Raw genomic sequence first — 72,089 nt, 5'->3', positions numbered from 1 at the left:
AGATAGAGGAGGGAAAGTGTAGCTGCTGCTCATTTGATAGGGAAATGGATAGGGAACTTCTGCCAGTCCACTTTGCCACTCATATCTGGTGTCACAATAGCTTGCATTTAAAAAGAAAAAACTTTTTCACTGTAAGCTAATAGCAGTCAGTGTCCTTCAAGCGGGTGTCAGGCCTTCAGCGTGTACTCTGCCAACCTCTGCCAGTGTACTTTGCCACTCATATCTGGTGTCACAATAGCGTGCATTTAAAACCCAAAAACTTTTTTCACTGTTATAGATTGAATAGCAGTTACTTGTCTTCAAGCGGGTGTCAGGCCTACAGCGTGTACTCTGCCAACCTCTGCCAGTGCACATTGCCACTCATATCTGGTCTCACAGTAGCTTGCACGCATAGTACCACTAATTAAAAAAAAAATGACAGGCAGAGGCAGGCCACCCCGCAGGGGCCGTCGTGGTCGTGGTGCTGTGATTCCCTTTTGCCCTAGAATAATGCCCAATTTTCTGAGGACATAGTTGACTGGCTAACACAGGACACCCAATCTTCTACAGCTTCCGCTTGGAACCTTGACGCACCATCCTCCTCCAGCTTAGCTTCAGGCACCTCTCAAGATACCACCCACCAGCCTGCCGCCACCACCAACACTAGCACCACAGCCGCTTCACTTTATCTGTCAGAGGAGTTATTTACACATTCGTTTGAAGAAATTAGTGATGCGCAACCATTATTGCCAGAGGATGTAGATAACAGGGATATGTCTCAGTCAGGCAGCATTACACACATGGACGTACGGTGTGATGATGATGATGTTGTACCCGCTGCTGCTTCCTTTGCTGAGTTGTCAGATAGGGGGAGGTCGTCGCAAGGAGCTAGTGGCACAGTCAGACAGCATGCATCGGCACCTGGGGTTAGCCCGACAGCACGCCAATCAACGCATGCTGTGTCCACCAACAGAATGCCATCATTGCAGAGCTCAGCAGTGTGGCATTTTTTTGTGTGTGTCTGCCTCTGACAACAGCGATGCCATTTGCAACCTGTGCCAAAAGAAACTGAGTCGTGGGCAGTCCAACACCCACCTAGGTACAACTGCTTTGCGTAGGCACATAATCGCACATCACAAACGCCTATATGATCAACACATGAGTACAAGCAGCACACAAACTCAAAGCCGCCATCCTCCTCCTGGTCCAGCATCTTCCGCCACGTCAACCACTGCTGTCCTCCTTGCCCCCTCTCAACCATCCGCCACTCCGTCTCTCGCCTTGAGCAGTTCCCGCTCATCTGCCCACAGTCAGGTGTCTGTCAAGGACATGTTTGAGCGTAAGAAGCCAATGTCAGAAAGTCACCCCCTTGCCCAGCGTCTGACAGCTGGCTTGTCTGAACTATTAGCCCGCCAGCTTTTACCATACAAGCTGGTGGAGTCTGAGGCGTTCCAAAAATTTGTGGCTATTGGGATACCGCAGTGGAAGGTACCCGGACGAAATTTCTTTGCACAAAAGGCAATCCCCAACCTGTACTCGATTGTGCAAAAGTAAGTAACGGCATGTCTGGCACACAGTGTTGGGGCAATGGTCCATCTGACCACTGATACCTGGTCTGCAAAGCATGGTCAGGGCAGGTATATCACCTACACTGCACATTGGGTAAACCTGCTGACGGCTGCCAAGCATGGAATGCGTGGCTCTGCAGAGGAGTTGGTGACACCGCCACGACTTGCAGGCAGGCAAGTCCTCTTCTGCTGCTGCATCTTGCTCCACATCAACGGCACCCCCCCAGCTCCCCAGGTACTATTCCACATCCCGGATACGGCAGTGTCACGCCCTCTTGGGTTTGACTTGCTTGAAAGCAGAGAGTCACACTGGACAAGCACTCCTGTCCGCCCTGAACGCACAGGTGGAAAAGTGGCTGACTCCGCAGCAACTGGATATCGACAAAGTGGTTTGTAACAACGGAACAAATTTGTTGGCGGCATTGAAGTTGGGCAAGTTGACACATGTGCCGTGCATGGCACATGTGTGTAATCTGATTGTACAACGCTTTGTGCATAGGTACACAGGCTTACAGGACGTCCTGAAGCAGGCCAGGAAGGTGTGTGGCCATTTCAGGCGTTCCTACACGGCCATGGCGCACTTTGCAGATATCCAGCGGTGAAACAACATGCCAGTGAGGCGCTTGATTTGCGACAGCCCGACATGTTGGAATTCAACACTCCTAATGTTCGACCACCTGCTCCAACAAGAAAAAGCCGTTAATGAATATTTGTATGACCGGGGTGCTAGGACAGCCTCTGGGGAGCTGGGAATTTTTTTGCCACGTTACTGGACGCTCATGCGCAATGCCTGTAGGCTCCTGCGTCCTTTGAGGAGGTGACAAACCTAGTCAGTCACACCGAAGGCACCACCAGCGACATCATACCGTTTTCTTCCTGGAGCGTGCCCTGCGAAGAGTGCTGGATCAGGCCGTAGATGAGCGTGAAGAGGAAGAGTTGTGGTCACCATCACCACCAGAAACAGCCTTATCAGCATCGCTTGCTGGACCTGCGGCAACGCTGGAAGAGGATTGTGAGGAAGAGGAGTCAGAGGAGGAATGTGGCTTTGAGGAGGAGGAGGAAGACCAACCACAACAGGCATCCCAGGGTGCTCGTTGTCACCTATCTGGTACCCGTGGTGTTGTACGTGGCTGGGGGGAAGAACATACCTTCATTGAGATCACTGAGGAGGAGGAACGGGAAATGAGTAGCTCGGCATCCAACCTTGTGCAAATGGGGTCTTTCATGCTGTCGTGCCTGTTGAGGGACCCTCGTATAAAAAGGCTGAAGGAGAACGACCTGTACTGGGTGTCCACGCTACTAGACCCCCGGTATAAGCAGAAAGTGGCGGAAATGTTACCAAGTCGGAAAGGATGCAGCATTTGCAAAATAAATTAAAAAGTATGCTTTACACAGCGTATAAGGGTGATGTCACAGCACAACGGGAATCTAACAGGGGAAGAGGTGAAAGTCATCCTCCTCCTCCCACGACCACGCCGGCAAGGACAGGACGCTTTGAAGACGTGTTGTTGATGGAGGACATGCGGAGCTTTTTAAGTCCTACGCATCGCCACAGCCCTTCGGGATCCACCCTCAGAGAACGACTCGACCGACAGGTAGCAGACTACCTCGCCTTAACTGCAGATATCGACACTCTGAGGAGTGATGAACCACTTGACTATTGGGTGTGCAGGCTTTACCTGTGGCCTGAGCTATCCCAATTTGCGATAGAACTTCTGGCCTGCCCCGCTTCAAGTGTCCTGTCAGAAAGGACCTTCAGTGCAGCAGGAGGTATTGTCACTGAGAAGAGAAGTCGCCTAGGTCAAAAAAGTCTAGATTACCTCACCTTTATTAAGATGAATGAGGGATGGATCCCGAAGGGACTGACAGTGGGCGATACATTCGACTAAAAAGGCCTGATGAGATGTGCTGCCTTGGGCTAAAAATGGTCCACACGCTGCTGTATTTTAGCTCTGAATGCCGGTTGACTTGCGTGACTTATCCACCACCAACTAGGGTTCAAGCCGCAATGTTTTAGGGCCTGGGAAACAAACATCAATTTTTCTGCCCGCTGCTAGAGCAGCGGCTGCAACAATACCTAATTTTTCAGGCATGTGTACATGCCTAATTTTTCGGGCCTCTGGTGCTGCACTGTGGCTTCAAAAACCAAACAAAAAAAAAGGCACATAACAGGAATTAAACTGATAGGAATAGTACTACTTAACACACCACTCCTATCTGGTGGCACATTAGATTGCACGCGCAGTGCCCCAAATTTGTAGGAGGACCGACCAAGCATCTTTTTCCATCTCCCGGTTCCTAAAATCGTTGCCATATACACGTCCCCTGGTAGGGCGCCAGCTCCTTATTCTCTTGGGTGCCAGCTCGTTATTCTCTTTTTCACTTCACTAGGGACACTTTACTGCACTATGGGCACTTAGACCCACTCTTTGTCTTGCACAGTGTTATTCCTAGCCAGCATCTTTGATGGGAAATCAGGCAGTCATCTAAACGTTTAGATTGAGCTTTAGCTTAGAACACCCTTGAAGGTGTTTAAGGAGATTAGGGCTAGTTTAGAGGATTCTTCTTAGACCTCTCTGAGTCTTTATAGCCCTTCTACCTATCCAGCATTTCTGGAAACTAGCTAAGAGAAAGGGTGGCTGTGTGTCTGTGATACATTTAACTTTATATCACCTTATTGACACTTTATCACTCTGGTCTCCATACTCTCTGCCTATACCCATATATTTAGAGGGAATTGCCTTGCCCCTGCCAATATTATATAATAGGTAATAGTATTACCATTATTACACAATTAGCCAATATAGTGGAATGAGTATAGTATCCCTTTGTTATTTATAAATGATACAATAAAGACTTTTGTCCATTACTCAATTTACTTTAACAAAGAGTACTAACCACGGTATTAGGAAGCATTACTCTGCTTTCCCTTTCTCCCTCTATTATACACCTATGCTCACTAGGATTTGTAGGTATCACTTTATTATAGTTGTCTAACCTTTTCCTATGCCAGTTTTAGATCTCCTTCTTGGGAGATTTTTTCTTTTTTCAGTTTAGTAGCATACTTTCAGGGACCCTTGGTGTTGTACGTGGCTGGGTGGAGGAAGAGACCTTCAATGACATCAGTGAGGACAAGGAACGGACATGGCTAGCTTGGTATCCAACCTTGTGCAAATGGGGAGTTTGCGGTTGTGCAAATGGACTGTTTGCGGTTGTTTGCGGTGCCTTAAACGGGGAGTTTGGTCTGTCACTGTGAAGCGGGCGTAACCCTTACACTAGCTGATCGATACAACATCATACAGTAGGTCCCCCCTCATTCTTTTTATGGCCCCCACCCACCGCTCACGGGTGGGGGCGGGCGGGAGGACAGTATGTCCCCCCATTGTGATTTATGGCCCCCACCCACCGCGCAGGGGTGGGGGCCGGGGGGGAAGACAGTAGTAATTATCCTTATTTACTGAATATTCCCCTGTATAACAATGTTTGGCATTTAGTGAATATTCCCTATTCTGCTCTGTGTCAGTGTGATAGGGTCTCTGAGGACAGGTGTCAATCCATATCTGCCAAGTGACCGTATGTAGGGGGAACAGTCCCTATTCTGCTCTGTGTCAGTGTGTATCAGGGTCCCTGAGTACAGGTGTCAATCCATATCTGCCAAGTGACCCTATGTAGGGGGAACAGTCCCTATTCTGCTCTGTGTCAGTGTGTATCAGGGATCCTTAGGATAGCTGTCAATCCATATCTGCCAAGTGACCCTATGTAGGGGGGGACAGTCCCTATTCTGCTCTGTGTCAGTGTGTATCAGGGATCCTTAGGATAGATGTCAATCCATATCTGCCAAGTGACCCTATGTAGGGTGAACAGACCCTATTCTGCTCTGTGTCAGTGTGTATCAGGGTCTCTGAGGACAGGTGTCAATCCATATGTCAAGGTGTCAATATGTCAAATGTCAGGTGTCAATCCATTTCCATTGTGATTTAGGAATGTTAGGTGATTTATGCCCTTTATGGATTAAAACCAGACTCTGCATCATCTGTGTAATTTTCCATGGGAGTTTTGCCATGGATCCCCCTCCGGCATGCCACACTCCAGGTGTTAGTCCCCTTGAAACAACTTTTCCATCACTATTGTGGCCAGAAAGAGTCCCTGTGGGTTTTAAAATTCGCCTGCCCATTGAAGTCTATGGCGGTTCGCCCGGTTCGCCGGTTCGCGAACGTTTGCGAAAGTTCGCGTCCGCCGTTCGCGAACCGAAAATTTTGTGTTCGCGACATCACTAATGAAAGGGGAATATTGGAGAGACAACTGGCAAACCCCTTACTAATCATTAAGTTAGACACCTTTCAAAGGTTATTCAGAGAGTGGGTAGCCATGACTACCAGTCTACTGTTTAATACATAGTAAAAAAGAAAGATAACAAAAATTGACATTGATTAAATGTTAATGGAACACTCTAAGTACCATAACCAATATATCTACCCAATGTTATGAGACAAATTGTTTTAGAACTCTTTGCCACTCCTTGCTAGCAGGATGCTCTGTGTCATTGGCTGAGAACAATCAGCTGATGCTCGGCAGAGCTTGGCGCCTTGCAGACGCCAGGTAAGAAGTCAAGCTATTCTAAAACAGTGCATTGTTGTAGTTATGGTGTTTCGAGTGTTCTCTTAGCTAATGTATATACATATTTAAGCACATCATGTAGTCTCACTATCTTTTATGATTTTTTTTTTCTATTCCCTTCTACTAAATCTATATAAATTGTTACTTAAGGACCATATAAAGATAACTGACAGTTGAAAAATGTAAAGTTTACCTATATGGAGGTGGCTGTTTTGAAAGTAAGTCACATTTATACATATTTATATTATATTTATACATATATATTTATATTTATAGTTTGTTTTACATTTATTAAATAGTTTGTCTTTACATTCCTCGAACATAGACCAGCTCTCTATTGTGGGGAATCCCTTGAATCCCCACGCTAAGTGAGGACCACCTATATATGCAAATATTCTATGAAAAGGCAGGAATATTGGCTTTTCACAGCTCAGTTTTCTGGGATACTGATTATTGACTTTGTTTGTGTGATTTCTGGTATTCCAGTATGCTATGCAGCTGTGATATAGAAACACATCTAATTAAAAAAAAAAAAAAGAATAATAATTATAATATAAAAGTAGTGAGCTTCTCCCTTTAAGGTGTCTAGGGATGTCTACAATCCTCACAAACAGAGCAAATCTGCTACCACATGCAGTAAGACGGTCTTAACCCCAAAGGCTCCCTTAATTGAGTTAACCCACTCTTCCCATCTCTGTTTCATTTACCATTCTTTCCAAAGGCTTTTTTTTTATGTAGCAATCTCCCATCCTCATTGCTCCAATAAATGTTCAACCCCACTTCCACAAGCATTTTAGCTAAGCTCTCTTCGCATCGGATCACCTTCATTTATTTGTCTTTTATTTACAGTTTTGTATCCCCATATTAAAGCATTGTTATCTGTGTTGACACTTTATAATTAATATTGAGCCATTTAGCTGTCGTAGGTAGCCTAGTAATATATGCTGGGGGATCATGCACCACTTTAAAAATACCATATCTCTAAGGAAAGCCGTGTTCCCGCTGAAGAAAATAAATAAGTGAGTGAGTATATCTGGGGTAATCTATTTTTCTGACTCGAGAACCCACCCTCTCGCTTTAACGTTTTTGTAACACAGTGAAGATAATGCTTTGTCGTACTATCCGCCTGTGCAAATAATGCTTTTCTACAGTAAATTGATATACCTGCCTTCAAGAATAAGTATCAAACCCTATTGAAATCCTGCTTCCTCTCTCTCTGGGAGCAGCAGACTCTTTAAACCAGCTCTTGTGTTGAGAAATGACAAGCACAGGATGTCAAGATAATAAAGTAAAGTAATAATTGTTGGATGGATGGTATAAAAAAGATTGCTTAGCCTTTTACATCTACAAAAGAAAGAAAAATGTATTGAGGAGCCGGAGTTGGAGTATATTATGTGCATAACAAGAGATCATGTCTCCTGCTGCTCAACTTCACACCAAGAAAAATGAAGACTGGCTCAAGGCAATTCTACATCTATTTCCACGCTGTCTCACGGTGCTGGATCAATTTATTCCTGCTGTTTGCCTCACTTTCCTATCATGTATATTTTAAGAAATGCAAAAAAAGAAAAGTAGACTGCTGACACGAGTAGAGTTGGCATTTTTCTGTGTTTTTTTTTTTTTTTTACAACTTTTTTATGAAACTGGATGAACTGCAAAATATGCGATTTTTAACTGAGCTGAAGCCTTTGGCAATAACAAAATCATGATTTAGATCACCGAAAACCCCTAGAAATTAACGCGTTTACTGAACAAAAACAATTATTTTTTTTTATTTCAAAAGAATGCAGTTTATATAAAGTTTACATTTATATTTATTATTGAAAAAAATAATCAAAAAACCTTTCTCAATAAAAACAGAAAAAAATATCTTAAAACAATAATCATGAAATGTTATCTCCATATATTATATAATAGTTATAATAGTTTCATATATTCATGGAGCTATAATCAAATAATCCTATTATACATCATTATAAACAATACGAACACAATGGATGGATCAATTATAATCCTCTTTTCCCAATTCAATAATGCTGTGGAGACAGAGAGGTACACAAAATAGTGCAGATAACTTTAAATATAGATGTAAAAGGTAACATGTGTAAGGGAACACTCACAAAATTAGAGCCAATTAAAAACCTGGCTCTGGTATCAATGGCCTCAGGATCTTTCAGGGGTGATCCAAATCCCTCTGTGGATGGTCTGGATGTCCAAAGGTAAACTTGCTCCCAATCATAGACTGCAAGGATCCAGGTGATTTTAGAATAAAACTTATATTTATTGATACATATAAATAAAATAAAAGTCTATAAGATAAGTAAAACAATATTTGCAAAACGCGTTTGGCCTTTTTGGCTTCCTCAGTTGGCTGTGTTCTTGTTCCTGCGTCCATATCCATCTTTAAAAGCTGTTTTGTCGGCGTTTACTTCCTGCTTTCGGTCTGTAATCTTAAGTGGAACGCAGTATGCGTTCCACTGAAAAGACAGCACCCCTGCAGCATTCACTAACGATATCTATGTGGCATAGACAGCACCCCTGCAGCATTCACTAACGATATCTATGTGGCATAGATATCGTTGGTGAATGCTGCAGGGGTGCTGTCTTTTCAGTGGAACGCATACTGCATTCCACTTACGATTACAGACCGAAAGCACGAAGTAAACGGCGACGTCCCACGTGACCAGAACCAGGAAGTCAACGCCGACGGAGGAATGGAACGCAAGGTGTGTTCCACCGAAAAAAGCCGCGACTAAAAAAAAGCAGCGAAAAACAGCATTTAAAGATGGATATGGACGCAGGAACAAGAACACAGCCAACTGAGGAAGCCAAAGAGGCGAAACGCGTTTTGGCAATATTCTTTCACTTATCTTATAGACTTTTATTTTATTTATATGTATCAATAAATATAAATTTTATTCTAAAATCACCTGTCTATGATTGGGAGCAAGTTCACCTTTGGACATCCAGACCATTCACAGAGGGATTTGGTTCACCCCTGAAAGATCCTGAGGCCATTGATACCTGAGCCAGGTTTTTAATTGGCTCTAATTTTGTGAGTGTTCCCTTACACATGTTACCTTTTACATCTATATTTGAAGTTATCTGCACTATTTTGTGTACCTCTCTGTCCCCACAGCATTATTGAATTGAGAAGAAATGATTATAATTGCTCCATCCATTGTGTTCGTATTGTATGTATATTCTGGTGTTGGTATAGGGGATACCACACGGGTGTTTTGAGCAATTTTTCCTTTTGTCACTATTAAATATACCATTTGATATTTGCTTTGTATACATCATTATAAAGCCTATTGTTGGGTTTACTAACCATATTTTAACCTTTTAAAATGAAATGAAGCAGTTGTAGGCAGTTTTAAGAAATTGCCAGGGCAAACAAGAAGTCAGTGAACACTAATGAGCACGTCAGTCTATGAAGCGAACCCTTCTTGTAAAAAGGACGGGGTAGACTCCCTTTGCATTGCATACCAGCAATTTTCAGTTCTTTAGTAAGCTAGTTTATAAATGATCATCCTTGCAAACTAGTCCTGAAGAAACCTGGTGAGATTCAAAGAACAAACCTGCTTTATACTGCCAAGGGTGGTGCATTGTCAGGACGAACCAGTGGCCCAACACGCAGAATTAAGTAAAACGTGTAACAAATACTAACAGAAACAACGTATTACCGAGCCTTAGAATGGACGGAATTAACGTAATAGAATAAATAGTAACGAGCCAAGGTCATGAATACAGAAAGGAACAAATACGGAAAGAACAAAGCCAAAGGGTCAGGGATACCAGAAATATGGGAAGTCAAGCCAAGATCAAAAACCAAATATCAGAATCAGAAACGCGCTCTCGGATAACCAAGTGTGACCGCAATCTGGTGCGGTCACACTGAGGTGCCGATCAGGCACCGTGACATGCATGTGGTGATTTGGTAATTTTGTAGGCCTCATGTAACATTATACACAAAAATAAGTCCTGCACTCAAACTCCCACTATTCCTGGGCGGCAGCAATGACCATAGTACACATCAGCCCCAACACATACAGTAAAAAAAAGAAAATATTGACTTCATCTAACATTATGCTCTTTGTTTAGGGAGCGAGAGTCAAGTGATAAGGCAACATTAAAGGTGAGTTAGTATCTCAGTGTTAATCTAGTTGCCAATATATGTTTTAAGATCCTTTCTCCTACTGTGGATGTCACACACTACCAATTTTCAGTGCTAGTTAAGCCTACGTCACTTGTGTTTGTTTTATAATTATACCATTTTGTAGGTCTACCATCGCTTTTTCCATTGTCTCCATCAGACCAGGGACTAAATGCGTCTCCTCTTTAATCATTGCTATTTTGGCAAATATCTTGTTGCTATTTCTAAGTAAATTATTTTGTCCTTATTTATGGCAGGGGTGTGTTCCTCCTCACATGAGGAGGTCACAGAGTGGGCTGCTGTATCCTGCTTTATATCTGTGGGTTTGGCTATGCTCTGCTCAGAGGCTCAGCAATAGGTCTTCGGAGATACTGGAGGTTTTGGCTTTGGGTCCTGAAGATACATGTCTTCAATGCTCTATTTTCATCATGTGAGGATACCCATAGAGAGCTATGGCCGATAACATTTCTAAAGTTGCTTAAAGGGACACTGTAGGCATAAACACAGCTTTATCTTAATGAAGCAGGTTGGGTGTATAGATCATGCCTCTGTAGTCTCACTGCTCAATTCTCAGCCATTTAGGCGTTAAATAAATTTTGTTTCTGTATATGCAGCCTTAGCCATACCTACCCTGGCTGTGACTTACTTACTTATTTCCTGACTTACTTACTTATTTCCTGCTCTGTAAATTGAACTTTAATAACACAGGAGGCTCCTTCATGGTCTAGAAGGATTTTAACAGAGCAGGAGATAAGACATTTGAAATGAAACAAAATGTGCAATAAAGGAAGTTTAAACATTAGATCTCTATTTACAGGAAATGTTTAGGAAGGCTGTGCAAGTCACATGCAGGGAGGTGTGATTAAGGCTGTATAAACAAAGTGATTTAACTCTTAAATGGTAGAAAATTGTGCATTGAGACCGCAGGGGCAGAGATCTATACACCAAAACTGCTTCATTCAGCTAAAGTTGTTTTGGTGCCTTTAGTGTCCCTTTAACCCCTTAAGGACCAAACTTCTGTAATAAAAGGGAATCATGACATGTCACACATGTCATGTGTCCTTAAGGGGTTAAGAAGATTAATGCAGGATCTTTTATTAATAGCTGCACAGGTGATCTGTGCTAGGACCACTTGGTGGGATGAACTATATTCACATACAGTTCAACTCAATTAAGAGGCAGCAGCTGTAGGGAAATATGGCTGATTATAGGCCGCAACACCTTGTTGCTGGTAAAAGCAAACAATTTGTTTCATGAAAGCACCGCGACAGTGTAGGCAGTGTAGTGAGTATTTGACTAAAATTCTCTTGAATGGCCATTAAAAAAAAATAAAAATAATCTTCACTAGTTTGTGAGATATCTATCTATGCAGCTCAGTGTAAAGTTGCAACGGTTCTAGTTTAATGAAACTCCACCTGTGATCTGACTTATTCAAATACCGTGTTTCTCCGAAAATAAGACCGGGTCTTATATTAATTTTAGTCACAAAAAAACACACTAGGGATTATTTTCAGGGTAGGGCTTATTTATTTACGGTACATTATTTACGGTATTTACGGTACATTGAACAACATTTGTGTGGGTCCAGGAGCTGGCTGGTGACTACTGGCTATAGTGTATAAATAAAGAGTATAATTATTTGTATATACCAGATGGAGACAGGTTGGTACCGTATATAAGGTGTCTTGTACCTTTAAGTGCTAATATTACGTAATACACCTTTAAGTGCAATAGGAAAGATGAATGAAAAAAAAAGGGAATGATAATAATATGGTAGATAAGTAAAAATAAATAGATAAAAGAATATAGATACAAATCAAGAGAGTAGAGATAACTTGGAAGATGAAATAAATAAAGAAGAAGAGAGAAAGAAATAAAGAAATGAATTAGGAAATTGGAAGACAACACTAAGACTGCATAAAACAAAAAACAAACAGCTTCATTCTTTTTTGATGATTACCGTACTGGTAGAAGAAGAAGTTCGGCTGTGATGACGTCAGCCCGCTTCGTGCACTAAAGAGAGAGGGGGGCGCAGATGTCCGCGGGATGAGAGGAGGAAAAAGAAGAGCCAAGATCCCTGGCTGACGCGCGCACAGGAGGAAGCAGCAGCAGCAGACATCAGCCGGGAGGAGAGAAGAGGACCTCCGGCGGGGCAGCGGTGGGTGCAAACAAGTTTTCACGTACCGGTAGATTGCCTAGGTCTTATTTTCGGGGTAGGGCTTATATTGCAGCCCACCCCGATAATCCAGCTAGGGCTTATTTTCGGGGTAGGGTGTATTTTCGGGGAAACACGGTAGTTAATTTTTAAAAATGCATAAAATTAATTAACTACGATAAAGCTGTTATTTTCAGTTCTGTCTGGTGATCTGTTTTGCCTGCCTGTAACGATAACAGCAAGGTCATTCCCTATAGGCTGTCAACTCCTAATGAGAAGTAAAAAAAATATATAATAATAATAAATATTCCTTAGGGGGAATGTGTTTAGCCTAACCTCAAAATGGCTGCCTCAGAACTGTTTTGTGATTGGTCTCTAAGGTAACAGTGATCAACAATTCCGCTCACACAAACAAAGAGCAACATCTACTGTAGAGTATTCTGGCAGGTAGGATGAGACCAATTTTATAATTTAAATCTTTACATAAGACTCCCATCAAAAAACAAAATTATATATATATATATATATTCTTTGTATATTGTATTTAATGCATAGTGTCCTCATTGCATGGTTGCATGTTGAATGATACTTTTAGGGTGGTCTTGCATGTTACAAACACAGATATTTTTGTCTCTCCTTCTATGTATTTTAGAAATTGATTAGTGACAGATTGGATTGAAACCTGGATGAAGAGGCAGCCTCGTATTGATGGGCGTGGGTGCAATGTGGCACTGTGGGGATTTGCGTTAGAGGAAGAGAACAACGAACAAAGCTGGGAAGATGGTGGGACTGGCTCTCCTCCAGGGAACATGTCAGACAGTAAGTCAGCGATAATGGGAGATGATGAGACAATGCAAACCTTTTATCTATAGATTAAAACATATATTAACTAATATACTGTGTTACCAACTACCCTGTGTCCCAATGGGACAGCTAAGGGAGTGGGCCTTGACAGAGCCAGGAGGTTGGCATAGCAACCAGTTTAAATTAAGTGACAGTTGTTGAGTGGGGGCGGGGTTTTATCAGTATTATAAATAGCGGCCATTTTGTGAAGTGGCCATTTTAACTAAATCTAAACTTACCTGTTTAGTTGTCCCTCCCACCCTCCCATTTGTTGATAGTTGGGTGTTTTTCCGGCAGGGAATGGCCAGGTTTAATCGGGGGGTAGATGGAGGAGGAAGTGGGCATCCTGAGGTTTAGTGTGGATTAGGCAGTGTTACACTTTGTTTGTAGGTTCGAGCTCGTCGGTGGCTCCGAACCTGGGGGTGTAGGGCTGTCTTGGTACAACCCTACAATTTAATCGGGTGGAAATGTGGCCATTTGGTTTTTTTTTGTTCTTATTGTGGGGTCATTGCCGGGGGTATAGTGTTCCTTTTAGTGAGAAATACTTAGAATTCAAACTAAAGTCAGCTAACTTTTCAATTTTCAAACATTAAAATCCCAATTTAATTCACACTTTAGTGGATAAACCTGGGAATCATGATTTAAATCCTTTTTTTTTTTCATTACAGTATCTTTTTTTTTTTTTTTTTGTCAATCTTTCTTTTATTGAGGCAGGAGTTAAATGGGGTACAGAATAGAGAAGAGGGGATGCACAGTATTTGTACAGAGTGGGGTCGCTTTAACACAGTAGTACATCTCCTTCGAATGACAGCCTCATTTTATATTTTATATTAAGCAAGCTTTTCAATAGGTTAATAGCACGCATAAAAGAACAGTTGTAAAGGTAGTTTTAACTAAACGATTGTATCACCAAGAGTTAAATGAATTAAACAAATGAAAAACCATCTGCGCTTGTCGTTGCTAGACTAGTTATGAAAAGTAGTTAATTCTCAATATGTAGGTACATTCCAGCTGGCTCGTTGCTGTAGTCGCTTTAATAGCTGTAATATGTGTACTCAGTAAGCCTATCCTTATAACGAGGTATATATCAGTCGCTTATATCATTTGTCTATATCATCAGTAAAAGAAATGATGAGAAATATCTGATGCTTAACAGTGTTGTCAGCTGCATATTACTGTAAAATAATGCATAATACGGCAAATTTTAAAAAACCCTGGCGACAGTAGTAAACAAAAAGGTAAACGTTACGTATAGAGAAAGAGTGTTTAGGAGAGTCCAGGTATGGTTTGAGCATTACAGCCCCACTGTGTGTAAGGCCAAGTCAGCTGCGTCTCTCCTGCAAGTCGATCATCCGATCCCTATGTGCAGCTGGGTGTAGGAGCAGTTTAAGAGGCTTAGCTGTTCAGCCATGCAGCCCTTCGTAGGCCTGGCACTTCCTCGGCCCTGGATCAGTGTGAGGGCTGGTACCTTCAGGCCACGAGCCTGGGGTCCACTTGGGTCCAGGGTCTTTCCCAACGATCGGGTGCGGCGGGCCTCTCGTGTATCTGGCACGGGCCGTCGTGTGGGTTCAGTAGCCCTCCGTTTGTGTGGCCGGTACCTGCGGGTTGGTCCCCTCGTTGCCCTCTGTCCAGGCAGGCGCTTCACTCGGGTTTCTGTGGGTTGGCGTTTGTTTGCGCCCCTCAGAGGTTTCCCAGTCCTCCCAGGGCTGTTGGTTTGCCTTTTAGTTGGGTCAGGGAGTGGTATAACTGTAGCTGGTCGTATATAGGCCATTAGCTGGGCCCAAAACTTCTCAAAAATGATGTCCAAAGAGTCTCTCACTTTAGAAGTTGGGTAATGTGATGCATGCTGCTGCTGCATGTCACGTGTGCAGTCCTCGCTTTTGACCGCCATTTTCAAGGCCTTCCCCTCTGGTCTGTCCACTTGAGCCTTCGTTTGCCATAGTAGGCCAGTGACCGGGTTGGGTCTGTTTGGCGGGGACCAGGATGTCCCCCACTGGTCCAAAGGGGGGGTGGGGTGTTCTGTGCGTGCTTGTGGAGTGTTGAGCGGGAAGCGGCCGCCTTCCCAACTCCCCTTCTCTCACTTGCCTCGTTCCGCCGTTTCGGGTCCCGGGCACTCCGGGAAATGAGACCGGTATCTCCGGGCGCCTACTGGGTTCCTCCATCTGTTGAGCCCCCGTTGGTGGATTTTCCCGGTATGTGCGCCCTGATTTGCAGCGTTTAATGTCCCGTTCAGCGGGAGCTCGAGCTGAGCACGTCTTGCTCGCTCGCTAGCCAGGCTCCGCCCCCATTACAGTATCTTTTATTAGAGTTTTAGGGGTTAGAATTAAGGTTTGAAGTTTATTCACAGAGGTTTGCAATTACGTTTTGACATTCAAGATATCGTGGACCATATTTTCACTCAGTCACGATTAGAATGTATAGGAGTTATCATCATTCAGAATTCACGGGGATTAGGGTGTATATGACTGTGCCCCCCACTCTTTATCAGTGTGACCGGTGCTAAGATGGTGTTAAAAAGTAGCTGTTCTCTAATGAATGCAAAGCCATTTGAAAGTCACCATTACAATTGTGCTTTAATAATGCGCAACTTGGGTCATTACAGTCGATAATTCAATAGCAAATTCAATAGTAAATCAAAAGAACCTCTCTGAAAGTGGCAGGGGTCCGGAGATGGGTCACACAATAAATAAAAGAAGAAGGATGACTAAACGAAATGGGCGAAAAATAATACATTCACTGAATTGAAATTCAAGGTCATTTTTTTTATTTTTTTTTATATCTCACTGACTTCACAGATGGCTTAAGGTAATTATTTGCAATTATATAAAAGTTATGAGTCATTTTTTTCCCCTTTAATCTACAAGGTATTTATTGTGGTGTAATTCATCTCAAGGTGCGAATCCCCCAATCAGAATTGTACGTGGCTACGGATAATAGGAATTGAACACAATCTGTTACAGCCTCTCCTTTGCGTTTCTTGCTGCTTTTAACTTGATTTTATGGAAGAATGGTGCCACATTCTTTCAATAGCCGGGCTTTCAGTCTCAGATTGTCAGGTTTTTTTTTTGTACTTTACAGGAAAGCACTTTTTCTATGTTGGAACTCCCAAAAGAATCCAGCAGATTACAGAGGAAGAACGCTTCCTACAGAAAGATGAAATTCAGGTTACAAGCAAGTTACAAGGTAAGAAAAAATATTTGCATTCTATAAATCTTGGTGTGCCACATAGGTGAGTAAGAAATGTATAATGCTTTCATCCGTCCGTCCACGTCCCCTGAACTGTTGGATGGGGCTAAATCACTAAAGTAGGTGTTATTATTCAATACCCAACTCCATCACTCAGGAAAAGGTGATATACATTAGCATGTTTCTGTTGGACCTCTTATATGCTAGGCTGGACTGACCTGCACACAATACCCCTCTTGCCACCTAAATATAGTAAAATCTTACCTTTGTTCCAGTCTGCTGGTCAGTGGCGTCTCCAGGATTCAAACTTAGGGGGGGCACATAAGGGGCCAGGGACAAAATAAGGGGGGCACATACATACACACACAGAGGGCTCGACAAATTCCAGGCGCCAGGTCGCCATGACGACTAGACATTTCACCCTGGCACCTGGCATTTGTCAGCCCTTTGCTAAGCCGCGCAGGAAACATTAGAGCCGGCCGCCGCAGGGAGCATGGAGATGGTGCATGAGGGAGCAGTAACCTTCCTGAAGTTCCTCTCTGCTCCCTTGTGCGCTGTTTAGTAACATGACGTCACTCCGCCCCCAGCATCACTTCAGAGAGCGCACAGAGGAGCAGAGAGAAACTGCAGGAAGACTGGGAGTAGACACACTGGGCGCCAGGGAAAGATCCACTCAGCTCTCCCAAAGGCTGGGTGGATTTAAATTGAAACAAAAATATTAAATTGTGATTGTGTGAGAAAATATGTGTGTGTGTGTGCTGGAAGGGCCTGTAAAGTGTGTGCATGTGCATTTAGGGGCTGCATTGTGAGTATATGTGTATTGGGGTTGCACTGTGTGCTTATTAAACAGTTGTAGATTTATATATATATATATATATATATATATATATATATATATATATATTTAAAGGACCACTATGGTGCCAGGAAAACAAACTCGACACACTTACCTTTCTCCAGCGCCGGGCTCCCTCGGCGCTGGGAACTCTCCTCCTTCTGCCCATGTCAGCCTCAAATGCGCATGCGGGGCAAGACCCGCGCGCACATTCAAACCGCCCATAGGAAAGCATTTCTCAATGCTTTCCTATGGACGTCAGCGTCTTCTCACTGTGATTTTCACAGTGAGAAGCACGGAAGCGCCTCTAGCGACTGCCTGTAAGACAGCCACTAGAGGCTGGATTAACCCTGGTGTAAACATAGCAGTTTCTCTGAAACTGCTATGTTTACAGCTGCAGGGTTAACACTAGAGTGACCTGGCACCCAGACCACTTCATTGAGATGAAGTGGTGAAGTTGTCTGGGTGCCTATAATTAATATATATATATATGAGATATGGTGTGTAATGGGGTAAAGCATGTATGTATGTATGTATGCATGTGTTTCTGGGGATAAAGGTATGTGGGTGAAGAGATGATGTGTGAGGTGTGCACTGTGTGTTTATGCAAAGGTGTACTCTGTGTTGGTGGGAGTGTACTGTATGTGGGGGGTTTCACTGTCTGTGAGGGTGTACTGTGTTCAAGGGGTGTAGAGAGTGGGACAGTGAACAGCTTTACAATTTTTACTTTAATAATTTTTTACAAAAAAAAAAAAAAGAATACTGTATTCCCCTTTCCCTCATCTTACCTTGCAGGGAGGGGGTGTCACAATCAGATTGATGGTGGTTGAGAAGGCTGCCTATCCATCGGGTACAGGGGGGGTCACGAGATGAGAGTTCTGTCTCTTAGAGCTCAAGCACTTACAGTGACTGACCCATACAAACCCCCAGACTGACCCATACACATACACAGGCAGACTCATACACATACACAGACATACCCATACACACACACTCTGCCCCCCACACACAGACTGCTCCCTTACACAGACTAACCCATACATACACAGACTGGCCCATACACAGACATACCCATACACAGATAGACCCATACACAGATAGACCCATACACACACACTCTGCCCCCACACACAGACTGCTCCCTTACACAGACTAACCCATACATACACAGACTGACGCCCCACACCCATACACAGACTTACCCATACACTCACAGACTGACCCATACATACACAGACTGACCCCCCCCCCCCCCACACCCATACACTCACTGGCTGACCCATACACTCACAGACTGCCCCCCCCCACCCCCCACACACAGACTGACCCATACATACACAGACTGCCCCCCCTACACACAGACTGATCCATACATACACAGACTGATCCATACATACACAGACTGATCCATACATATACAGACTGACCCCCCCCTACACACAGACTGACCCATACACACAGACTGACCCATACATACACAGACTGACCCATACATACACAGACTGATCCACACACACACAGACTGACCCACACACACACAGACTGATCCATACACACACAGACTGATGCATACATACACAGACTGATCCATACACACACAGACTGATCCATACACACACAGACTAGGGATCGACCGATATTGATTTTTTAGAGCCGATACCGATACCGATATTCTGTGAACTTTCAGGCCGATAGCCGATATAATTTGCCGATATTCTGTACATTTACCATTGGAAAATAAAAAACTATTTCTAAAAGTAAATGCACAAAATATACATGCCACGTGTAGTGGATGCAGTGTGTTTAGACAGGGGAGCTGTGTATGTGTGTGTAGCGGATGCAGTGTGTGTGTAGCGGATGCAGTGTGTGTTTGTGTAGTGTGAGTGGTGTGGATGCAGTGTGTGTTTGTGTAGTGGATGCAGTGTGTATTTGTCTAGTGTGTATATAATGAAAGCAGCGTGTCTGTGTAGTGTGTGGGTAGTGTGCGTAAAGTGAATGCAGTGTGTGTAAAGTGAATGCTGTATATACTAAATGCAAAGTGTGTGTGTTTGTGTAGTGTGTGCATATAAGGAATGCAGAGTGTGTGTATTTGTGTTGTGTGTATAGTGAATGTAGTGTGTTTATATAATGCAGAGTGTGTGTATTTGTGTTGTGTGTATAGTGAATGTAGTGTGTTTATATAATGCAGAGTGTGTGTTTGTATAGTGTGTGTATAAAATGCAGAGTGTGTGTGTGTAGTGTGCATTATATAAACACACTACACAAACACACTGCATTATATAAACACACTACACAAACACACTGTGTATATAATGCAGTGTGTTTGTGTAATGTTTATATAATGCAGTGTGTTTGTATAGTGTGTGTGTGTGTATATAATGCAGTGTGTTTGTATAGTGTGTGTGTTTATGTAGTGTGTGTTTGTATAGTGTGTGTGTATATAATACAGTGTGTTTGTGTAGTGTGCATTATATACACACACTATACAAACACACTGCATTATATATATACACACACTATACAAACACACTGCTTTATACACACAGTGTGTTTGTGTAGTGTATGTGTATAATAATAGTGTATGTGTGAGGGGGCATTTTTTTAAAAAAACATTTTTTTTAATTTTTATATTAATTTTTTTTAAATATATTTAATTATTATTTCTTTTTTGTTGTCCCCCCTCCCTGTTGCCTTGCCAGGGAGGGGGGATATGTTAATCCCTGGTGGTCCAGTGGCATTAGCTTAGCGAGGGGAGGGGGTGTGGGGTGGGCAGCAAGCGTTTACGTTTAAGTTGTAAATCTCGCGAGACCCGCGGCCGTCAGAGCTGGCCGCGGGTCTCGCGAGATTTACACTGGGGAGCTGGAGGAGCTGCTGGGAGGTGAGTAAACGCTTGCTGCCCGCCCCCCCAGGACCGCCGGGCTTGTAATGAGCCCGGCGTTACTGGGAAGTATAATCGGCAATATCGGTATCCCTATTGGCCGATACCGATATTGCCGAAAATACCGAATATCGGCCGATTATATCGGTAAAACCGATAATCGGTCGATCCCTAACACAGACTGATCCATACACACACAGACTGACCCATACATACACAGACTGATCCATACATACACAGACTGATCCATACACACAGAGACTGACCCCCCCACACACACACAGACTGATCCATACACACACAGACTGATCCATACACACACAGACTGATCCATACACACACAGACTGATCCATACACACACAGACTGATCCATACACACACAGACTGATCATCCATACACACACAGACTGATCATCCATACACACACAGACTGATCATCCATACACACACAGACTGATCATCCATACACACACAGACTGATCATCCATACACACACAGACTGATCCATACACACACAGACTGATCCATACATACAGACTGATCCCCCCCTACACACAGACTGATCCATACACACACAGACTGATCCATACACACACAGACTGACCCCTCCCCCCCCTACACACAGACTGATCCATACACACACAGACTGATCCATACACACACAGACTGATCCATACACACAGTCTGAATAACACTTACCAGCAGCTACCTGGATGCCTCTGTGCAGAGCTGATCTTCCTCTCCCTGTCTCTCCCCTGCGCTGCTCTCTGTGATCCTGGAGGAAGTCCTCCCAGCACACAGCACCCCCTCTGGCCCCTTGTGGGAAAAGCCCACCAGTTACAGTGCTGCTGCAGCGTGAGAAGGGAGACGCAGAGCTCCTGACTTTAATTTGAATTGGGGGAGCACAAGGGGGGGCACTGCATAATGTAGGGGGGGCTATGGCCCCCTCTGCCCCCCCCCTAGTGACGCCACTGCTGCTGGTGCTGGCTCTGCCCCTGATCTGCTTCCTTGGCTGACATCAGTAGTGATAATCTCAAGCAATGACAATGCTTTTCAATAGGAAAGCATTGATTGGCTTAGATTGTCAATTCGGACGGTCTTAGCAAAGAGGAGGGCTGGGGACGGAGCCAAACAACGCCCTTGTCATTCATAATTTCCTCATAGAGATGCATTGAATCTTGCAGTGTTTCCATGCATAGGGTGGAGACACTGAATGTCAGTGTGCAGCACTGATCCAGGAAGCACCTTCAGTGGCCATCTGAGAAGTGGCCACTGGAGGTGTCCCTAAGCTTTAATGTAAACACTGCCTTTTCTCTGGAAAAAAAAACCCAGTGTTTACAGCAGGGACTGACTATACTCACCAGAACACCTACATTAAGCTGTAGTTGTTTTGGTGACAATAGTGTTAGTTTAAGTTGCATAAATCCAGCATAGTCAGTCTGCCAGTTTGTATATGGAAACAAAGTGCAAGAGACAACATATGATATGAGTATAATTAATATTATATTTATTTTTATTATTATTAATAATTAATGTTAATTAGATCACAATACGCTAGTTGTAAGTGTTCAAGATCAATTACGTCTTGGCTGTACCAATAACAAGTAACTGAAATACTGTGGGACCTTGGCTTACGACTTTAATGCGTTCTCCGAAACGCGGTTTCCCATAGGAATGCATTGAAAAACAATTAATCCGTTCTGGAGGTCAGAAAAAAGTCAAAATGAGCTGGCATGGAAACCAACCCACAATGCAGAACACACAGTAAAAGGCATGCAAATGACGAAGCTCAGCTCCCTACCTTTCCACAGCTTGAGAAATGCACCAAAAAGTCCCAAAACAACTGCAAACAATTTCCAGAATGGCTCCAAAACGCGATGCAAAAGCCGCTCCAACACCTCCACACTCGACACCACGTGCTAACCACAGGCTCCAGCATTCAGGGGGCGGTGCTATAAACCTCCCAGGCACAATGCATCCTGGGGAAACTTGCTTTGTATTGCGAAATAAATTTGTAAACCGAGGCATTATTTTCAATGGATTTTCATTTGTAAACCGAAAATTCTGTTAACCGAGGCGTTTGTAAACCGAGGTGCCACTGTATGTCACTTTTTAGTATGGCTGTACATATTAAAGTTTACCGCTTAAGGATACAGCTTCAGAAGTAAAAGACAAGTATGACGGAAAATGTCCGTCGTATGTCCTTAACCCCTTAAGGACCAAACTTCTGGAATAAAAGGGAATCATGACATGTCACACATGTCCTTAAGGGGTTAAGGGATTAATTTTCAATTGCTCCGTGGGCACTAATGATCATTTGTGTGCAAAAGATCATGGACCATTTCAAATTTACTTGGGATTCCAGGCTGTACCAATGAAAATTCAATTAAAAAAAAGAAATAATCATATGGCTTTCTTTTATTTAGCTTGAACATCTGTAGTGTCAGTTACTCTTTTAAACATTTGGCTAGCATCATTTTTGATTGAAACCTGTCTTCCTGTGACGCCAGTCTCACTATTACATGGCAGACTCACTTCAATGCTGGCTTTTCAGATCATTTCAAAATAAATAACAATAGTAAATAAGGTGCGCTAAAACTGACGACTCAGTCACCACAAGGTTGGGAACAAGAGCAAACACAGTTAAAGGAACACTGTGATATCAGGAACGCAAACATGTATTCCTAACACTATAGTGGTAAAATAACGGTTTAGGTCCTTTTCCACCCTTGCCTCCCTTTGAAAAAGTGATTTTACTTGTCTTCTCCCACGACGCACTGGTGATGCCGTGGCTGGCCCTGCTCCATCTATGTTGCTCAGATCATCAGACTTGATTATATCAGGTATTCAAATGCTTTCCCATAACAAGACATTGGAAGGCTATTGAGCATGCACGGCAAAACATCACACTTTGCCCATCAGCATCTCCTTATAGAGATGCATTGAATCAATGCATCTCAATTGGGAGCATTCAGCGCCTTCATGCAGACCATGGAGACGCTGAACGCCAGTGCTGCACACTGTGAAGGACTGACGCAGGAAGCATTTCTAGTGGCTGACTGAGTGACTGCCACTAGAGGTGTTACTAGGCACTAATTAAAAAGCCTGCAAGGTCAGGCTATAAACACCAAAACAATTACATTTCGCTGCAGTTGTTCTGTAGTCCCTTTAACAAATTCCTTGCTTGCATAGTAATACTGTGAAGACATAAAATAGAAAAGCCGAGAGCGTTTGTTCAATAACTTGAAGTTTCAGTATCTGTAACACGTGCCTCATTGGCTGCTGTATAGATTTGTCAATACCCACGCCGGGTTGGAAACGTTCGATAGACTTAGCAATAAATCCTACAACCAACAGTTTTGCAGTCGGAAGAGTTCATTAAAAACTCCCCTGTGTACGATACTTTGTTTAATTTATTCATTGCTAGCAACAGTTTTCTCCACGCATAAAATGCACAAAGCACAAACCACGTACGTGATCAGAGTGAAGACTTCAAGCAATGTAGCAATATTGTAGCAAAATAGTCCATCTGAAGAGGCAGACGTGCAGCTATAGTATAATCACTGACTGCTATGTCATAAATATCAATTTATATGGCATCATTAATGATATGGCCTCGACATTGCCTTCTATTATTAAATCAAAAAGCCATCTTAAACTCACCCCTGCCGAAGCAGACGGGGCTCCAGAGCAATGATTTACAATGAAGAGGAGAACAGGTCTCTCGAGTGGAAAACAATGATTTACCTGTTGATTCATGTCATGGGCTGTCATGGTTTTGTATCAGTTGTGATTGTAGAGGAAGAAGCTCAGTAACAATAAGGAGAAATTCTAATTCTAGAACACCGCTAGCTAAATGGTTTTCGGAGAGGTCCAATGGGCATAGCCCAAATATAAAGATAACATATAAAGATAATCAAAATATAAAGATAATCAAATTATAAAGATAATCAACAACATTTGTAAAATTTCAATACTATACACAAAAAAGTACCAACGCAAAACTAAAACCCACATACCCAGAAAAAAATAATAATTATATATATATATATATATATATATATATATACACATACACACACACACACCCACACCCACCATATTTACATGAATATAACGCGCCATCGGATCTAATGCGCACTTAAATTTTTTAAACTTGGAAGCCAAAAAAGTTTTTTGCTAGCAAATGTAATGCAAATTTGTACAAGAAGATGCTACTATACAACATTGTGCAACAAAGATGTGAGGTACAGCTTTACTGTACAGAGAAACCAAGTCTCACATCCCTGTTGCAGCAATGCAAATGCGATTTTCGCCCCAGTGAATTTGCATTGTATGTCTGTCGTATCTGCGAGCAGTCATTGTCCGAGTAGGTTGTAAAGTGAGGAGCAACTGGGTAAGTAAGAGAGAATAGTATGCATGCATGTTTTTTCATTATTGGACTGTGCTATTCGTTTTGTTAGTACTGATATCGTATTCGAATCTAATGCTCCGTTCGTACTCCAATCTAATGCACCATCGAATCTAATGTGCATTCAAATTTTGGAGACTTTATTTTGCCAATAACGTTCTGCATTTGATTTGAGTAATCACGATATTTATATATACACCTTGTTCCAAATTATAATGCAAATTATATTTTTCTCATTTACCTAAATAATTGATGTAAATAACAGTCAACATAATTCTCATGTTATCAACTGTGACAAACTGCCTTTTGTCACTGGATTTTTATGTGCCAAACTGCCTTTTTCCCCTGACTGTTGGAGGAGCCTGATTGCCAGCCTCCTGCCTCATGACTATGGCCCCTGGTAGATTGGGCACTTTAAAAACAGCATTTGGTGCTTATGGACTTCTATTGGACTGTGTATGGCCCTTGTTAAACTTAAACCCCATGGCTATTTTATTCTGTTTGTGGGATCTGAGTGCTGTTCAGATATATTGAGCGCTCAGATCGAGCTATCTGGGGATAGGTTGAATGTGAGGGTTCTGTTCAGTATGATAGGAATTATGTATTTTTTATGTGTTTTTACTGTTGTTGTAAATGGAGATATTTTCTGTATGCTGGAGATAATTGGCTTACCACACCCAAGCCATGCTTGCAGTTGGTCAAAAATGGATTTCCAACTAACGTTTGAACCACTGGACCAATTTGTATGATTTTATGTGAATGTGATGTATACTTTTAAAGTTATGAATATTGTGTAAAATTGTGTATTTTCCTACCTGTGATAATTATGTTAGCCCATTGTGTTCAGTAATTATATCACAGGCAGAGGGGAGGATTTTGTGTGTAATTGCTTGGAGTGCCTGAGTGTATTGTACATATTAATTGTTTTTTCTGCAAAACCCTGTGTGCAGTACTATGTGTGTAAAATGTGCATAAAAGCAGAGTGTTGGATTAAAGCTTCAGTTCTACTTCACCCTCAATTTGGAGTGCCGTCTCTTATTGGGGGAATCTGCTACAAGGGATTGCTATGCTAGTCACTCTCTTGCTATATCACTACTAAGCTCTTGTAAGAGCTTGTTCCTGTCTTGCTCTCTGAAGGAGTCTACGGTGGTTATGGTGTCGGCTGGAGTGCTTGGAGCCCTCAGGAAGCGCTAGGAGCATCTTTCAACGGAGGTACCCAGTCGGGGTGCCAGGTGATTCGTTACATCAACTATTAAGAGTACAATTCAAATTTTATTGAACAAACCACCTAATGATAATAGTATTCCTTTAAAACATAAAAAACGTACAATGCACTGTTCCAAATTATTACGCACAGTAAGTTTAAAAACACTTTATAGGTTGTAAAGAACTGAAACTTGTCATTTGTTGTGTTTGCAGCAAATTTACTGAAATCAAAAGCTATTTCAATCAAACGTATAACAACATTTTAACTTTTTAAACATTTTAACAGGTCACATTACATTTTAACATAGGACCCCTTATTTGATAGCAGCTTCACAAATCTTGCATCCATTGAACTTGTGAGTTTTTTAATTTGTTTGCAAGATGTCAGAATAGCCTCGCAGAGCTGCTGTTTGGATGTAAACTGCCTCCCACCCTCATAGATCTTTTGCTTGAGGATGATCCAAAGGTTCTCAATAGGATTGAGGTCAGAAGAGGATGGAGGTCACACCATGACTTTCTCTCCTTTTATCCCCATTGCAGCCATTGATGCCGAGGTATTCTTTGCAGCATGAGATGGTGCATTGTCATGCACGAAGATGATTTTATTACAGAAAGCATAGTTCTTCCTTCTGTACCAGGGAAGAAAGTGGTCAGTCAGAAACTCCACATACTTTGCAGAGGTCATCTTTACAACTTTGGGGACCCTAAATGGGCCGACCAACTCTCTTCCCATGATTCCGGCCCAAAATATGACTCCTCCACCGCCTTGCTGACATCGCAGCCTTGTTGGAACAGGGTGGCTGTCCACCAACCATCCACTACTCCATCCATCTGGACCATCCAGGGTTGCACGGCACTCATCAGTGAACAGGACTGTTTGAAAATTAGTCTTCATGTATTTTTCTGCCCAATGCAGCCGTTTCTGCTTGTGAGCATTGGTTAGTAGGTTTATGCACAGTTGCAAGATTCTGGAGGACTCTACACCTTGATGTCTGTGGGACTCCAGAGGCACCAGCAGCTTCAAACAGGGCCGCCACCATAAATTTTGGGGCCCCTAACTCAGCTCAGGGTCTGGGCCCCCTGGGGCCCGCCTCCAAATACTGCCCACTGGGTCCACACACAGACACAAATGCACACACTGATACAAAAAGACACAGATACATACTAACAGACACACATACTGAAACAGACATACACGCATACAGGCATACATACTGACACACACATACTGAGACATACACACATGCATACATAGTGACAGACAGACACATACTAACATACATACAGACACACATGCAAGAGGACATAAAGACACATACATACATACGGACACCGACATACATACATACATACATACATACATACACACACACACACACACATTCATACATACAGACACTGACATCCATACACACATACATTCATAATGGCATACAGACATACTCAGACATACATTCATAATGGCATACAGACATACATACAGACATACTGACATACATACATGCATACAGACATCCATACACACATACACACAGACCTACGTTCATAATGATATGCAGACATACATTCATACTGACATACAGACATACATATATACATATATAATGACTTACAGACATACATATATACATACATAGACATACATACAGACAGACATACATGCATACAGACATACATGTATGCATACAGACATACACAAACATACATAGACAGACATACATACGTAGACATACATGCATGCAGTCAGACAGACATAGACATACACCCAGACTTACATACAGACATACACACAGACATGCATCCAGACATATATACATAGACATACATGCATACATACATACATACATACATACATAGATAGACATACATACAGACATACACACAGACATGCATGCATACAGACATGCATGCATACAGACATACATGCATACAGACATACATACATACATAGACATACGGACAGACATACATGCATGCAGACAGACATACATACACATACATGCATCCAGACACAGACATACATGCATACAGACAGACATAAACGCATACAGACAGACAGACATAGACATACAGACAGACATGCATGCATCCAGACAGACATACATACATAGACATACATGCATACAGACATACACATACAGACAGACAGACATACATGCAGACAGACAGACATACATACACATACATGCATACGGACACACATACATACATACATACAGACAGACAGACATAGACATACACACATACATACAGACAGACATGCATGCATCCAGACAGACATACATACATACATACATAGACATACATGCATACAGACACACACATACAGACAGACACATACATACATACATACATACATACATGCACACACACAGCTCATTTTCCAGCCACCCTCCTGTCTCTTACCTTTTCTTTGCAGGAGGGTGGCTGAGGATGATGGGAGTCGGCGCGGCTCCCTCTTCACTGCCTGGCTCTCCCTCTTCACGGCTGGGTGCGCGCTCCTCCCGCGCGGAGTGAGCTGGGAGGAAGTGACCACTTCCTCCCAGCAGCACTTGCGGCTGCTTTTTTTTTTTTTTTTTTTTAAAGGGGCCCGGTCGCGCTATACAACGGCCACAGCGCTGACCAGGCCCCTGAAGGAAGGGGCTCATCGGGTGGCCCTAAGTGTGTGGGTCACCCGATGGGCCCCACACGTGAAATATCTAATGTTTTCCAAGGCATTTAACTATTTCACTCTTTTCGGCAGCAGAGAAATCCTTTTTCTTCCCCATATTGCATGAAAATGGTGCATTGCTTAATAATGTGGAACCCCCTCTTTTAGTAGTTTTCCTTAAATTGGGCTCACCTGGCAATCTAATTATCACAGGTGTCCGAGATTGTTTTCAGTGATCAAAAGAGCCCTGAGACACAATGCCATCCATGAGTTAAACTGAAAAACAAAATATTTAATCTTTGTGACACTTAAATAGAATTTGCATAATAATTTGGAACAGGGTGTATATATATATATAATGAAAACAACCACCACTATGATAGTGGTAGAGATACCAAAATTGTGCAGTACAAAAGGATATTAAATGTAGCAAGTAGCAGATTAGGCTCTTACACAGTAACTACCGTGTTTCTCCGAAAATAAGACCGGGTCTTATATTAATTGTAATCACAAAAAACACACTAGGGCTTATTTTCACGGTAGGGCTTATTTTCAGGGTAGGGCTTAGAGCCAGTCTGTCAGCCGGTGTCTGCGCTGTGTAACCCCCCAGAGACCCTCACCTCCCCCTCCCTGTAATATTCTCCCCTCCTTCCCTCCCTGTAATACTCTCCCCCCTCCCTCCCTGTAATATTCTCCCCCTCCCTCCCTCCCTCCCTGTAATATTCTCCTCCCTCCTTGTAATATTATCCCCCTCCCTCCCTGTAATACTCTCCCCCCTCCCTCCCTCCCTGTAATAATCTCCCCCCTCCCTCCCTCCCTGTAATACTCCCCCCTCCCTCCCTCCCTGTAATACTCCCCCCCTCCCTCCCTGTAATACTCCCCCCTCCCTCCCTGTAAATAAATACTCCCCCCTCCCTCCCTGTACATAAATAATCCCCCCTCCCCCTCCCTCCCTGTAAATAAATCATTGATTTGATTATCCCCCTCTAAGATATTGAACTCTGGGTAATAGAATTTTTTTTAAAGTTAAAACTGCTTTGAAATGTTTGTTGGTTTGTGTTTAGTTAATCAAGTGGTGTCGCTTTGCAGGATTATCTGTAGACACATGCTGCTTTTTAGGAGATTTTCTATAGCATCTTCTACATAATTGATTACAAACTTGGGATCAGTTCCTGCCTATTGTGTGACTTTATCTTTGACTCCACAAGCCCGAGTGAATTATAACCTTGATGGCATTAACCAATCTTCTCCTCACCTCCCCTGTAGCGTGGCCGAACTCCTCTCCGGTCCGCGACCCGGCCGGACTGACAGGAAGTGCACACTCAGTGTGCACTTCCTGTCAGTCCGGGCGGGTCGCGGACCGGAGAGGAGCTCGGCCACGCTACAGGGAAGGGGAGGTGAGGCAGTGCGGCAGCCGTCTATAGAGCTCTATAGAGCGCTCAGGCGGCTGAGGCATTTAAAGGGCTGGCAGGCGCCGGCCCTGCCTAGGTCTTATTTTCGGGGTAGGGCTTATATTGCAGCCCACCCCGAAAATTCAGCTAGGGCTTATTTTCGGGGTAGGGCGTATTTTCGGGGAAACACGGTATGACCCTTTGGTTTTCAGCACTTGCTAAACTATGAATGGGTCTAAATCTTGATACTAAGTACCAATGATATAAGTAATTGATAAACGTATTTATAAGCCAGTTTGGTATGTGCTGTTCATGAGGATTTCGCATAGGTATTGATGCTCCTGGCTGAACGAGAACTGCACAATAAAAGTAAAATTTGTAGAAATTATAGGGACACTCACAGAGTACTATTAACTTTTGCTGTTGCACATATGTTGCTGCTATCAATCCATTGGTTAAAGGAACACTATAGTCACCTAAATTACTTTAGCTAAATAAACCAGTTTTAGTGTATAGATCATTCCCCTGCAATTTCACTGCTCAATTCACTGCCATTTACGAGTTAAATCACTTTGTTTCTGTTTATGCAGCCCTAGCCACACCTCCCCTGGCTATGATGGACAGAGCCTGCATGAAAAAAAAAACAGGTTTTGTGGTGGAAGCTCGGAAGAAATTAAATTTAGTAGGCCGAGATTTCCACGTGGCATATGTGTATGTTGGTGCATCAGTTAGTCAGTTACACGTAGCTAAGATACAATCAACAGTGTACTGAGCAAGTGCAGGAATGCAGGAACTGAAAACACTTCCCCTCCTCCATTGTTCTGGGTGAGCCATGTGGTCTAACAGGTAAGGAAAGTTAGGCTTTGTTCAGCTGATTGGGTAAAGAGTATATGTGGGTAGAGTTAACTATAGGAGGAGCTATATGTCTATATCAGGGGTAGGCAACCTTTTAGCAGCACTGTGCCGATATAGGATTGTGATGTCCCGTAGCGTGCCGGTCCTATTTTTTTAAATTGAGGTATGTATGCTCCCGTATTCTGCTTGTGTTCTTTATATGGTAATTGCTTTGTATCGCTGAATATTTTTTTTTTTTTTTTAATTCTTTATTTTATGTGTGCATCAGATAACAATAATCATGCAGAGCCACGACAGCAACTGCAGGCATTTTCATAGTGGTACAAATACGTGGCAGTTTAAACGGCACATTTTTTTTTTGAATGACATGCAAGAAACAAGCTTGTGTAGTTAGAATGTATAAGCTTTCAGTGCTTGATAGGTACATAGGCTTAAACAGAAAAGCAGCGTCAAAAGTGAGGCTCGTGCTTCCACGCTTAATATGCTTAAGCTTGCTTAAAATATGCTTAAAATACGTTTTGAGGTTTGCCTGGCATATAGTAATACGTTCTAATAGCAGTGTATCGCTTAATGCTAAGGCTAATAAAAGAGAGTACCTTTCTTTTAAGTAGTTATGCTGTAAGTGCCTAGCTGCATTATAACAATCATTAACGTAGAATAACAATGCAAAACTTAAAATAGACATGTATGTCACGGAGCATAGGTTGCAGACAGCAAAGGCACAAATAGGTTTAATCTCGCTTGAATCTAGGCTCTTGACTATCTAGTGGTTGAATTGCAGGCTATGCAAAGTAACAGTTTCTATCCGCTTATTAAAGTAATAGGTTGCCCTCTGGACAGTATTAGGTCATTATGCCTTTGTTTACTAGTGTGAGACTATACAGCCCCGTCAGTTAGTGAGGAGGCCTGTCTAGGTCCTGGCATGAATAAGCAGTAGGCAATTAAAAAACATAGGGGACATAGATTGTATGAGAATGTTCATTCCCTCTGGCAGCAGTAATAAACCTGTTAGGCAAATAGAATGATAAGGGGTAGTGGAAGGCAGAACAAAATATAGCCTTAGGGGGAGCATATCTGAGCGTGTCCCTCCTGCGCTGGTGCGCCATGTCGCTACCCTATACCCTTGCTGACTTGCATGATAGAGGATAGTGTCCTGTTAGTCCAGATTTGGTCGCTCCTCCGGCCCCAGACATTCGCGGGAGCCTCTTTGCATGTCTCTCCGCTCCAGCTGCTCTCAGTGCTGCAGGCTATATCCCGGGTGGTCTTGGTGGTCGGTAGTACCTTCCAAGGACGTGGGTTAGGCAATGGCTTCAGTTGCTGGTAGGGGGTTGCACCCGATAGGCCTTCCGCCACTTTCCGTCCCTGGGCCCGCTTGTATCTGCGTAGTCGGGCGGCCATTTTGGAGCCTCGTGGCGTCTGCCTATAGTAGCTCCGTCGTGCTGCGGGCCGTATCCACGAGGTCACTATTCTTTCGGCTTGACGAGAGGTAGCTCCCCTCTTCTGCAGGGCATACCTGAAGCTTGTGCAGAGGTGATCAAACGTCTCCAAAGGTGACATGGGTGGTTGGGTGTGTGTGCTCCGCTTTCCCTGTTTGCGCTTAGCCGCCATTTTAGATTTGCCCTGTGGGACATTTTCCCCGGTTTGGCTTGTGTCTGGGTCGCCTGCTTGCTTCCAGTGTGGACCGGGATATCCCCCACCGGTCCAGGGGGGGGGGTGAGTTGCAGAGAAGTCGCTTAGTGGCTGTGGTGTCGGAGAGAGCGGCCGCCTCTCCCCGGTTTCAGCCTCAGTAGGCCGCATTCGTGTCTCTGCCTTCCCGGCCTCTACAGGCCCCGGAGTGGTATCGCTGGGTTCAGGGGGGCACCCCCGACGTGGGTGGTGCACCCCTGAGTGGCTTTGGGTGTAGTGGTCGCAGTTTTTGCCCCGGATCGTGCCCGCTCGGCAGGAGCTCATATCAGTTGCGTCTGCACCGCTCGGCAGCCAAGCTCCGCCCCCCTATCGCTGAATATTTGTGCGTATATGAGCTATTATAATGTGTATGTTCACAGGAGTAGTTTGTGGTATCGTGTATGATACATATGAATGTGGGCTGTGTATGGGGGCTGCTTGTGAAATTGTGTGTGTGGATGGATTTGTCACATTGTGTGTTTGGTAGTGTATGTGTGGGGGCTGCTTGAAGTATTGCATGTGAGAGACTGCATGTGGGGTTGTGTGCATGTATGTGGATTGTTAGCAGGTTACGTTTCTGCGGATTGTGTGTATGTTTGTGTGTGGGCTGTTCGTATTATTTGTATGAGGGGAGGGTTATTCTGCATATCTGTTTATATTTAGCAGTGTGTGTGGCTTCCCTGGGTTCCAGTGGGGACCAGGCTGGCCAGGTACAGGTCAAGGACAGGAGCTGCAACAGTGTGGATTCCCATTCACAAGTGCTGGGAGGAAGTGATCTGAGATCTCTTCCTCTATGTGCTGCAATGCATGAATTGAGGATTGTCCTTCACCACCTCTTCGTATTAGCAGATATCTGAAGTTTTACTGGGACTCCTGATAGGACAGAGCCTGTTTGTCTCTAGCAGCCTTGAGTGCCGTGCAAAGACACCTCGAGTGCCGTGCATGGCACTAGTGCCGTAGGTTGCCTACCCCTGGTCTATATCATGCATTTACATAGTCAGTTCTGGGCTCAGACTGTTTGTTGTGGTGACGCTAGTCCATCTGAGCCCCGGTCGGTGAATCGAATACAGAATCTCTTCCCTCCTGAAGAAACCTGTGTCCACTTCTCTGTGCTTGGCTTCCGTCAGTTTCTCCGGTATCAGTTTCACTTTCAAACAGATGTAATTTACCTTAAATAATTGTATCTCAATTTCTAAATTGAACTTTAAACACATACACAAGGCTCTTGCAGGGTCTAGCAAGCTATTAACATAGCAGGGGATAAGAAAATCTTAATTAAACAGAACTTGCAATATAGAAAGCCTAAATAGGGCTCTCTTTACAGGAAGTGTTTATGGAAGGCTGTGCAAGTCACATGCAGGGGGGTGTGACTAGGGTTCATAAACAAAGGGATTTAACTCCTAAATGGCAGGGGCATGTAATATACACCAAAACTGCTTCATTAAGCTAAAGTTGTTCAGGTGACTATAGTGTCCCTTTAAAGTTTTCATCCGTTCTATGACCTTCCTGTAACTTATCCACCTAAATCACCTAGGTCACCCCAGGATAGTCAGATAGTCAAATCTCTATATATACAGCGGATAAATACTTCTTTCTTATACTTGAAATTTAAAGGACTACTCCAAGCACCATAACCACTTCAATGCTTTGGTGCCTGGAGTCTATAAATGCAATGATTCGCTATGAAATGCTGCACGTATTGAGCCTATCCCCATCTTCAGCAGCGTCATTGGGGAGTCATCAGTCAGCCAATATGAATTCTGTGCAAATTTGGCATCAGACAGGCAGTTCGGAATAAAAAGGGAATTAACTGTGAATTTCTAAATTTAGGACACATTAGCTAAACCATACAATAACTGGTTTATTTGTTTATTCATTTTTATGTTTTGTCTATTGTGCCCGATAATTTTTAATTCACTTTAAAATCTCAACATTTATCACCTTAATGATTAAATCTTAAAATTAAATACGGTTCAAACAAAACCATTTTTGCAATGATAGTCAGTTGATTTGTGTATAGCAGAGTGACAAACCAAAGTTACAACAGAATCCATTTAATTGTAGAGTGAATTAGAGACAAGTCATTTCAAACTGGTTGAATTGTGCAACCATTAAATGCTTAGACTAGGTCATGTCATGGAGAGGATTTGCATTTATTAGAATAGAATTAATGCAATGATATTGAAAGCAAAAGTCACACTTTTTCAAACACACTCAGGCTGGAAGATATTCATTGTGGAATGTTGCACATCTTACGACGTAGCAAAATAAGCAAGAAATTAGGATCTGAAGTCAGGTTTTTTGATTAAGCAAATATTTTCACACCTGCAAAATGGAAACCAAAGTTAACATTTTTCTGCCAGACTTTAGTAAATTGTGCTGTGCAACATCATAACTATATACTAGAATTTATTAAAGGACACGGAGGCTCATATTGGGCTTTATCTCTTTCTTTATTCCTCAGCAGCAAAGAAAGGATATTGATATTTTAATATAGCAATAACAAGAAAAACACAGAATACCCTTAAGGGTTAACATATAACATTCCAAACATATTAACCAATGGGATCAATCCTTGTTCTATGTCTCCTCATGTGACCTAATCCACTTCCTCTTCTTTGCTGCTGCCTCAGCTAAGTACCTCATTTTTTTTCATGCTCTGAAAAATTTGTAGTAATTACTGTATTTTCTTCCTGTTAATACCTTATTATTGCCTTACTTTTTGCTTAGTGTTTTTTCTTTACACTCTACTGTGTATATCTACTACTAGTGATTGGTTTGTCTGTGTTTCTTTACCCCTTAGTACAGGGTACTTGTCCCTTCCCCGGGACAAGCCCCTATCCTGCACTGCTCTTCCGGGTTTTTTATAACCCGTTTTTCTTTCTTTCCTCACAGTGTAGGGGACGGCCCCCCGAGGTGCCCCCTCCTCCCCCATACCCGCACTCACCTCCTTGGCTCATAACGAGCAACTTAGCCTCTCACGGATCACGGCCATTAACTTAACCGCCACCTAGACCGCTCGCACATGCGTGGCTCTCTCCCGCGCATGGCTGTGGCCATTTTGGGGTTGGCAAATTTGCCGCGCTCTTACCCGTCGCTCGGCCGCTGGTTTTGGGAGGGGCGCGAGCTGATTGGCTAATAGAGGTGTTGGGCAGCTTACCAGTGTCCCCCAGGAGTCATTCCTAAGGGAACACTTGGTAAGCTGCCATATTATTTGTTCCAATATCTTCTTTGGGCCTCATTAATGTGCCCTTGCCCTAAAGTGCTTTAACACTATTCAAAGTGAGTTGGTTTCACCACTTACAGTTGGCCTCTGGGTCATAACTCACTGTAAGGGTATTTTGTTTGCCCTGTGCCATCTTCCATTAGTCCATTACTGCTAAGTGCCTTCCCCCAGCTCTCCCTTTGTAGTGCATCCTGACCAGTATGCAGTCCCCTACTGACAAACAAGTTATTGCCCCCCCCACCTCTGCAAATCTAGCAGTCATAATACAACAGCCCTACCTATGGGCATTGCGGCCATGGGGAGTAGGGAGGAAGCATCCCAGGACCACGTGAACTCAGAGGAGTTCCTGGTAGAACCCCCAGCTCAGCCCCTGTAACCTCTGATAGTAAGCCGATGGTCCCTAGCGGCCGCAAGGCTACATGCAAATCACACAATCTAACAGGTGCTGCCTCCAAAACCAGTGTGGTTGCACCCTGTTGAAACTGAGAACGTGGTGCTCCCACGTAAAAGAGCCCCCCCGCCGGGCAAAAGCGGTGCGGAATTGGAAGAGGGCAAAAGCCCTACAAGATTCGTCCGACTTCGATTCGGACTCAGAGGAGGTGTCAGATGGGTCCGATGCCATCGACCCGGTTGCTTTAGACAACTTGTCCCCTGAACGCAGAGAGACTGCACTCCCAGCGATAGACTCTGAGCAAGAGGCGGACGAATCCGCAGTTTTAGATCCCCAAGGGGAACCCCTCTTTGATCCGGATACCCTGCACAATCCACGCTCAGCGGACTGGTACCCCATAACGCACGTGGCCATCTACATAGTGAACAGGGTAAGAAAACCCCTTGATAAGGCCACAAGGAGTAAGCTAACGGCGGAATGCCCATGCCCCACGGTCCCGGACATGGCATGTGTAACCCCCGAGGTGGACCCCAATATTGCCCAGTTCCTGGGCAAGTCGGAATGGAAGGTCCCTCAAACATTGGCAAGACATGGTCCTAGACATTCTCGGGTCCATAGCAAACATTTCCGACTTGGTCGAAACTGCTCTGACTGAGGGGACCTCTGTTGACTTACTGCCCATCAGGGGATGGATCCAGAGAGGCATTTGCCTAATTGGAAACGCCAAACCAAAACTAATACATCTAGCAATTTCCGAGCCTGGCATACAGGCAAAAGGTCTCCTTGTCACGTCCTGCTCTGTTCTGTGAAGATGTCTGGCAATGGCTTCTGGTATCCAGTACTCTTGTTACAATTCTTGTTTAGTTTTCCTTGGTTTTTGGTTTTCTATTCTATGTCTGGTTTTCTTTATGCTGGGATTTCTGGGTTCATTCCTGTAATCCATCCCTGGGATTCCCAGTCTCCAGGTTTCATTTAAACGTTTGTTTTATGTTGCCACACCCGTTTGTTTTCCACCATTCACTCTGTTTCAGTGTTCCTGCAGGCAGCTCCTTAAGGCTTCTGTCCTTTCTTGCAGGTAAGTGCTATATATGTCTTTTGGTTGTTTTAGCATACATTAGGCAGTGTAGGACCTGCCAGATATGGGGTACATTGGCGTTGTTGGCAGGCTTATGCAATGTATGATCATATAGTGTGACTAAATCCCCATGATTTTCATATGTAGTACTTAGTTATTTCTCCTCTTGTTTTGCCTATGTTATCCTGTCTTGTTTTAGTTTGTATCCCAGTCCATGTACAGTCCTGTCCAGTCTTGCCCATGTTATGTTTGTTTTCCTCATGTCTTGTGTATATGTTCTGGGTTTAGCTTACTATCCTTCTCTGGTTCTGGGTTCTACTAGTTCTGTCTTGTTTTCTTGTTTGGTGCCTATCTCTAGTCTTGCCTTGTTTCTAGTACTGGATACAATGTTGCTGCAGAGCCTTCCTATTCAGCTCCTGGGAGGTCTGCTAATTTCCTTGCTCCTAGTTCCTGGTATCCGCTTAAGCTGATTCAGGGTCTTGGTATGTGGCTGCACAAACGCTGGTGTTTAACACCAGGGGGCGGGTGGTTACCCTGCACCAGACCATGCTAATCCACCTCCACGCTGAAGACTCCCACTTAACATCAGGCATATTGGGTCCCGGTCCATGCGCTGCCTGGACACTGTGTCTGGGTCCCGGGCACCGGATCGCCACCCTGACGTATGGCCATAGGCACAATGGAGTTCGTGGAGTGGACCCTGCAGCTTTTCTGATCTGTTCTGTCTGTATCCTGTCCTGCCTGGATTATGCAGCATACAAGAGTACCTGTATCTGGACCAGACAAGGCGCAAAATAATATGAAGCAGAGGTTTTTTGGTGGGGCCGGCATACAGTGGGGCTGTCTGTCCGGCTGCTCCCCCCGGACTTCACACCGGGGCTACAGAGGCTCCGCCACAACACTTCCAGCCTCCTGAACCCAGAACACAGCCACCATTTTTCCCGACCAGGGGCAGGTCGTGGCACCCACATGGAATCAGGGGATCCTCCTATGGCCGTTGGCCTTATGGTGAGTCATTTTCTTTTACACACCCGTTCCTTACCACATGTGGGGGGCAGACTGTTTCATTTCCACGATGCCTGGCACAAACTTAGCTCAGATGTCTGGGTCCTAGAGACCATTCTAGGTTACCGCATCGAATTCACACAACAACCGATTCAATTCTCATTACCACATCGGATAGTTTTTTCCCCACGAGACAAAAATCTGGTAGCAGATTCGCGCACTAGAAATGAAAGGTGCGATCTACAAAGTCTCAGCTACCGTCCCCGGTTTCCTAAGCAATATCTTCTTAGTGCCCAAGAAAGGCAGAGGCATGAGACCAGTAATAAACCCGCGACCGCTCAACGCCTTTGTCACATACCATCATTTCAAGATGGAAGGGATACACTACCTTCGGGACCTCCTCAGACTGGGAGACTGGATGGTAAAAGTGGACCTCCAGGATGCATACCTCACGATACCGATCGCAGAGGAATGCCACCACTTACTTCAATTCCAATGGGAAAAGACGATGTGGCGTTTCCGATGCCTCCCTTTCGGCCTGTCTTCAGTCCCGTGGTGTTTCACCAAATTGCTGAAACCGGTAGTCACCCTTCTCCGCAGCAGAGGTGTACGTATGATCATATACCTCGACGACATGCTGATCATGGTTCACGACACCCATCTACTCAACCAACATCTATCCTGGGCGTTGACCCTGCTGCAAAACCTGGGTTTCCTAATCAACTGGGACAAGTCGATCCTGCAACCTTCCCAATCAATAGAGTTTTTGGGCTTCAATATAGATGCAATTCACGGAACGCTTAGTCTACCTACCACAAAGGTAATGCTCATCAAGAAGGAAATCCGACGGACTTTGTCACGAACAGTCCTGACTTTTATGACAACTAGCCAGGATAATTGGCCTGCTCTCTGCTTCCATACAAGCGATCTTCCCAGGACCTCTCCACTACAGAGCCCTGCAACAACTCAAAGCCACCCACCAACGTTTGGGTCAATCTTACTCAGATTCTGTGCCGCTAGACTGCACCGCAAAAGAGGAACTAGCATGATGGCTTCAACACATGGAAGCATGGAATGGCAAGGCGATCTTCGGAACCACCTCGGATCTCATCATAGAATCCGACGCGAGCAGACTCGGATGGGGCGCTCATTGTGGTCCCACCTCTACAGGTGAAAATGGTCCTCAAAAGAAAAGGAACTCCACATCAACAGTCTGGAACTCCTAGCTGGGTCATTTGCCCTCCGGAGCCTCCTCGGACACACAACCAATTGTTCCATACTTCTTTGTATGGACAATATTTCGGCCGTCCGCTACATCAACCACTTGGGTGGCACGAGATCGTCAATACTCACAGACCTAGCAAAATAATTTTGGCACTTCTGTCTGCGCCGCAACATATCAGTAGAGGCAGAATACCTTCCGGGACTCTCCAACACCATAGCAGATTGGAACTCCAGACATTTACAGGACAACCAACAGCACCTGGCGACTAAATAAAATGATATTCCAGAAACTCCAACAACTCTGGGGCCCGATGCACATCGACCTCTTTGCCTTCCGGCTGAATGCTCAACTTCCCTCATTCTTCAGCTGGAGACTGGACCCAGACGCCATGGCAGTGGATGCCTTCCTACAACACTGGCCGAGCAACCGATGAAATGCTTTCCCCCTGTTCTCACTCATAGCACAAACTCTCCTACACCTTCAACGCTCCCGAACACCATTGGTGTTAATAACACCGTTCTGGACGGCACAGCCTTGGTTCCCTTCAGTCATGGAAATGTCTATAGACCTCCCCAGATTGATTCCAGGTTTCACGGAACTATTATCAGACCCCGATGGGAACCCTCACCCGCTTCTGGTGCAAGGCCACCTCAGACTCCTGGCGTGGCTCTTCTCTGGGGACCCGGGACGATGTCAAACGTTTCACAAACAGCTCTGGACTTATTGGCAGGAGCTTGGGCACCAGGAACAAGATGGTCCTATACTCATGCCTGGAACGCATGGTGTAGCTGGTGCCTGGAACAACACATGAATCCCCTACGTGCTCCTATAACCCAGGTACTCAGTTTCCTTACTACCCTGTATGATCAAGGCTTGGCCTATCGCACCATAAATGTGTATAGATCAGCGATTTCAGCTGCCCATGACGGATGGGACGGTTTCCCGGCTGGGAAACACTTATTGGTCTGCCGTCTTCTACGAGGCAGAAAATTTGCATGTCCACCTCAACCCCGCTACACGGCCTTATGGGATGTTAATATGGTCCTTCGTTTACTGGAAGACTGGCCACCAAACGCAGATCTCACACTCAAACAAGTGTCCGCAAAATTAGCTATGCTTCTGTGCTTAATCTCCTGCAAAAGGGTGTCAGACGTTCGAGCTCTGGATATCGATGCGCGGTCCTTCATCCCGCAAGGTGTCCTGTTTAATATTACCAGACGTACGAAAACGAGAATCACATCAGTCTTCTACCCCTCCTTTCCTCACAATGCTAACCTATGCCCGGTGGCATGCCTCCAGGAATACGAACGGCGGACACAGGCATTTCGGAACCCAACAACATACGACCTGTTCTTGGCGATGAGAAAACCTCATCACCCAATATCCACAGTAACTCTGGCACGCTGGGTAAAATGGATAATGTCAGCTGGTATCATCGACACATCAGTTTAAGGGGCTCACTCCACGAGAGGTGCTATGGCCTCTAACGCATTCTCCATTGGCTGTAAATTGGAAGACCTTCTCCGCACAGCTGATTGGTCCCGGGAATCAACGTTCAAAAAATACTACTTCAGGCCAACAGAACATATCTCATCTATGGTTATATCACAGCTTTAAACTAGCCTAATATGAGCCTCCGTGTCCTTTAATAAAATTACCAGATTTTGCTAATTACGTAAAGTCATGATTTTATAAAGGACACGGAGGCGGGTATTAGCCCGCCCAATGACAGGTAAGTCGTACATGTTATTTTTCCCACCCACTTACCGATAAACAGGTAGGAGCGAGTTACATGTTCAAGTTATGTACTATATACTAATAATGATTTGGTTTTAAGTTTTTTTGCTGGGCCCAAATAAAACTATGATCTAAGATATAATGCTTCTTTAAACACTTGTACTGTTTAAATGTATGACAACGATATTGGAATCTGTCTCCTACAGCTTAACCCTGTAAGGGAATATTCGGGATCACCCTCTCCTTCCTATCTATACCGGAACAAACTCACTGGATCCCTCTACCTGAGACAGTTCAAGTTCATCGTTTTACCTGTTGATATGCTCAGCTTCGGCGTCAGCTAGAAAGAGGAAGTGGATTAGGTCACATGAGGAGACATAGAACAAGGATTGATTCCATTGGTTAATATGTTTGGAATGTTATATGTTAATCCTTAAGGGTATTCTGTGTTTTTTCTTGTTATTGCTATATTAAAATAGCAATATCCTTTCTTTGCTGCTGAGGAATAAAGAAAGAGATAAAGCCTAATACTCGCCTCCGTGTCCTTTATAAAATCATGACTTTACGTCATGTAATTAGTAAAATCTGGTAATTCTAATGTATACTATAACTATAATCGAATTAAAATGCATGTACTTCATGTAAGGCTGTAAGCTCCTTCTTTACCACTAGATGGCAGTGTACAGTGTCCATAAGTAGGTACATGGAGACATAAGGGTTTTTCGCACACAGGGAATTGTGCAGTTTAAAAGGTAATCTCAAAATGTTGGACAAAATAATCAAGCTCCTATCATTGAAATAAACTGAGACCCTCACGCCCCTACAATGCACGCTGTCTATTGTTCAACACCAATAGAGATAGCCAACCCAATGTATGAGGGGGCCTCTACACTCGCACAACAACCCCTCTACTGCTGGGTAAACTGAGAATGACAAAGAAAGCAACGACAAACACACAACAAGACGGAGAACCATCTAGGACACAATACGCATCACACACAGGCTGAAAAAGCTAGAAGTGTTCAACCCTAAAACCATTGTATAAGATGCTGCACGTTTATGTATGTTGTAAATGTCATCCAAACGAACGTACCCGCGTGTCTCGTAATACTTTAATTGTGAATCTGGGCCCTACGTGACCCGCCTTTCTTTCTTTTCTTTTCGATCTAATCCTCTACAAGATCATAATCTCGTGTTATACAATGTAAATCACTTTTAAAGCAGGTTAGTTCTACTCAGATATTCTAAAATAGTACTAAAATGTACAATTGTTCACAGTTTTGTATGTAAGCGCAGTGGATTGCAAAAGTAGCTCATTTTTGCATACCACTGATGGGGTGGGCTCCAGTGGAAAAATACAGTATAGCCTAATCTGGGTGTTATTGCACATCTACTGTTTGGTTAAGGGAACAATATAGTGTTAGGAATACAAATATGCATTCCCCTTTTCCCCTCGTTGTTCCCATCTCCATATTTAAGCCTTCTTGGATGACATCATCAATGTTTATGATTTCAGCTAATCTAATGCTTTCTCATAGGAAGACATTGGGAGGCATACACGGCAAAATGCAGCGCTGTGACAATCAGGTGGTCTCCTGAGACCACCTGACCAGAACAACAGAGTCTTACTTTGCTAATTGATGGATGTTCCTCTAGTGGCTGTCATATTTCAACTGCAGAGTTAAAAGCAGAGGAACATGGGACCTAGACCTCTTGAGAAAAAGTGGTCTGGGTGCCTGTAGTGTTTTAATGAATACACTATTCATGTATAGCTGGATAATAAGTGATTGGCTCTCTGCATGTCCATTCAACTACCCATAGTCGGCCACCTCCTGTACACATCCAGGAGATGCTATATTAATCCTGGATTAAGGAAGTTTGCCCTTAGAACGGATACTTATTAAATGCTTCTCAACAAAATACCTTGATTAATTTCAACATCCACAGGGTTATTAAAGAAACTGAGAATTCAAAATTAATTTGAAGTGAATTTCAAATTCAAGGTCAAAATAGCCCAACTAAAAAATTCTCTAAATTACCTGTGCTTTCAATTCGGAAACTCTGGCCTTAAATAAGGGTCAGACATCTTTACTCTAAAAAATTCTTACCCAGCTAAAGTTGAAGTATTCTGATGCTATGTGGAAGTACTCAGCATGTCAAGAGTTTTTTCCTGAGACAGTTTAAGATGCCATTTGGCCCTGTTCGTCAGTCAGAAAAGTAGCATTTCCAACCAAGGGAACTTAAAGGGACACTATAGTCACCTGAACAACTTTAGCTTAATGAAGCAGTTTTGGTGTATAGAACATGCCCCTGCAGCCTCACTGCTCAATCATCTGCCATTTATGAGTTAAATCCCTTTGTTTATGAACCCTAGTCACACCTCCCTGCATGTGACTTGCACAGCCTTCCATAAACACTTCCTGTAAAGAGAGCCCTATTTAGGCTTTCTTTATTGCAAGTTCTGTTTAATTAAGATTTTTTTTATCCCCTGCTATGTTAGTAGCTTACTAGACCCTGCAAGAGCCTCCTGTATGTGATTCAAGTTCAATTTAGAGATTGAGATACAATTATTTAAGGTAAATTACATCTGTTTGAAAGTGAAACCAGTTTTTTTTTCATGCAGGCACTGTCAATCATAGCCAGGGGAGGTGTGGCTAAGGCTGCATAAACAGAAACAAAGTGATTTAACTCCTAAATGACAGTGAATTGAGCAGTGAAATTGCAGGGGGATGATCTATACACTAAAACTGCTTTATTTAGCTAAAGTAATTTAGGTGACTATTGTGTTCCTTTAAAGATGACTTTCCACTTGGAGCAAAAGAAAATCAAGAGATGTACTGGAAAACAAGTTCTTTTATTATGTCTGCATTAAAAAAACAACACAGAAATAGGATTTATGACATGTCATATTTTTTTTTCAATCATGATAACAAATTTTGACAGATTTCCTTTAAAAGATCCACGATACTAACTGAGAATACAGAGATGTACTTTTTGGGTAATAATTAACATGACGCAACTCTGGACTGTATGATAAACTCCCTTTGTTTGTTTTTAATTTGTAGCTCTAGGCAATGCACCGTCAGAAATAATGAAGATATAACACGCTTGTTGTACTGTGATTGCCTTTTCTAGCTATGGAGTTGGACAATATTTGGCAAACTGAGAAAAATGTCCCCTGGAGACCTTTTAATTCAGCAGTTTTGGATAAGAATACTTTCCTGACTCACCCTGAAAGCTATTCGAGGCACTGCAGGACAGGAGGTAAGAAACAGACAAAAAAACTTTTGTATGTCAGAAATACATTGTCGTATTTTATCAGAAATATAGTAAAGATGTACAAAGGAGTGAAAAGTTAGGGATATTTTACTTAGAATTCTTTGATACTTTTCACAGTGTATTAACTGTCTTCTACGAATATTCATAAATAATGTTTACCAGAAGTTAAAGGGAAAATGTCACTCTACGATATTCCATAAAACGCTTAAAGGGATTCTATAGTGCCAGGAAAAGAAAGCTGTTTTCCTGGCACTGTAGAATCCTAAATTTCCTGGCAATGTTAAAACCCCTTCAGTCACTTACCTGAATCCAGCGCCGATGTCCCTCAACGCTGGCTTAGGATCCGCCCCTTCTCCTCCCCTGCCAACGTCAGCCGGTGGTGGAGATCTAATGTGCATGCGCGGCAATGGCCACACTCGCATTTGGATTTCCCCATAGGAAAGCATTATTCAGTGCTTTCCTATGGGGAAAATCTAACGCTGGAGGTCCTCATGCAGAGCGTGAGGTCGTCCGGCATCAGATACTGGACCAAAGGCCCTTTTGAATTCCGGAAGTCCCTCTAATGGCTGTCTGGTAGACAGCCACTAGAGGAGGAGTTAACCCTGTAAGGTAATTATTGCAGTTTCTCAGAAACTGACATAATTACCATTGTAGGGTTAAGGGACATGGGACATTGAACCCAGACCACTTCAATGAGCTGTAGTGGTCTGGGTGCCTACAGTGTCCCTTTAAAACCAGCTATAACTAGCGTTGACTTTTTTTTTTTTTTACGAGATGAGCTGTCTTCTTTTACATTTATATTAAAGGTTTACACAAATACAAAAAGAGAAGTCCTGCGCTTAAGCAGCAAGGACTACAACACACATCAGCCCCAATATATAGTAAAAACCAAAGAAAAGAAAATGTTACTTGCGCTTTCTCCTTAATCCCTATGTATATTTAGACAAATGGAGGTCATTTAGTTGCTCCAATATTAAAGGTTTAGCAAATGGCATCACAATTGAACTTAGACAAAGCAAAACCAAGGCAAACATTGCAAATGAAGAGAACATTGTGTTTGCTTCTCTATGATGAGTGCCAGTCGCTAAGGACAGAGTTTGTCACAATGATTGACAGGAAACTAAGATGGAGGCGCCCAGGTACAAGATAAAAGGTGTGTATTTCAACATTTAATAATTGATGTTTTACAATTCACTAATACATATTTGTTAAATACAGAACTAAGTTAACATTGTATTAAAAATCCTGGAAAATAACAGTTCCCGTTCTGGTGACCTATCTGGAGTGTTCTCAGCCAGTGAGTCTTGCATTAGTAGCAGATTCTTAGTCAACTGAGACATTGAGAAGTTATGGGACAATTCTGGATTAGGGACCTGGAAACCTTTATAATCACTGTAGAAAATGAACGCCTATGGGAAAACATGGGTTGACTGAGATCATTGCAGATGGGGCCGGTCACCTAAGCGACCACTAGAGAACTATAGCGTTAGGCAGCTGCAGAACTACCACAAGTGCAGCCGCTGTGCCCGCATGCTTAGGGTGCCCATCAGGTTAGAGCCACCTGGTGGACATGTGAAAGACAGAGCCCCCAAGGAAAGCCACCCTCCTGCACCCAAAAGGTAGCAAAACTGGAGAGTGGCTAAAAAAGTGTAAATTGTGTGTGTGTGTGTGTGTGTGTGTGGTGTCAGTGAGTGACACAAAACTTGAGTAGGCCAAACAGAAAAACAAAAACAAATGTAGTTTAATGTACTTTTTATTATTAACACTGGTGGGGTGCTGCCCCCATGGACAAGTTTCCACTAGTTATTGGCATAATATTTAGTAGAGATGAAAGTAGAACCTTTTGTCACCAATGATAAATGTCCTGTTTGTGAAGAACTAAATACCTTATGCTAAAGAACCTCATCTCAACCTTGAAGCATGGTGGTCGGAATGTCCACATTAGTGGCTGCTTTACAATATTGGAACCCAAAGAATGGTATCATTGAATGAGCAATACATTCTAGATTGCCCTGCAAATAGTACAGGAGAATAACAAATTGTTCTTACATGAGGTGAGGCATAGCAGAAAGCATGACAGCTACCCTAAATGCACATTGCTGAAGAAATATAGTTTTTTGGGGAATGGAATTAATAAACAGGCACAATAAATGTTTGATTATAATACTTGGTGCTCAGAGAGGATCAACTAAACCCCAAATCCAAAGTGATTATGCACATCCTTTTCCGAACGTATTGGTGTGTTTTGGACAAATGTTCACCAAAGATGTGAAAAATTTAGGGGGCGGGGTCTGACCTGCAAGCGGAGCAGTCGCATGGTGGATGAGCTCCCACCACACAGACTGGATACAGGGAAATACTGGCTGATACCAGGCCTGAATTGATGCCGGGGTGTGTTACCCATGCTGGGGGCACCCTGGTGAATCACCCGATACTGGATCCAAGTGTTTCCCGCAAGCGAGAACCCAAGATGACAGGCAGCGGCCTGCGGTGGACGGAGCAGAGGTGGGACGGCCGCTCTCCTCGCCCCTACGCCGGAGGTACTGCAATACTGATTACCCGCTCCCCCCCCTTAGGACCGGCGGAGGTGATCCCGGTCCAATCTGTCCTGATAGCGGGGCTACAACGCGAGCTGATGGCAGAGCCTACACGGCAACCCCAAGCTACACGGGCTCTTAAAATGGCGGACGCCACGTGCGCTCAACACTGCCGCACAGACAGCCACAGCATAGAACTCATGGCACGACTCGACGCCATACTCGACGCCTTTTGGGCAAAGATGTCAACCAGGGAGCGTTATACTAAATCACCAGTGCACAAACCCAACGAGGAACCCGTACATACTAGACACGACTGCACTGGCCCTCGACTAATGGGACCTAAAAGATGGCGCCGACGGCGGAGATCCCATCTGCTGAAACGCAAGCAGGCCAGATCTCACCACGCTACGATCACTGCCCTAACGGGCCCACAAGTTCAACCCAGATCCTGCCGGAAACGGAGACCCGAACAGCAAGCAGCAACAAACCAGCCACGATCCCACATGACGCCAGGGAAGACCCCAAAGCACCAGAAGGTGACCCCACTTGCCTGCATCGTCAGAGCGGGCTTCCACAGCGACGGATGGACGAGACAGCTGCTGGAGCCCACAAAGCTGCACCTCGCCGTGCCTCACCAGGACTCTCAACCATCCTTAACATCCTTCAATGCTCAAGGTATCGGCTGACAGGGAACTCACGAACTGGGACATACAGGGGTGCAAGCTTAAAGCCTCTCCTACTATAGACGCTGTCCATACTATACTGACACCTCTGGAATAGAGACTTTCCGACGAGATTGATCTTTAAAGTAATATACACTGTACACCCGTGTCAAGTGTTTCAGCACCTCCATGATAGTCATTCATTAGCATTTCATCTGTATATGACTTAGCTCGCTACCTATGCTTTTTTTTTTTTTTGTCTAGATTGTATTACCAGACAATACCAGTCCTACCAATGATTATTAGGCATGTTATACTACACGTTTATAGCACTGGGCATGGCCTGCATACTCCAGCCATACTAACTAGCTTTACATAGCTACCTTCTTGTATCATATAAGTTTTAATCCTGTTATATGGTTAGATAGGCCTCATACCACAGGCATAAGCGGGGTATGTACTGTTATGTTATCCTATTGTCTTCTTATGTTCACACACAATGATGCATAGCCTGTTAATGACAAGCATATTAAACACGCACGCGCCATGTTGGCCATAGTTTAGCCTTAAATTTCCCAGCCACCCTATCTGGGCTGGACTACGGAACCGCTGAAAATACTATAACTAAGCTGCTCTAGTTAATAATTGTTTAGCCTGCTCGCGAGGTATCGCATGAGACAGCCCTGTATAAGAGACGTCGTATTGTGTCATTGCTCAGCCTGTATACTCCGACCTTACATGACTCTTAGATTCCTTAACCTAGTCTTAGCATGTATTTACGTATCCAGCAACTGAATAACCGTTTGACGTAACCTTAATATTCTACACAAAAATGAGGCTAGCACTATATAGAGATGATATGCCTTACATTGTATTATCCCTGCTTGTTTGAAATTTTATTGTCTCCCTTCTTACTTTCTGTACCCACATACCTTTATGCCTCAATAAAAAAGAGATTTACAAAAAAAAAAAAAAAAAAAAAGAAAAATTTAGATTTTTTTATTATTATATATTTAATAAAATTATTAGTGGGACTATTGAATAAAATATCAAAGGCAACAATGTGGTGAAAATTGACCCCTGTTTTTAAATTGTTTAATTAGTCAAAACATTGCAGAAATGGTGGAAAAAAATGAATATTGGAAACAAAACAGAATAATACCTTCAAAGTATCCTCCAAAACTCCTGCGAAGACAGACTCCTCGTTTACCACAAAGAGACTGTTCTCAAACAAACCCATTTAAATCTGTATTGATCAGTGCAATGTGTATTAGCTCTGGCATATTACATAATGTTTTGTTTTATTTATGTATTTATTTATTTAGTGCTTCCTGATGATTTCTAATTTTGATTAATTAATACTATATAATGCATCAAAGCAGTTGTAGTGGTTATGGTGCTAGGAATCACTTGGCGCCATCTCATTGTTGAGTTAAACGTTTTTCAAGCTGTTTGAAACTTATCCAGGTCTCCAAGGTGTCTGTGGTCTAGGGCCAATTCATGGATATCACTAAGGAGAAAGTTCCCCTTCCAGATGAGATGTAACAAATTTGTCCATATTTGGATCAAACTCATTGGTTAAGATGCTCCTTCTTTAATCAATACGAAATGTTCACGTGTACATTTGCACTTTAGAACCTCAATAGTTCATGCCATAATGTAGCATATTTGCCCCCCTGCTCAGATTTACTTTATCAATATATTATGAGTTTATTGGGGGTAATTTAATGGATGAATGTAAGCCTGTGTCCTGGAGTAATTGGGAGTAGGTGCTATCCCTTATACAGATATGCAATCAGCACATTGGAGGACGACACACTACATGTCCATCAAACCCACGTGGGCTCTTCCCAGTGATGCAAGCAGTTAGCCGCGCCCAGTCCCCTTCCCCATTGGTTAATGCACATGCTGACTAACCTGTTTTACGGATGGCTGATTAAGGCATAGCATATTTAAACCATTCTGGTGAGTAGTCACATTCACGTTTGCCCCTGAGGACGGTGTATTATCATGCCGAAATGCGTGTTGGGTTTTTTCACGGGTCCCTCCGTTATGGAGCACCTTAGACAGCGATTGAGAACTTGAGGGAATTACCCTAGACGGAGTATAAGCATAAAACACCCATGAAGGTGTTTACAGGAGATTTAGGGTCTAAAGACTAGGGCCACCTTTACCAGATACCTCTAGTATTTATAGAGAGGTGGAGTCATTTGTATATATCCCTATCACCTATCTCCTTGTATATATACCCTTCACTTTATATATTTTTTCCTGTGCTTATTTCTCACTGTTTAGCATATCTCTCACTATTCCTTTGTGTTTTGACTTTTGCCTCTGGATGATTACACTAGGCTCTGTTGTAGCCAGTGTTATATAGATTTCCATGAGGACTTATAAACACAAAGGTGAAGACTGCTACTTTTCTGTTAGTTCTCATATCGTTACATTTGTATCCTGTGGAGTTAACGTGGCATGCTTAATTACCATTCATTAGCTATTGAGCATATCACTCGGTATTTAGACAGCTATTTGCGAATTTAAGGGATTTTTTTTTTTTCTAAACTGAATTAACGCATAGAATATCCACAAAGGTGTTACATGAGACTGAAGGTCTAGTGACTAGGGATCCCCTTACCACAGACCTCTAGTAACCCTAGAGAGGTGGATTTAATTGGTTATATCCCTATTACTTATCTCGCTGTATATACCCTTCATTTTTTCCTGTGTGCTTTGTTCTCACCATTTAGCATATCTCTCACTATTCCTTTTACGTTTTAGTTTTTGCTTCTGGAAGATCACACTAGGCTCTGTCGTAACCAGTGCTGTATATACTTCCATGAGGGCTTAAACACATAAAGGGGGAGATTGCTACCTCTTCAGTTAGTTCTCGTACTACCAATCCATACCCGTTTGGAACAAGTTTAATATTGAGCATCTCACTCAGGGCTGTTCCCCCTCCTATCAGGCTACACTGTTTAATTTGTCCTAGTACTTTTTAGAGTTGCTGATAAAGTTCTTTTGTTATTTATTACTATTTTCTCCTTTAAGATCTTATTGGAGTGGATTGGAAATGTAACATTGTGGTCACTTTCTATCCAAGTGACACCTTTGGTTCTCTACTATTTAAAGACATTTCCTACTTCCTCATTTCATCATTTAATCCTCTTCAGAGATAAAAAAAAAAAAAAGTGCAAATTATTTGGCTGGTTTACCATGATAGGAGTAGTAGTCCGTAATTCTGACAATAACTTCCCAGCCCATCCTTTTCGACCATGTTTTTTTTGTAGCCTGGGTCTGTTGGCACATTGTGCTAACCTTTATTCTCGATGAATCTGAGATGGCAAAGTCTTTATGAATTAGCTTTTTATGTATTCAGTGAGCGATAACAGAGAACAATACAAGACTTCCCAAGCATTTCTCAGCTACAGATCTACAATGCAGTAAAGGGGAGTTCACGTCGTACGCCTCCCAGTGGACAATGTGCTTTGTGTGTTGCAAAATCTTTAATTATACCAGCAGTAAACAGGGCTGTATTAGAATATCAAGCTCCCTGGTGTAGAGGGCACCGTCTGTGTCTTTCCCCTCCCTCCCTCACTGTGTGCTCTGTAGGTAGTTTTCCTGCTGCAGATTTTACTGCCTAATGTTTTGGCCTGAAATAGGCAACTTGTTGCATTGCAGCTATTGACTGTTTACAAATCCTGTCATCCCTCATCTCTAGGTGTTCCGTTAGAAAAAAAATAAAAATATATCAAAGCAGCTGTTGGACTGCAAGTCCCATTATCACTAGCCAGGGGGAAAAATCATCTATTTTTAGACTGATACTTCTGCCATCACTAGCTCATTAAACCCTTTGGACTACAACTTCCGTCCAGCACCAGAGTTACCATCACTGGTGAGTCGTGGGAGCACTCCAGCCGTTGACTAGCACTTTATAAGCCAAGGGCATAGGGACACGCTACACTCTGAGATTCATTGAAACTCAACCAATGTCCTTGGTACATTTTAGGCCACAATAGCCAAGTCAGCTATAGTTTTAATATTTATTTTGAATTCCAGATGTTTCACACCTTAGTGAACAGCCCTGTATAATTTCTTAGAGTGGGTAGGACATTTCATGCAGTGCCAAACAGTTTGTCGAAGCTAAATGTGACTAGATGATTTATTTAATCCAGATGCTTAAAAAACACCATGTAAAGGATAGCATTCACTTAAAGTTTTACTTTAAGGACCATGACCACTTCACTGATTTGGAGTGCTTATGGTGCCTAGAGATTGTTGTTGCAGCATTTCGCTCTGAACCAGTTTAACCACTTGACTGCCATAGGTGTAACTTTACGTCTGGTAGCATAATTGGGCTGTCAATAGAAAACTCAGAACAAGATCTCCTGGTGGCTAATGCTAATTCTGTGTATGTTTGGCTTCTGTTGTTAGCATGGCAACAGACAGCCAATGACGGCACAGTTCCTCCTTGAGGAGAGGACATGTGCCGCCCATGTCCTCTCCTGAGCCTGCCCTCCCTGATGTCCTATTTCTTTTTACTTTTTCTTTTTTTTTAGTGGGGGTAAAATTGGAAGAGTTGTCCTGAACAAAAACAGTGTTTTCTTAAAAATGTGTTGTTGTTTTTTTTTGGTTTGGAGTAACCTTTTAATATAGCCTTGAGCTGTGGACTAAAGGGATTGTTTCTTTAAATTTCTATGGCATGACATCTCAGTCACTGCTTCCTCACACTGGCAACAGTGGAATATGTCCAAGTTCTTCCTTCATCTAAGGCCCCAGGAGAGGCAACTGAGGTCTTTAAAATTGCTGGTTACAGCTCCAACCTTTATATGATGCCAGTACAGATGGAGGAAGCAGAGGGTTTAATGTGCCCAGGGGACTCAGATGTTCCAATGGAAGAGATCTAAGATTTTGTTGTATTATCAGAAGAGCCGTGTAGTTTGACTGGGAAACAAGGCTTTTAGGAATTCAAAACATTAGCTTGTGTATGGAAGTACATTATCTTTTCTTTAACGAGCTTATTGATTAATGTGGGCCATAAATCCCTTTGTGCCTCTTTCCATTCTTCATAGACAACTTCTCAACACAGTGTTCAGAACTTGAAAAGTGGGTTGAATTATCCTTAAACAATTTCACACCGAGTTGCTGAATATATTCATTCTGAAAAAAGTGGATACACCTGTGATGTACGTGTGCCTAGGATTAAAGGAACACTATAGGGTCAAGAACACAAACCTGTATTCCTGACCCTATAGTGTTAAAAATATATATCTAGATCTCCTATGCCCCCCCTTGTTATCCAAAATATAGCAAAATCTTACTTTTGTTGCAGTCTGCTGCTGCTGGCACTGTCCCTGCTCTGTCTGCTTGGCTGACATCATCAGAAGTGTTCACATAGGAAAGCATTGGATTGGCCGAGACTGTCAAGGAAGCAGATCAGGGGAGTCAGTCCCTCTAGCAGTCATCTAAGGAGTGGCCAATGGAGGTGTCTCTAGGCTGTCATGCAAACACTGCCTTTTCTCTGAAAACACAGTGTTTACTGCAAAATGCCTGAAAGGAATTATTATGCTTACCAGAACAAATATGATAAGCTGTAGTTGTTCTGGGGACTATAGTGTCCCTTTAATTTATTTGTATAAATGTGATTAGGAACTCAGCACTATGGTCATAGCTGAACAGGTGGCTGTTTTCTCTATTTAACAAAGTAATTTTAAGTCACATAATGACAAAACCTTCAGTGTTCTAGTAGAGTAAATATGTAATGAGTTAAACAAATCTTAAATCATGTTAAGTGTAGATAGAAATTATTTTCTGGATTTAATATATATTTCTTGTGTTAGCATAAAGATGCTTCCTTAATGAACCTGCTATTTGTCCAGAAAACCATGGTTGGTGTAGAGTACACCATTGGTGGTGATGCTACAAGGGTGATCGGTGGTGATGCTACAAGGGGCCATGTCTGTCTAAAAATGGTCATGATTCACCTTGAAAAAGGGTGTGCCAGCATGGCATGGATGAAACTGAGCAATAGCCCCATTCAGGACTTTTTTTTTTTTTTTTTTTTCATACACAGGAAACAAGTCCATTGCTTCCCCAGCAATTCATCTTATTATATGTCTTGCAACATTAGATTCCATGTAGCCATATCATTTTTACTCATTGCTCCTGCAAAATCTCTCCATGGTTCATTCGGAGGGTCCCTTCAAATTGTCTTTGCACACATGAAAAATTCCTTATATTATCTACATTATAACTAAAAATAAATCATAAAATAAATTAAAATATGACCTGTAGTAAAGTATAGTGTCGCTATTACTAACCCAAGGACTTAACACGTGCCTGTTTTTGCTGAACACGTTTCACGTATGAATGGCGCTTTTAACAGGGCTGTTGAGAAAGCATTGTACAGACATGAACCGTCTTCAGCCAAGACAGGAATGTGTTTAGTCCTGTGGCTCCCTCTTGGAATAGTAATACAAGCATTATACTTTACTACCTCCCATGGGACCCACATTTATTGTCCCAATTAATGCTGGTCTGTTTTAGGGCTACACACAAATCCTGTCTCGGCTCTACTTGGACCAACAAGGGGTTTTGTAAATGAACCTCGTAATAATTGTGTACGTTGTAAGTAGCCTGTGACTGACAAACTCCAACAATAGGGGGAGCTGCAGCAAGTTCACATGGCTGAATAGAATAAACATATTAACACAGCTGTATGGCCAGCTGAGGATCCCCAGCTCTAAATGACACTTTGTTTACAGGTTATGATGTTTTTCTGTTACTCTGTATAGAACCCTTGTTTGTTTATTACCCCAGTAAAGTACAATTCCCTTCACTTCACATTTTGCATCCATGTTATTTCAGTAAACCACTAACAGTATTTACAGCCTTTTATATTTGTTTGTTCTGTATGCACTGCTGAGATTTCTTATTCTCTTTTTTTTTTTTCTTTTTGCAAATTCAACAGCTTCAAACAACATCACAACACTGAGCAACATCAGAGGTATTGCATTTGATATTCCTGTTGAGTTCTAAACTGTGTTTTGCATTATGGGTGGGCATGCTAGTTGCGAAATGCTTTAATATGGGCACCCCCTGAGGTGCACAAAGCTACCTAGTCAGCATGTCCCAGGAACTGAATGTGGATATATCTAAATGTACAATATGCAGAAAAGGTGTGATGTAATTAAAGGGAATTTATACTGTTAGGAATACAAATCTGTATTCACACTGCACACTACAGTGCCCTCTGTTCCCCCCTCCCTCGTGTCCCTTCCCCCCACGTGGCACATTAGTGCGGTGCTCCGATTTCACCGAGGCAATCCGACAGGAGGACCTTATGCGCATGAGAGCCGAGCATTGCGAGCGCATTAGGCCCTCCCCATAGGAAAGCATTGAATCAATATTGATTGACGATATTGTCAAATATAATGTAGAAATGAACTATCATGACAACAATAGTAACAAGTCGAAAAAAGAACACTAGAATGACAGTACTATCAGATACAAGGTATAAACGCTTCAGGCGGACAAAACTACCAAGTCCAAAGTAGAACCCACTTAGAAGAACAAATCTTATGACACTTTCAAGCTCAAATGTTTTCATTGGCGTGGTGCCCTATGCTGAGACAATTGTAGCCACAATCCTTGTATCTCCCCATCTTTACCTGAAATGGAAACAGCTGTACCATATTTAGTGTAAGAACATTGCTTTACAGAGCAAAGAATAAAATATGATGTTCTATTGTTCCACAGAGTAACAAGTAATAAGATTGTAGGGATAATTGTTGGACAAAGTATAAAAAATTATATTTTGTGAAAATAAAAATATTCAATCCACTTACAAATCAATCCACAATTTTCAAGAGGTACACCATCCTTAATTTAGTGAACAATCCCTAAGATTAGTAGCCAATTAGATTAATGGGTGCTTGGTTCTAAGTTTAGTGAATAAATTCACAGATCAGCACAGTGTTATAGGTGTGTTGATAGCGCTTGATTCTCAGTTTTGTGAATAACCCCATAGAAATTTAGCATATTGGGACTACGGGTGGAAAAATCTCAGTGATCTGACCCTTTGACACAGCTGCACCCCTTGTAAACCTTATCATTATATCAATAAACATTCTTCTATCTTCTCTAAAATAGAGGTTTTGGATACAATCAGTTTTTCCTGACTATATCAGTCTAGTTTAAAGTAGTATCATACACATTTCAAATACTGGCTTGTGGCAGTGCAAATAATAAAAGAGTAATTAGTGAAATCAAATGAGAGGGAACTTGTAATGTGTTTCTACTTTTTGAACAGATGGTGCTACTAGCAGGAGACCACATCCAAAGCCACTGACAAACAAACCAGGCATCTGCTCTGCACGGGGCAAGGATCAAACACACAAATCACCTTAACTGGTGGCTTGGTGCCGTTGGCTGATACAAGTTTCCACCTCTTGGGCAAAGTAAAATGGAACAAGCAAACTAAACTAAGTTCATTCTCTTTATTAATAATTTCATGTCAATTTCTTCTTAGAGCAAGGTTGTCCCATGTTCTACCAAGGAGCCCAAAACAGCATGCCATAACTTTGAAACCAGAACCATGGGTGACGTTTAGCGGCCCCAGGCTGTCACATTTTGTGTACAGTGGTTTCAGATCTTGGCTGCCTGATAGAGTTTAGCTTCTATCTTAAAAAATCTGCACATGCACAAGAATGTATTTCACAAAGTGCTACAAAATCTAAATAAAGCAAGAATTAAACAGGTTTGTTTTAAAATGCAACATGGAAAAGCTGGTAAAATACACAAACACAGCCCCTTACTATAATAAATGATTTCTGCATGTTATTTGTATAATTCACAGGCACAATAACTTGTAATTGTAGCTGATTATTAAAGATTATTGTATATATGTATATTACATGTACACAATGTTTTAAAATATGAACTAGTTTTTAAAGATTATTATACCGCACACAATGACTGTGTTTTATTGGGTCAGAATTCATTAACAGGAAGAATCAGTTCTAAAACGGCTAAAGGGATAGGTATTCTCTTGCAAAAGACAAAATATTACAACCCTATCACATTCCATGAACCTATATCTCAAGGATATTTCACAGTGCCTCAATATTCTGCTTTTAAAGGAGACTCCAAGTACCATAACCACCAATGTGTGTTGCACGCATTAAAATGCAAAGATCTCCTCTGCAATTCTTTGCTGCATTTCAATGTTTATATGATCAGAGGTATTTAAACATTAACTGTAAGCATACCTAAATCAGTGGCATGTGGGGATCCTGGTGTAGGAAGAACTTGGTGCAAAAATGCAAATCATGAGAATTCGCTGCAATTTAAGGAATTTTGAAGGTGATATTTATCATATTTTTAATTAGTGATTTGCATGTTTTTAAATATACATGTACATGAAAACCAGGGGTCTGCACTCACCTGAACATGCTTAGAGGAGTGCTCACTCCAGCGCACTCACTCATCCACTAAACAGCAACTTCAAAGCTCACAGATTTTATTCGTTTTTTGTTTTAATTTACATTTAGCCTTGTACTGCAGAGAGCCCCTTATGGACGTTTTTTCCCAAGTAAGTGGGTTAATCTCATAAGAGTAGACATTAGGCTGTTAGTGTAGGACCTGCCAAAGATGGGGTACATTGACGTTGTGGTAGGCTTATGCAATGTATGATCATATAATGTAACTAAACCTCCATTATTTTTGCCTAGATTAGGAGTTTAAAAAAAACCAAAACAAATAAAAACTGTAAGCATTAAAGTTGCTGTTTAGTGGATGAGTGAATGTGTTGGATCTTGTGTATCAATATATGCATCAATGTAAAATAATTCCAATAAATGCAGAATTTGTTGGTGCTGAGCTAGGTAAATCCACAGAGCTAAAAATTCACAGAAATACTGTTTATATTTCAACTTTTAGACATCGTTATGGACTATTACGGTAGCCAAGCAACCAAGTGCTCTCCATACCCCCGTTTCAGTATATATTTTCGAAATGCATAAAGTACATATTCATTTTAAAATTCTCTATCATAAACTGCACTTACGGCTTTTTTTTTTCCAGCTTAATATTTTGTGATTTTTATTTTATTTTATTTTTTTCTATCGGGTAGCTGCAAGGCATACAATGATTATGCGAGAAGCACTTCACGGTATACAAATCAGGTGGAACATAATAAAACATTATGTATAAGGGTATATTTAATCACTTCACAAATCATAAAAGAGAGGTAACCAGTATTTTCAGCGGAGAAACTTTGGAGTGTTTTAGGGTGGGGGAGAGCCCTGAACAGAAACACACATAATAACCCCCGACAAGCCCGGGTGCAACACAAACATGGACACAACCACCCATTCGTAACCGTGGAACCTAATAGCCACAACACAGACACACCCCTAAATAAGCACATGACACACAAACAGTAACGGTGGGGAACACACAAACCCAACTTGGGCAAAACTGCGCAACCCAAGATAAAGGGCCCTACAAGTTGCCCGACAATAGAGGTTGGAAGAGAGGCCTGTGAGCCCCAACACATACACAGTACGAACCACAATAGCAATGTATGAACCGAATAATAGCTTGTGAGCACTGAAGCACTGGTTAAGCTTGTGTAAGATATTTGTGATATTGCGAACGCACCGAGATTACTGTATTTCTAAAGGTCACAGATAACGGTGCTTACTCCATACACACTAACAAAGTACATATTATTATCTAACCTTAACCAAAGACGGTTACTCTGAATGAGGTTTATTTCAATTCTAACACGTATAAAGACTTGTATTATATGAGATGCATAAAACCTGATAATTGGAACTGCAAGTCCGTCATGATGTGGGCCTGCGAGCCCGAACTGACACTAGCATTTTACTTTTTGCAATAACTCACCTTGGAGACCTGCCAGTCTCACTGTTTCCTAACACTTGCACAACAAATAAATAAAAATTATATTTACAAAAAAAAGTAGTGTATCATCATTGTCATTTAGTTTATGTTGCCTATATTTATAATGATCTGGCGGGTGTCACATGTTTGTCCCCACCTTGTGGTGTCCGTGAGGATAACTACCTTCCTGGCATTGGTGGAAATGCTGGTTGGCGGCCCGGTGCCGGTGTATCTGGTTCCTGCGGCATGCTGAAAGACGCCGTCCCTGCGCACGCACGTTCTGGGGGTCAGAGGCCAGGTACGCCAATCGGATTTAAAGGAGACTTATTTAAACTCCTTTCTTGCCTTCCTTCATTGCCCTTTTTTGCCTTCCTTCATTGCCTTAGTGGTTGTCTGAGAGTGTGTTCCTGAGCGTTTATTTCTGGTTATTGACTTTGGCTTCGTTTGACTTCCCTGTATTCTGGCATCCTTGACTTTTGGCATCCCTAATCGTTGTGTCTCATTATGTGTCCCCGACCTCGGCAAGTATTCTGACTATTCTCTGGTACATTAAGTCCAGCCATTCTAAGGCCCGGTAAGACGTTACCTTTAGTCCTAGGTGTGATACAGTTCTGCGTGCTGGATCAACTAGTAATCCTGACAGAGGGCATGTTTTACATACACATGGTAATAACATTTATAATATGTAAGTTGAGTGTGTCTACTCATTCACTGGTGTGCTTTTTCTGATCAGTGAGTTTGCCCATAAAACATGCAGAATTTATTCACGTAGGCCGTGATTTAATTTTGTTGGTTAAGCTTTTCATATGATTTAAAATGTAGTATTGATGCACTCCTCGTACAGGACCTCCCTTTCAAATTCTATCCTATTCATTTGAAACTACCTGGGTTCAATTTGGAGGCTGCAATAAGAATGCAATTGGTGACCTTAGTCTTAGAAGGCCAGAGAACGAGGTTCTTTGTGGCCGATACAGGCAACCATTCAGGTTTGTAACCGCAAAGATCAAGATTCCTGTTTAGATGGCTTTTGAAGCTTAAACTGGAGAGAAGATTAGACTAGACAGAAGAATAATTAAAGGAACCCTCCCACCCCTTAATAAGTTAACCTCAATCAAGTTATTATAGGGAAATCCTGCCTGCTTTTAATGAAGTTCTAGGCTAGTGTTCTGAAGTTGCTATGGGTGTGGGAGTGTTCATTATATGCTTTCCCAGCCAGGTGATAATATTGCTAAACAGATTAACCAAATTCCTTATATCTATGTATTGACACATCTGATTACCTATTTTGAATTGTGATTTATAGTTCTTCCTATTTTATAAGCCACCACCAGACAACAATTCCCAGGTTGATGTCAGGGTACCTGTGGTCTCTACCTCCGAGAGAGGTAGAGACTTGGACGTTTATCCGTCCGGACGCCATGTTTCCCCTGTTCCTCGCGGTCGACCCGGTCACATAAACGCCGGCCGCGAGGGAGTTACTTCCTTATGTAGCATGGTGCCCGGAGACCGACGTCATGACGCCAATCCGGAACGACCTGTCACTCAATCCGTTGGAGACCAATCAGGACTTGTCGGAGGCGTGTCTATCCTCTCTAGCCAGGGTATTTAAACATACTTCGCCCTGTTGCTCATTGCCCTGTCGTGGTTCTAGCCTGTCTAGTCACACAGTGCTCTGGTGTTTTCTGTTATCCTTTTGCTTACGACCCGGCTTGTTTATCTTACTCTGTTTACCTCTGTTATCCTTGACCCGGCTTGTTACTCGCTTACCTGTTCTCTCCTTCCCTCAACCTCGGCTTGTCTCTGACCATTCTCTATACTCTCTGTACGTTAGTCCGGCCATTCTAAGGTCCGGTATATGTACCCTGTACCTGTTTGTACTTTGCGTGTTGGATCCCTGACCCGATCCTGACATTACGACAGGGCCAATGGATCCTGCAGGTACAAACAGTCAGGTTTGTCCCTCTGATTCCAGGTTTGACGCCATGGAACACAGAATGGATCAAATGGCCTTAGCACTACAGGCGTTATTATCTCGTGCTAATAACCCACCAGAGGAGACGCGTACTACTCCAATTTCCTCTGTAAATTCAGGCCTAGAGGTAGCCACTGTAGGTGCCTCTTCCGTATTACCCCACCAGTACGTTATGGTGGTTCACCCGAGAAGTGTCGTGGTTTTTTAAACCAGATCAGTATTCATTTTGAATTGCAACCTTGCTCCTATCCTACCGATAGGGCAAAGGTTGGATTTATTGTCACCTTACTCATTGAGAAAGCTCTGAGATGGGCCAACCCATTATGGGAGAACGATAACCCGTTGGTATATAACTATAATGCCTTTGTAGCTGCCTTTAGAAGAACTTTTGACCCGCCTGGTAGGAAGGTCAATGCAGCCAGATTACTGTTGCGCCTGAGACAGGAGAACCGAACACTTGTGGATTATGCACTAGAGTTCAGGTCTCTGGCGGCAGAAGTCAAGTGGAATGAGCAGGCTTATATAGATGTATTTTTGAACGGGCTATCAGATGTTATCCTTGACGAGGTTGCTACTAGGGAGCTCCCTGAGAATTTAGAGGACTTAATTTCGTTCATTTCTCGCATTGATGAGCGTTTAAGAGAGAGACAGAACACTCGAGAGAGAGGAACCTTAGACCTAACTTTAAGTTAGCACCCGCATTTCAAAGTCCTGATTCCAATACCTCACTGTTTCCTGAACCTATGCAGATAGGCAATACTCGCCTTTCAGAAGAGGAGAGACAATACAGGAGAAGGGAGGGATTATGTATGTATTGTGGAGTCAGAGGTCACTTGCGCCTGAATTGTCCTATTCGCTCGGGAAACGCTCGCACCTAAGTTTCTCTAGAGGACAGGCCTTGGGTGTTTCTATTTTGTCCTCTACTCATAATTATAAAAATCACAGGTTGCTGTTACCAGTTTCTTTAACGTGGGAAAAGGGAGTGCTAAAGACCATGGCCTTGATAGATTCCGGTGCTGCTGAGACTTTTATCGACCAAGCCTTTGCTACTAAACACACTATCCCATCCCAGTTAAGAGAGATACCTTTGGCCGTTGAGGCCATAGATGGTAGACCGCTACTCGAGCCTGTTATCTCGCGTGAGACTATACCTATTAACCTAACTGTTGGTATCTTACACGAGGAGAACTTATCTCTTATGCTCATTTCGTCTCCCTCTGTCCCCATAGTTCTGGGGTACCCATGGTTAAGGAGACATAATCCTATTATCGATTGGGAGTTAGGGGAAATACTCTCATGGGGTCAAGGTTGTCAGGAGAGGTGTTTACGCAGGGTATCCCCATTGGCTGTAATTAACACACCAGACAGTACTACCCAGTCTAAGGGGATACAGATACCTTCTCTATACCTGGACTTAAAAGCAGTGTTCGACAAGAAGAACGCTGATACGCTACCCCCACACAGGACATTTGATTGTAAAATTAATCTGTTGCCTGGTACCATGCCGCCCAGGGGTCATGTATACCCTCTATCCACTAAAGAGAATGCTGTTTTAGAGGAGTATATTCAGGAGAATTTAGACAAGGGATTCATTAGGAGATCTTCCTCTCCTGCCGGGGCTGGATTTTTTTTTTGTTAAAAAGAAGGATGGTTCACTCAGACCTTGCATCGATTACCGAGGTTTGAATAAAATAACCATCAGAAATGCCTATCCTATTCCCCTGATTACCGAGCTCTTTGACCAGCTAAAGGATTCTAAAATTTTCACCAAGTTGGATCTCAGAGGGGCATATAACTTGGTGAGAATTCAGCAAGGTCACGAGTGGAAGACAGCGTTTAATACCCGCTATGGTCATTATGAGTACACGGTCATGCCCTTTGGTCTTTGTAACGCACCTGCAGTTTTTCAAGATTTGATTAACGAAGTTCTTAGGGAATTCCAACATGATTGTGTTATTGTCTACCTGGATGACATACTCATACACTCTAGAGAGATTGAGACTCACCATAGACAAGTCAGAAAGGTGTTACACAAACTTCTGCAACACGGTTTGTACTGTAAGTTGGAGAAATGCAGTTTTGACCAGACCCAGATAGACTTTCTGGGATACGTGATTTCTGGAGAAGGCTTTAAGATGGATCCTGACAAACTCCAGTCTATTCTAGATTGGCCATTGCCTAAGGGACTCAAGGCTATCCAGAGGTTTATTGGGTTCTCCAATTATTATAGGCGTTTCATTAAGGGGTACTCGTCTATTATTGTGCCCATTACCAATATGACCAAACAGGGGGCGGATACTAAGACGTGGTCTACTGAAGCTCTCGTTGCTTTCAAGAATCTCAAAGAACTTTTTGCTTCTGCTCCTATTTTGGTCCATCCTCATACGACTTTGCCGTTTCTACTCGAGGTCGATGCCTCTGAGACAGGAGTAGGTGCGGTTCTGTCACAAAGGTTAGGGGTGGATAAACCACTACACCCGTGTGGTTTTTTTTCTAAGAAACTTTCTGGGCCTGAGAGCAGATATGACATCGGTGACAGGGAACTGTTAGCGGTCATTAAAGCCTTAAAGGAGTGGAGACATTTATTGGAGGGGACCTTACACCCTATTACTATTTTGACGGACCACAAAAACTTGTCCTATATTGGGGAGGCCAAACGCCTGTCTTCTAGGCAAGCACGTTGGTCCTTATTCCTGACTCACTTCAATTATGTGCTGACCTACAGACCTGGTTCTAAGAACTCTAAAGCCGATGCTTTATCTCGCCAATATGAACCCTCTACTATACCAGAACCGGTTCTTTCTTCTATAGTTCCCAAATGCAATATTGTTGCTAATACGAATCTCAGGATTCACTCCCCGTTACTGGCCAAGATCATTAAGCTGCAACATCTAGCACCTAAACAGACTCCTGCGGGTCGACATTTCGTTCCTCCTGCTCTTCAACTGGAACTATTGCAGTGTCTCCATAACAGCAAGATGGCGGGACATCCTGGTATTCGCAAAACATTTGCTTTGATCTCCAAAGACTTCTGGTGGCCTGCTTTACGTAGAGATACTCAAGATTTCATCGCTGCTTGCGAGGTTTGTACTAAAACCAAACAACCCCATACACTCCCATGTGGATTCCTGCATCCCTTAGAGGTTCCAGAGAAACCATGGTCCTGCTTGGCAATGGACTTTATTGTCGATCTACCTATCTCTAAAAAACAGACTGTTATTCTCACCGTGGTTGACAGATTCACTAAAATGGCTCACTTCATTCCTCTGCCTAAACTACCGTCTTCTCCCGAATTGGCAGAGATATTCGCTAGGGAGATTTTTCGCCTACATGGGATACCCTCCCAAATTGTATCTGACAGAGGCTCTCAATTTATTTCCCGATTTTGGAGGGCCTTCTGTTCACAACTAGGTATCAAGTTGAACTTTTCTTCTGCCTATCATCCTCAGTCTAACGGAGCTGCTGAACGTACCAACCAGAAAATTGAACAATATTTACGATGTTTTGTTTCCGAACACCAGGACGATTGGGTCGGTTTGATTCCTTGGGCGGAGTTTGCACACAACAATCTCGTTTGCGATTCTACTCATTCAAGCCCCTTCTTCATGAATTATGGCTTTCATCCGTCTATTCTTCCTTCGGCTTCTCCTTCCCAGGGGGTGCCGTCGGTTGATGTTCATGTGGCCAATTTGAGGAAGTTGTGGGACCAAACTCGACAAATCCTTATGCACAACTCTATGCTGGTTAAGAAACACGCTGATAAACGTAGAAGGGCGGCTCCGGTCTTTGTTCCAGGCGATAGGGTATGTCTGAGCACAAGGAACATCCGTTTGAAAGTGCCCTCCATGAAGTTCGCTCCCCGTTATATTGGCCCTTACAGGGTGCTGACTCGAATCAATCCAGTTGCGTACCGTCTAGCTCTTCCTTCTACCTTACGCATCCCTAACTCGTTTCATGTTTCATTGCTGAAACCACTTATATGCAACAGATTTTCCTCCACAATAGCCCCTCCTCGCTCTGTTCAGGTAGAGGGTCAGGAGGAGTATGAGGTTAACTCTATTATTGATTCTCGAATCTCACGGGGGAAGGTTCAATATCTGGTCGATTGGAAGGGATATGGTCCTGAGGAGAGGAGTTGGGTACCTCAAGAGGATGTTCATGCTCCTCGTCTCCGCAGGGCGTATCACTCCCGCTTCCCATCTCGTCCGGGGTGGGCGTATCTGAGAGGGGGGGTACTGTCAGGGTACCTGTGGTCTCTACCTCCGAGAGAGGTAGAGACTTGGACGTTTATCCGTCCGGACGCCATGTTTCCCCTGTTCCTCGCGGTCGACCCGGTCACATAAACGCCGGCCGCGAGGGAGTTACTTCCTTATGTAGCATGGTGTCCGGAGACCGACGTCATGACGCCAATCCGGAACGACCTGTCACTCAATCCGTTGGAGACCAATCAGGACTCGTCGGAGGCGTGTCTATCCTCTCTAGCCAGGGTATTTAAACATACTTCGCCCTGTTGCTCATTGCCCTGTCGTGGTTCTAGCCTGTCTAGTCACACAGTGCTCTGGTGTTTTCTGTTATCCTTTTGGTTACGACCCGGCTTGTTTATCTTACTCTGTTTACCTCTGTTATCCTTGACCCGGCTTGTTACTCGCTTACCTGTTCTCTCCTTCCCTCGACCTCGGCTTGTCTCTGACCATTCTCTATACTCTCTGTACGTTAGTCCGGCCATTCTAAGGTCCGGTATACGTACCCTGTACCTGTTTGTACTTTGCGTGTTGGATCCCTGACCCGATCCTGACAGTTGACTTATAATAAACATGTTGCCCTATCTGTAGTTCTATCTATCTCTACCCTAAACGGCTTAGTTGTATCCAATCAGGATAGCCAAAAAATTGTTCTAGTGTGAAATGACAGAGCAAGCCCCCGAGGAAAGTATGAACCAATTTTGAGACATGAATATTACACTTTCAAAACTTTACTAGACTGTTGTCTTATTTGATACTGCTTAGCACCTCGCTATCTAATAGACATGTGCAATTTGTTTCGTTCAGAATGTATATTCAGACAAATGTCGTGAAATTTAGACATTTGGATGCTTACGAATGTCCGAAGTGCCGAAGTTCATAAGTGCCGAACCGAAGCACCGAAGTACTGAAGTGCTTCAGATTTCTGAAAAGTGACAAAACAAGAGAGAGGGAGGGAAAATTACGTGAATGATGACAGGAATCTTTTTTTTTTTTTTGAAAATCTGTGTATTGAGGAGTATGCATATTCATCAATAGTAGCAAAGTAAGACACGCAGGTCTAGGTATATAAGTAAAACAATATAAATAGAGCAAAAGTATGTTATAACTAAGCTGTCGGTAACATATTGTTCGCGATAGAGATTACACTTATCAACAGGGTAACTAGACCCATCCGTCCGCTAGTCTAGTGTCAGCAGGGTATCATAGATAAACGTGGGTAACCTTATATACCAAATTACACCAATTTTTATATTCGGGGCTTGTGACCAATGCACATAGAAGGAGTATGTCTGGAGTTACATTCGCCATTACATACATATCCCAATATATGAAGTTGTTGTAGAAAACGCCCATGTATATTTCCCATCTCATAGGTGAGGTATTTGTTATGAGGCGGGTTAGCATTAATTATACCTGCGCATAATTCTAATTACAGTGAATGTAGCAACATGCTACGTGATGGATACCCCTAACACCAGGTCAACGTGGGAGTCGGAGCTAGCAACCAACCTGAGCCCCACACCCGACATATCGATTTTCCCCTCAACCGTGACTCTTGGCTGAGCTCGTACGGCGTCCATGTGTCCCTGTACCCGAGGGAAGGCGTTTGGGACTTCCTCCTCCTGTGTATCATGAGAGAAGTGTCCAGATGCTGTGTGATGAGGGTGCTGCTCCTGCACAAGGATGAACGGAGTTATGTGTCTGACTGGTCTGGGGTGTTCGTCATGTGAGGTATAGTCCCGCTACTCGTCAGGTATCCATCTCACCTGATATCCAGGTGCCTCGTATCTACAATGAAATGTCCTTATGTGTGTCATGGTATATCAGCGGGTGTAAGCACCAGTTCTCCCAGTTACTCTCCCGGTGTAATGTGTTATTTGTTATCTCACAGTGAACTCCTAGTAGACCCATCCGGTCTCGAGCCCAGGCCCCCACCCGCTGACGAGAGGAGTAAGGGAATGGCAAAAGGCAAGAGGTAAAGGGTGGGCAAGTTACACAGGGTGTGATCCCTCCGGCCTAGCTCGCGCTGGGCCGTGCCCCCGCCGCGAGTCCCGGTGTATTCCCATCACCGCGGTAGCGGGAGATGCACAAGAACCACGGCGCCCACATCTCTGTGTGCCTGGTTTCCCGGCCTGTTAAGGTAGCGTATGCTGCTTCTGCTCCTTGTATCTCTTCCACCCTATGGATACATTCTTTTTTGGTAGGTATGTCAATTTGTTTCCAGTGAGCTGGGATGTTGGCTTTGGCGGCATTAAGCAAGTGCCGCAGTATCGATTTCTTATACGATGATATAGATAATGGCGTGATGTGTAACAATGCCAATTCCGCGTTCCAGTCCGGGAGGTCCCCCAGGATAAGTATGATTGTTTCCCTGATCATTTTCCAGTATGGGGTAATGGCTCCGCATTCCCAACAGATGTGTAGTACCTTTCCGCGTGTCTCCTGACACCTCCAGCACACCAGGGGTATTGAAGGAAATATACGATGTAGTAAGGCAGGCGTCCTATACCAGAGAGAGAGTAGTTTATAGTTAATTTCTTGATAGTAAGAACTCATCGAATTCTTATGCTGCCAGAGCAACGCCGTATCCCATTGCTGTGTCGAGAGGGATTTTCCTAGTTGTTCTTCCCATTGCCGTTTGAAAGTTGTAGCCGCTGTTGTTTGACCGGTCAGGAGATGTTGATACAGTGAGGAAATAGCGTGTTCTATAGCGGTGCCTCAAACCACGTAAGATCTCTATGCAATCCGTCTTTGTGCGGCAGTGATTCGTAGAAGTGTTTCATTTGGAGATATCGGAATCGGAGGAGATGCGAGATGAGTTCTGTCACCCAACATCGAGGGAAGAGTCCGTAGCTGTCCGCCCTCAAGAGCCTTGTGTATAGGTATATACGTCCCACCTTCTTGCAAAGGCAAGGCTCCAGGGGGAAGTCCCCCACCTATGGCCGCATTATGTGTAAGTGGTATCATCGGGCTGGGAGTTGGGGAAACGTGGTCCTGCTGTCTCACAGATATCCAACCTAACAGGGTCTGTAGAGTCAACCCTTCCCTGGCATAGTGAGTTGGTGATCGTCTCGAGTGACCCCAGACCTGCGCCTCCAGCGTTGGTCCGATGAGACCTCTATCAAGCTCTACCCATTGTTTAGTTGAAGGTGTCGTGTGCCAGTCTAGTATACATTGCATGATTGCGGCCTGATAGTATTTCTTAAAGTCGGGTACCGCTAGACCTCTGTGAATTCTAGGTCGGCAGATGATGTCATGTCGGATCCTAGATCGTCCCCCCTGCCAAATAAACTTGAGCACCGCCGTTTTCAGGGTGGAAAAGAAAGCCGATGGCAGAGCGAGAGGTATAGTCTGCATGAGGTACAGGATCCTCGGGAGAATATTAATTTTAATTACCGCAACCCTACCGTGCCATGTTATATGCGGGTGGGCCCATCTGGAGAGGTCCGAGAGTACATCCTTTAATAAGGGCGTAAAGTTGTGTTGGTATATGTTGCTCGGGGCCTCAGATACCCAGACGCCAAGATATTTCATTTTCTGGTGACACCAATGAAACGAACTCTGATTCCAAAGACCGGAATTCCTCCGTGGAAAGCGTTATATTCAGGACCTCACATTTCGAGACGTTAAGCTTAAATCCGGATATCTGTCCAAATCTATCAAATTCCGAGAGGAGGCACGGCAGTGTGATCCTGGGGTTGCTTACAAAGAAAAGGAGATCGTCAGCATACGCTGCCACTTTGTGTTGCACCCCCTTCCAGCTGTATTCCTGTATGTCTGGGTTTTGGCGAATTGCCTGTAGCAGGGGCTCCAGGGACAGTGCGAACAGTAAGGGCGAGAGCGGGCATCCCTGGCGGGTTCCATTGTTGATTGCGAAATCCTCAGTCGTGGCACCGTTAATCCTTACAGACGTGTGTGGTCTACTATATATCGCAGATATCCACGTAAGAAGTCTCTGACCACATCCTTGCCATCGCAGAGTTTCAAGCATGTATTTCCAGTTGACACGGTCGAATGCTTTTTCAGCATCGGTGGATAACAGGAGCAACCGTGTCCCCAATTTTCTTGCGTGGTGCTGGATGGAAAAGAGTCTCAGCGTGCTATCTCGAGCCTCCCTACCCGGGATGAAGCCCGTCTGATCTTTGTGTATGAGATCTGGGAGTAGAGTCGAGTTTGAGTCGAGTTGCCAGGACCTTCGTGAACAGCTTGGCGTCAACGTTCAATAATGAGATCGGTCTATAACTACTGCACTGTAGTGGGTCCTTCCCTGGCTTAAGTAAGACCGTGATGGTGGCTGCTAGGGATTCCTTCCCCAGGGTCCCGCCCTCGCCGACAGCATTGAGCGCCTTGGTAAGCCAAGGTAACAATATGCCCGATACATTTTTGTAGTACCCCGTGGAATAACCGTCCGGGCCAGGGGCTTTGCCAGTTTTGGACGCCTTAAGGGCTGCGGCTAATTCTTCCACGGTTATCGGGGCATCTAACAGTGTGGCCGAGTCCTGATTGATCGTGTTGGTGACTGTGTCAGATAGGTAATCCTGTGTCTTTGCGTGTACTCTCGCGGCTTCAGCGGCTCCATTAGGCTCATAGAGATTATATAAGCGTTCGTAAAATAACCGAAACTCCTCCGCAATTTTCTGCGGGAACGGGGAGACGTCCCCCGAGGTCAGACGAATCTTATGTATTTGCCTATGGGGTTGGGGGCCTTTCAGTAGTCTTGCCAGATACCTGCCCCCTTTATTGGCGTGTGCATAGTAAAAGCCCTTTGTGCGTTGCACCGAGCGGAGATGTCTTTTCAAGATAAGGTCTTTAAGTTTCCTCCTCTGTTCCATTAATTCACCGTATATCGCGTTTAGTTGAGATGACCGGAATCTTGACCAATAACGAATTCCTGGCACTGGGAGCCCTATAAATGTGTAAGTGGTTGTGGTGGCAGTCCAGGCTCTGGTAACCCTACAGATGTGTAAGTTGTTGTGGTGGCAGTTCTGGCACTGGGAAACACATTTTTTTTACTTACCCAAATTTCTGAACCAAACCAAATTTTTTGCCCATGCACATCCCTACTATCTAACACAATTCCACAACAGTAAATGTATTTTATACAATTTAATCCCATTCTTTAGTTGTGGTTTAGTTCATTTGCATACATTGTGGCTGGGGATTTCACACACTGTGTATGTGTAATCCTTGATCAATTAATAAGACCATTTCTTTAGTGATCTCTCTAGGATGCATTGTACTGGTGTATGGGGTTAATAATAATATTTTTCTATTTAAAAATCTATTTTTATTTGGCATGCATGAAGACACATGGATATATGTATCCGAAAATGCCTTTTCACGTCGAATTAAGTGGCTTACTCATAGAATGGCAGATCAGTAATTTAAGCATCAGGAATCTTCAAAGCTTGCATTATTCTGCAACCCAGCTTTACACAAATCATTTGCTTTTCTCTGATCAGTTTCTCTGACAGTCTGAATAGGTTTCATGGTAGCTACAGCCTCTCGAGCTCCGTGAACATTGCCAATAACCTAACATATTAGTCTTACAAGATTTTTGGAAATAAATCAGGATAAGAAAATATTCAAGAGCATATTATGTACGTCCAATTGTACTGAAAGTGTAGCTTAGCCTAACATTTCTCCTCCGTTCCTTTCTCGTTACATTAAAACCTGCCTTTCTACAGGCTTCTCATTGAATTCGGAGCAATGAAAGGAAAGGTCAGTTTAATCTTCCCATTGAGATGTGCTGTGACCAAGCTTTCGTTTCAGGAGAGGGACCACCGTAGAGATCTGTCTAAAGGAAAACAAGGAAAGTTAGAAACATTATTCACTAAATGTGAGCTGTTGGATATTCAAGGTAAATTCAAAGTGAATTTAAAATTTTGGGTCAAAATAGAGCATATATTACGAGCATCCCTCGAAAAAAAGTATAACAAGAACTTTTTTTCTACTTCAGTTCCCAACCTAAAATGTGAAATTCCCTTAAGGGTTCATTCACTAATCTCTAAAGGCACTCTACAGCATGAGTACTGGTTATGGTGCCAGGAGTGTCTGGGTTTCCCTCTCCAAGTGTAAGTGGTACTACTTACCTGGGATCCACTGGATGCCAATTACGTGGGGAATAAAACTGACCATTTTTAAAGATCTTAAAGCGGCACTGTCATGCCGAACTTACCTTTCCTCAATCTCTTCCTCTTCTCCCCCTCTCTCAGGATCTGTTATTCTTTTCTTCCTGTCTTCTTTAGTTTTCTTTAAAACCATAAGACAAAGTAGGGACTCTTTGTCTTATGGGATTCCTCCGCTTGACCAGCTCTGACCAGCGGAGGAGCAAAGTGTGCTTCATTTCCGCTGGTCAGAGCAATTTTCCCATGATCCCTAGCTTTCCTCCCAGTTCCCACAATACTTCCTGTCAGTATTGCCGAAAGTCCTGTCACTTAGACAGAACGCCGGCAAAACTGCCGAATTGCATCCTAACAGAATGAGCACCGTTTCTCCATTGGTGTTAGGAAGCAATTCGGTACTTTGTTCGGATCGGAATTTCATTCAAATGAATGAAACTCCGATCCTATTCATTGCTGTGGCTGCATCTTGCAGCCGCTTAGTAGATAACTCCCTAATTCCCACGGTATCAGGGAGCTATCTACTAAAAGGCTGAAAGACCTGAATTGGTCTTTCAGCCAAATTTACTAACACCAAGTAAAAATGACTTGGTATTAGTAAATAATATGCCCCTACTCGCTATACCGCGAGTAGGGGCATGTCTAGTAAGCAGTGAGCAGCCTGTGGCTGCTCACTGTAGAAAAAAAATAAAAAAAATATTGCCCCCCACCCCTAAATGACGGGTGGGGGCCGTAAAGTAAAATAAGGGAGGGAGACCTATTGTCCCCCCCCCCGGCCCCCACCCCTGAGCGGTGGGTGGGGGCCATAAAGATAATGAGGGGGGGGGACCTACTGTCCTCCCCCCCGGCCCCCACCCCTGGGCGGCGGGTGGGGGCCATAATAGTAGTAGGGGGGACCTACTGTCCCCCCCCCCCGGCCCCCACCCCTGGCCGGCGGGTGGGGGCCATAATAGTAATAAAGGGGGGGGGGACCTACTGTCCTCCCCCCCGGCCCCCACCCCTGGGCGGCGGGTGGGGGCCATAATAGTAATAAGGGGGGGGGGACCTACTGTCCTCCCCCCCGGCCCCCACCCCTGGGCGGCGGGTGGGGGCCATAATAGTAGTAGGGGGGGGGGGCCTACTGTCCTCCCCCCCGGCCCCCACCCCTGGCCGGCGGGTGGGGGCCATAATAGTAATAAAGGGGGGGGGGACCTACTGTCCTCCCCCCCGGCCCCCACCCCTGGGCGGCGGGTGGGGGCCATAATAGTAATAAGGGGGGGGGACCTACTGTCCTCCACCCCCCGGCCCACACCCCTGGGCGGCGGGTGGGG

At 43.4% G+C, this 72,089-nt stretch overlaps 1 protein-coding gene across 2 annotated transcripts; it reads left to right on the top strand.

Moving 5' to 3' along the window:
- Positions 1-12,405: 12,405 nt before the first annotated feature.
- On the top strand, positions 12,406-56,317 carry C1H11orf97 (chromosome 1 C11orf97 homolog). 2 transcript variants are annotated; one of them, XM_063430682.1, is made up of 6 exons: positions 12,406-12,478; positions 13,128-13,294; positions 16,397-16,501; positions 44,191-44,319; positions 54,504-54,539; positions 55,845-56,317. In XM_063430682.1, the coding sequence occupies exons 2-6, from the start codon at positions 13,162-13,164 to the stop codon at positions 55,940-55,942; spliced, it is 501 nt and encodes a 166-aa protein (XP_063286752.1). In that variant the 5' UTR covers positions 12,406-12,478; positions 13,128-13,161; the 3' UTR covers positions 55,943-56,317. The 2 variants fall into 2 exon arrangements, with proteins under 2 accessions (XP_063286752.1, XP_063286745.1); XM_063430675.1 differs by lacking the exon at positions 12,406-12,478 and adding an exon at positions 12,884-12,922.
- Positions 56,318-72,089: the final 15,772 nt, after the last annotated feature.

The sequence above is a fragment of the Pelobates fuscus genome, chromosome 1 (assembly GCF_036172605.1).
Source record: "Pelobates fuscus isolate aPelFus1 chromosome 1, aPelFus1.pri, whole genome shotgun sequence".
Classification (NCBI taxonomy): Eukaryota; Metazoa; Chordata; class Amphibia; order Anura; family Pelobatidae; genus Pelobates; species Pelobates fuscus.
Note: the sequence above shows the minus strand (reverse complement) of the source record. Positions and strands in the feature narration are given on the sequence as shown.

Coding starts and splice junctions, on each gene's coding strand:
- C1H11orf97 (XM_063430682.1), top strand. CDS start 13,162: ATGAAGAGGCAGCCTCGTATTGATGGGCGTGGGTGCAATGTGGCACTG. Junction 16,502..44,190: donor GGTTACAAGCAAGTTACAAG/GTAAGAAAAAAT, acceptor TGCCTTTTCTAG/CTATGGAGTTGGACAATATT. Junction 44,320..54,503: donor GAGGCACTGCAGGACAGGAG/GTAAGAAACAGA, acceptor CAAATTCAACAG/CTTCAAACAACATCACAACA.